The sequence below is a fragment of the Ursus arctos genome, unplaced genomic scaffold (assembly GCF_023065955.2).
Source record: "Ursus arctos isolate Adak ecotype North America unplaced genomic scaffold, UrsArc2.0 scaffold_2, whole genome shotgun sequence".
In the NCBI taxonomy this organism is placed as follows: Eukaryota; Metazoa; Chordata; class Mammalia; order Carnivora; family Ursidae; genus Ursus; species Ursus arctos.
In genome coordinates, this window is record NW_026622874.1 from 6,920,402 (window position 1) to 6,981,349 (window position 60,948).

General features: G+C 59.1%; 3 protein-coding genes across 8 annotated transcripts; 2 read left to right on the forward strand and 1 right to left on the reverse strand.

Annotated features, from left to right (window-relative positions):
- Positions 1-7,233: 7,233 nt before the first annotated feature.
- On the forward strand, positions 7,234-28,862 carry TMEM63A (transmembrane protein 63A). 3 transcript variants are annotated; one of them, XM_044387967.3, is made up of 23 exons: positions 7,234-7,323; positions 7,809-8,008; positions 10,129-10,208; positions 11,311-11,377; positions 12,261-12,298; positions 14,309-14,451; positions 15,220-15,271; positions 15,659-15,767; positions 16,413-16,483; positions 18,336-18,416; positions 18,655-18,778; positions 18,869-19,002; positions 20,104-20,241; positions 21,379-21,532; positions 23,176-23,282; positions 23,397-23,483; positions 23,872-23,934; positions 24,375-24,537; positions 24,902-25,007; positions 25,924-26,091; positions 26,737-26,852; positions 27,147-27,209; positions 27,832-28,862. In XM_044387967.3, exons 2-23 carry the CDS (start codon positions 7,823-7,825, stop codon positions 27,991-27,993), a joined length of 2,412 nt encoding a protein of 803 aa, XP_044243902.1. In that variant the 5' UTR covers positions 7,234-7,323; positions 7,809-7,822; the 3' UTR covers positions 27,994-28,862. The 3 variants fall into 3 exon arrangements, with proteins under 3 accessions (XP_044243902.1, XP_044243901.1, XP_026365289.1); XM_044387966.3 differs by having other exon boundaries at positions 27,851-28,862; XM_026509504.4 differs by lacking the exons at positions 7,234-7,323; positions 7,809-8,008 and having other exon boundaries at positions 10,167-10,208; positions 14,367-14,451; positions 27,851-28,862.
- Positions 28,834-59,963, reverse strand: EPHX1 (epoxide hydrolase 1). Of its 4 annotated transcripts, none has more exons than XM_026509505.4 (9): positions 59,793-59,963; positions 45,326-45,513; positions 43,106-43,286; positions 34,639-34,866; positions 33,992-34,121; positions 33,297-33,502; positions 32,182-32,290; positions 29,726-29,851; positions 28,834-29,249 (listed from the first exon to the last, which is right to left on the reverse strand). In XM_026509505.4, the coding sequence occupies exons 2-9, from the start codon at positions 45,506-45,508 to the stop codon at positions 29,048-29,050; spliced, it is 1,365 nt and encodes a 454-aa protein (XP_026365290.1). In that variant the 5' UTR covers positions 45,509-45,513; positions 59,793-59,963; the 3' UTR covers positions 28,834-29,047. The 4 variants fall into 4 exon arrangements, with proteins under 4 accessions (XP_026365290.1, XP_048080914.1, XP_044243903.1 ...); XM_048224957.2 differs by lacking the exon at positions 59,793-59,963 and adding an exon at positions 55,730-55,913; XM_044387968.3 differs by lacking the exon at positions 59,793-59,963 and adding an exon at positions 52,886-52,987.
- LOC130544189 (uncharacterized) lies at positions 54,491-55,960 on the forward strand. The gene is made up of 3 exons (XM_057314758.1): positions 54,491-54,946; positions 55,077-55,236; positions 55,863-55,960. The coding sequence occupies exons 1-3, from the start codon at positions 54,495-54,497 to the stop codon at positions 55,926-55,928; spliced, it is 678 nt and encodes a 225-aa protein (XP_057170741.1). The 5' UTR covers positions 54,491-54,494; the 3' UTR covers positions 55,929-55,960.
- Positions 59,964-60,948: the final 985 nt, after the last annotated feature.

Genomic DNA, 60,948 nt, shown 5'->3' on the forward strand with positions numbered 1-60,948 from the left:
CCCTTGCAGGAAGTCTCGGGAAGCAGGGGGATTGGCCCCACCCCCACCTGGCCCCATCACTTGGACTGAGTCCCCACCTCCCCCCCCCCCCCCCCCCCGCCCAGCTTCCGGGGTCAGGCAGGACTCTGGCTCTGGCTGGGAAGAGCTAGAGGGTGTGGAAGCAACTCGGGCTGGCCACCGGAAGGCCTGACGTTACGCTGCAGCCGTCAGCCACTGTGGGGGCTTCAGGAAGGGGTCACTTCTCTGAGCCTCAGTTGTCTTGGCTCAGAAGTTTGAGGGGGCAATGGATTGGCTGGTTCTTCCCCCTCTAATCTCTGAACGCATGAAGAGCCAGAAAGAGGGAGAGATGGCTCCTTATTGGACACACCCCCACTGGTGCTAAATTATCACAGGTTCCCTAGCCTAGGAAGGTGCCCCGAGAACAGTGGATTCCACCTGTGGACAACCCAGGATCTCAGCAGCCCCTGGAGCTCTCTGAGCACCAGGCCAGATGCTCGTCGCTGCAGACAGGATGGGTCCTTAATCCAGGAGCCCTGGTGGTGGGTGGAAAGTTCACTTGCAGCCAGCCACCAGACTCCAGGTCCACACACCAGGGACTCCAGTTGGCTCTGGGATTGGGGAGACTGGGAATCCGGCAGAGATGTGAATGAAATCCCAGCCTCTCCTCCCCGACACAAACCTTTCAGGTTCATTGGTCAGGCACCCCAAAACAAGGCAGACACTCATGAGCACCTGGCCTACGAGTGTGTGGGCACCTGCCAGCAGCCCCCGCAGCCCCTGCCCTTCAAGTGGCCGTTTCTGGGGCCGCGGCAGTGCATCGCCTCGGAGATGGCCTCGCTGCCCGTGATGGTCAGCATGAAGGAGGGAGGCAGGCCCAGGCCGCAGGTGGTCAGCCTGCCCAATGAGGGTGCAGAAGTGCAGCTGCTCCTGGGATGGGGCGCCCGTGCCCAGGAAGCTGGAGCCTTAGGTGTGGGGCGCAGCCACCGAGGGATGTGGCTTGCATGCCTCAGGGCCCGGGGAGAGCTGGGGGTTACAGAACTGCTGATGGGCAAATGCTCTGTGCCATCTACGGAGCTGTCCATTCAGCTCACCTCCTGATTTTTGCTCCCCAGGGTCAAGACTCCCTGGCAACTGGGTAGCCCCCAGTTCTCTGTTCATGTTATGATATCCCAAGCACTTCACTCTGTCAAGTCTATAACCTAAGAACAGAAAGCCAAATAGTCATTGTTTTCTTGAACTGTTGCTGGATCTGGGCTGAGCTCTGTGGAATGGGCCCGTCTTAGGGTCAAGATTGGGTTGTGTATTCCCAACCCAGATAGTAAGGGAATTTTCTAACAAACAAACAAAATACGTTTTAATCTGTATTTCTCTATTTTACCTGGAACGCCGAGGGAACAGAAAGTTCTAAAGGGATTAGGTCAACCTGCTTAGGAAGCCAGGGAAGGAGCTAGAGAGGACGCAGTCAAGGTCTGTTAGTAATATAGGCAGGTAGGACTGAAGCCATTCAGGGTCCAATGCACCCGTCCGGCTAGAATCCGAGCAGACATCTTTCTGTCACTGTTGACATTTTACCGTCCTGGGCACAGTGAGTAAGCTTTGTTTCATTTCTACTTGCTACAAAATAAAAAAGTGTGTGATGAAAAGCTCATGCCTTTACCTTTGGGGGCAGATGAAGGGAGCAAACGTTGAAAATGTTGGATATGACATTTTCGAATGCCCGGATTACAGGGGCTGATAAGCTGTGACTTCCATCCCAGCCTGGACATCTTGAATTCCTAGCCAGTGGGCAGAGCTTTTATTAGCTCTGAATTCCATGCCCTCCAAACCCTTATTTCCTTCCCTATCCGACGGAAAAGTCCCTGCCTCCCATACATTTACTGGAGATTTAAGGAAATGGTGTTTTTACCAGCAACCCCACACGGATGATACGTGACAGGGGTTATGGCTATCTCAACTCACATTGGGATCCAATTGGCCTTCTCTTGATTTCGAAATGAACTTCACCTACTGAAAATCAAATTTAGAAATCCGTTTCCTCTCTGAAATTTTGAAATCAAAGATTCTAACGTTTCTCCTTTTTTTTTTTTTTTTTTTTTTTTTTTTTTTTTGGTCAGTGTCTTCACCATTCTAACTCCTGGGGATAGAGCCTGGCACTTCCTGGACCCGTCAGTACAGACCAGGCAGGTGGTGGTGCCATTAACTGAGGCAGGGAAGGAATGAGGACATGCAGGATGGGGGTGTGAGGGATGGGAGGGATGGGAAGAGAGCAGACAGTCTGAGAAGTCTGGGGTGGGGGGCGGACGTCCAGCCAACCACACCCAGGAACCTGGGGGAGGTCAAGTGAGAGGCCCTTGGCAGCAGGAGGTAACAGCAGGAGAGGACCGATGCCCAGGCACCAGTCAGGTGGACAAGGGCTGAGCGCAGGGGCCCTCGGCAAACTCCAGGAAACAGTGGCTGGGATTTGAGGTTGGGGTAGGGGGAGAAGGAGGAAGCCGGATGGGACAGAAAAGAACTGCTGGAGAAGCAGGAAGAGACGCCGGGCCCCCACCCCGGCGCAGAGAGCCACAGGCCGGGCTGCAATCAGGGGCAGGGAGGAACGGAGAATGCCTTTCACATTGCAACGTAAGAGGAGAGCTCAGACCTGGGAGAGGCCCGAGAAACTGCAAGGGCGCCCACGTGAGGGTCAAGTGCGGCCCGGGCTTTCCCGATGCGTAGTGGCGGAAAGGCCGCGAGGTTCCCCTGCCCGCACGCGCCGGGCCGCAGATGCGGAAACCCGGGCCCGCGCTGCGTCCCGTCCCGTGCGCTCCGCGCCGCCCCCGTCGAGCTGGCAGTCCCGCGGCGCAGGCCACCGGCTCCGGGCAGACCCGTTCCGGGCAGCTGGGGCCCCGGGAGCCGCCGGCCGCCCTGCACCCTCCGCCCGGATCCAAGCTGTGCGTCCTCCCGGGGCCGGCCGCCGGGGCGCGTCGGAGAGGCTGGGCGCCGCGCGGGGCTCGGGCCGGGCGGGGCCCGCGGGGCGCTGGTCGCCGCCCCAAATTGGGCCGGCGGCGCGCGCGGCTCTGCGCATGTGCGGGAGGCGCCGGAGTTTCCCTTTGCAACTTTTAAGGGAGTGGGGACGCCGCCCGGGCCGGCCAGGTGAAGCCCGCCGCGCCCGCGCCGCAGGTACAGGGGGAGGGGGCGAGGGGGAGGGCGCGGGGTGGGGGCAGGGGGTCGGGTCCCGGGCCCACAGCCCTCCCGGACTCCCCCTCCGAGGCTCTCCCTCCCCTCCCCTCGGGGGGAGCCCGACCTCCCAGCCGGGACGGGGAGCGAGGAGCGCAGCCGCGGGGCTCTGGCTTCTCGAACTCCGTGCGTGGCCGGCCTGGGAAGCGGCCAGGAGCCCGAGTCCCCTGCCGCTGGGAAGGGGTAGAAGCCGCTGGGGCTGTCCCTAGGTGACCCCTGCCCGCGGCCCTGCCGGAGCCCCGAGGAGGGAGGCCGGGGGTTCGGGGAGGGTGAGGAGAGTTCTGCCAGGAAACCTAAACCGCCCAGGTTCGGGGAGCTGATAAGACTGGCTACCCGAGACTCTGGGGTGGCCTCCACCGTTCAGCCCCAGGTGGTGTCCTCAAGGGCAGAACTGCACAGTGCAGAAGACCCGGTGACCGCGAGCTTCCTTCCCAGCCGAACTTGCGTGGCTGTGTGCCAGCGCCCCCGGGGGCCCGGGTTTCTGAGTAGGCCAGTGGGCTGTGCTCCCCAGTCCCCGCCCGGGCACAAGGGGGGCTGTGGAGGCACGTCGGGGCCTTTCTGAGGCCCTGGTGCCTGTTGGGTTAAAGACACTCAAGGGGTGTGGGCAGGAACAACCAGGATTTCTCCCTTTTCCCTCCTCCCCTCCTCTGAACACCTGTCAGAGTCCTGAGTGCGCTTCTGCCTCCAGGAGAACTGGAACAGAAGCAGAGGCCCCCTCCTCTTCGCAGGACCTCCTGTTTGTTTAGTGTCTGGGGCAAAGGTCTCCCTTGAATAGGGCTGTAACAGGGACAAAACATCAGAGGGAGTCCTGACATTGTTTCCCGTTGGCTGGAAGAGTGACTTAAAATAAAAACCAAGAGCTTTTGAGTGCTCACTGGGCCTGGGCCCCGGGCTAAATGCTTCCTGGGCACTGTCTCAGGTGTGGGCCTCCCAACAGCCCTGTAAGTAAGAGGAACAATGTCATTGCCCCCATTTGATGGAGAAGGAAGTCAAGACACTGAGCTAAGCAACATGGTACCAAGGCCCTCAGTGCCCAGCCTGCTCAGGAACCTCCGGGTGCACTGCCCCCTGATGCGCCCGGGGCCATGTCTGTGAGGTGAACAGTTGTCCAGGGTCCCGGCTCCTGTCTGGGGGTGCCCTAAGACCTTTGTGTTCACTTGGCAACCTTCTCCTGCGTCTGAAGACCCCAGTCAGCTCCTGCGGCAGAAGGGCTTGAACTGCTTGTAGTCTTGCTGTTGTAACAAAATCGGAAGGTCTGTGCTGATAAAAATACCCTGAATTTGCATGGGGCCTTCTTGCAAGACCGACAGGGCCGCACACCTCCTGCAACATTCTGCTGGCTTTTCTGGAAGGAAGGTGTCGATGGTCAGGTGTGCTGTTGGTCAGGGGCCCATCCTTGCTGCCAGCTCAGGTGGACAGTGGGTTAGTGTGGGCGGCGAGTTTGAGACCAGCTGTTGGATTCAGCCCTCCGTCCCGATGGCTATGACCAGACTGGGGTGCACACGGGCTGAATGAACTTGGAGCGGGGGTCCTGAGTCACCTGCTGCTCCCCTGGCTGCAGGGTTGCGGCGGTGAGCCTGCCTCTCCTACCCTCGGGTTACTAGAAAGCTCTCTGCAAGGAACGGAAATGGATCTACAAATAGGGGAAGACTGCCCGTGGGTGAAGTCAGGGCCAGGCGGGCTCCTGCGGCCGTGGGGCCTACTTGCTGGCTCCCCCCACTGAGCCAGCTCCCTGCCCCCTCCCCAGCCCGGTAGGGCTGCCCTGTGGTGCTTGTGCCCCCAGCTGCCAGGTCAGAGCTTGTCTGTTCAGGAAGATGCAGGGGAGCTGGTCCTGGAGGCACCGGGATGTTTCAGCAGAACTTGGATGTGACCTGTGTATAGCACAGGGACAGTTGAGCTGAAAGGTCTGAGACGGTGGCGGGCCTCCAAAGCTCTGCCCTGCCCTGGGCGCCTGCCCTGGAAGGGGCTGACCTGGCAGGCCACGGTCTGGGGCGCCCCGAGGCTCCCTCCCAGGCTGGCAGTATTGGCTGGCTGAGCTCACGAGCTCTTACCCAACTCTGTAAATCCACCCTGGGGAGCCTGTTTGGCAGCAGGAAAGCGACTTAGAGGTGTGCCTGGAGCTGAAGGAGGAAGGGAGGCCACAGGTAACTTCCTCCCACAGGGCCTCTACTCTTCTAGAACTCCGGTCGAGCCGCCACTTCCCAAGGACAGTACTCCCTCTGTGAGCGTTTTAGGAGGGTGATTTTTTTTCTTCCCACGTCACCTTTCAGGCCTTCTGTGTCTGTTCTGTGTTCCTTCTCCTGACTTTAGCACTTGGACAGCAGCTGCCCTTGGGGCTCCGATGAGGTCCTGGACTCAGAGGTTGACCCGGAGCCCACGGTCACCCCTGCCCCTGTAGGGTGGACACTCCCCAGTCCCCAGCAGCTGCTGGAGCCAGAGAAGAGGGGAGAGGCTGCTGATGTTGGAGGAGGAGAGAGGAGCAAGCAGCATGGGAGAGGGCCCAGAACCAGTTCTGGGGGCTGGGGGGAGAGCAGAGTCGGGGAGCCCCTTGGGAAAAGCCGGAGGCCCCCTGGGGGTGTCTGAGCTCAGAGACTTGGGGCAGGTGTGAGCCTAGGGCAGTGCGCCAACCTGGAAACGGCGGCTCCCGGTGACTCGGGCCATCTGTGTTCCTTAGGGAAGCTTGTGAAGGCTGGTGCTCCCTGGTCCTGGGGGCAGGAAGGCCCTGCAGGAAATGAGTAGCAGGCCCGAGGCGTCTTGGAAAGTGGCTGGGGCTGCCTCTGTCCGCGCCAGAGCCAAAGCCGGAGCCGGCTCCAAGTGAGGGCCTCTGGGGGGACGCGCCCTCTGCCCTTCCTTCTGGTGAGTGTGGGGCGGGAGGGGCGGGCACTGGCCTCATGGTATCAGGCCGGACCCTGCTGTCGGGGTGGTGCCGCTGGGTGACATTTAGAGCAGGGAAAGCAACAGGATCTGTCTCCCAGAGGTAGCCTTTGCGACTCTGTTCCGAGCCACCAGCGCCAAGGCTCTGGCCTCATATCTTCCAGCCATCGCCAAGTCTCTTATGGGGGTGAGAAAGTGACTCAGCCTTCTGGGGGATCCTCCCAGGTCCTCGGACCTGCCACCCCCATCCCCTTCCTGAGCTTCTTGTCCTGTGTGTGTGTGAGACTGTCCCCAAGCCAGCCAGCCCCAGGGGTCAGAGGTGGCGCTCGCCACCCCATACACACCCCAGCAGCATTCCCAGGTAGTGCAAACACCTGGTTGGGTTGTCTGTACCTTTTCTTCTTGTCCCCAAGAGTTTTGTTTCTGTAACAGGCTAGTAATATCAGAGCTAGGGGCGCCTGGGGGGCTCAGTCAGTTAAGCGTCCAACTCTTGATGTTGTCTCAGATAGTGATCTCAGGGTTGTGAGATCAAGCCCCGTGTCGGGGTCCTCGTCAGTGGGGAGTCTGCTTGAGATTCTCTCTCCCTCCCTCTCCCTCTGCCCCCCTCCCCACTCATGCGCTCCCTCTCTCAAATAAAGAAAGAAAATCTTAAAAAAAAAAAAGGGAAAAAGAAATACCAGACCTAGCAGGGCCCCCTGACAAAGAGTCGTGCCGGATGTGGGGAGGTGGGAGCTTGAGGAAGGCTCGTCCAGTGTCTCTGCTGGCTCTTCAGCCACAGGCAGCGTGAGAAGGGGGCCAGAACTTGGGCACTACCTCTGGGGCCTTGGGTATCAGGAGACAAACACCGGAGATTTCCATTAGCTTCACGGGGTGCCAGGAGCCTCGGAAAGGAAAGGTCAACAACCGCCGGGAGTGATATTTGCTTTGGGAATGCTGGGCCTTCCAGTTAGACCAAGGGTGCCCAGGAGGGTGGGGGTGAGACGACAGAGCTGGGGGTGTGCTCCAGGGGTCCCTGCGGAGTCCCCCTCCCTCCTTCCCATCCTCCTCCATCTCTCCCCCGCCCCCCCCGCCCCCCGCCTTTGCCTCCTCTGGCTGCCCCTTCTGGGCCTTCGCTGAACTAATATGTGTTTGTCATCGTGCCAGACGGGGAGCGTGGCATGGCAGGAAGAGGCTGGGTCTGACGGCCGACTCTGCGCTGACAAGCTCCCTAGAGCCCCCGAGCCTGAGTTCCAAGTGAGTAGCGTGGCCTGCGCCCGAGGTCCCAGCTGGATGTCCCGGGAGCAGTGGGCCGGGGGCCTGTCTGTGGCCAGGGGACCAACCGCTGTCGCATACTTGGATGTCCCCTCTTATTTATTCATTCCTGTGTTTCCTCCCACCTTTATCTCCCCCCGTCTGCCCCCCGCCTGCCCTCCAGAGCTCCCAGGGGCTCCCACAGGATGCTTCCTTAGCAGGCCCGGCCTCCCCTCCTTCCCCTTCACCCACTCCGGGGAGGCTGCCAGCTGTGTCCCGGACGAGCCACCCTACCCCCCCATCTGACCCTTGGGACTGTTCCCACAATGGAGCTATTCTCGTGGGCTCTGCCAGGCGCGTGGAGCCTGGTGTCCGGCGCTCCCTGACTCCTTGCTGCTGCCCCCCCCTCGCCTCTGCCGGAGCAGGCCAGGGAGACTGCAGGGGGTCCACGCCCTGACGGTTGGCCTTGGCTGGGGTTTGCTCTCCAGGGAGGACAGGCACGATGACCGGCCGCCCGCCCCTGGAGCTGTGGCAGCCCCAGGCGGTGTCCATGCGCGAGCGGCTGGGCATCGGGGACCAGCCCAACGACTCCTACTGCTACAACTCGGCCAAAAACAGCACCGTGCTGCAGGGGGTCACCTTCGGGGGCGTCCCCACAGTCCTGCTCATAGACGTCGGTTGCTTCCTGGTGAGACCCCTTCTGAATCGTGTCCCCCTCCCCCTGCCCCCGGGCCTTGTGGGAAGGTCAGGTGAGGAGCCAGGCATACCTGAGGGTAGATGCCAGCTCTGCTGCTCACCTCCTGTGACCGTGACCCGTGACCATGGCCTCTGTACAGCAGACGTCATGATTCTTACCTCCGAGATTTCTGGAGAAGATCCAATTGTGCTCTGCAGGGAAAGAGCCTGCGTAGCTGTGCCTTTGATGACGAGTGTCCCCCTGGCTTAGCAGCCTGTCACATGGGGAGGCCTGGGGAGGGGAGGGATCCGCAGGGACAAGAGGTGTGAATGGAAGGTGTGGGTTCGAATTAGAGTGGCCGCACCTCCCAGCTTAGAAACATCACTTCCTGTCCCCACTGGGTCCTGGGCCTCTTAGGGGGTCAGCCGTGGAGAAAAGGACAGACCTTGGAAAAGGCCCACCCTACTCAGAGCTGGCCCGTGCAGTGGCCTCTCTTTAGTGTAGACCTCCTCGTTCCCAAACACCCCCTGGTGTGAGTTATACCATCTTTCTGCCCTGTGCCGAGCCACCTTTGGCCAGGGGGCAGGTACTGGGGTCAGACACACCTTCCTTTGCCTGCCCCTGGGCTGGCCGGTGCCTCCTGATGTCTTCTCCCAATGTGTGACAGAGCCCATCAGAGTAAATGGGGTGGGACGGGGGTGGAGGGTGTAGACACCCCGCTTTGGGCCAGAGGCTGGGCTTGGGTGGGCCTGGGAGAAGGGACTGGGGTGGCCTGCGGGCCCCAAGAGAAAGGGGGGGGTATGAACATAAGCGGGCACGAAGATTATTCCTGGGAAGGGGGGGAGTTCTCCCGAGGATTCAGGTCTCCCCTGTTCCTCTGCTGCGGACTTGTCCAGGCTGCGATGGGACCCGCATGCCCCTCTGCTTGCTTCTGTGAGAAGGGGCTCCGGGTCTTGGAGCCAAAACCCATTTGTGGGTTGAGCCTCGGTGGGTGGGGGGCGGGGGGAGGATCGGAGTGCGGGGATGGCGTCGAGGGTTGGTGGGATTCACGGAGGGGGCCCCGGAGATTGCGGGCCAAGGAGAGCCGTCTGGAGCAGGAGGTGGACGTGGCTGAGGAGGGAGTTGCTGGCGGCAGTGGATTTTTATCATGGGGCATTCTGGGGTGCGGCTGGGAGCCAGAGGGGCCTGGAAAACGTGGGCGCGTGGGAAATGTCCACACCCCAAGAAGGCAGCGGCCTGGGCAGGAGGCCAGGCACTTGCCCGCAGCCTTCAAGTTTACCCTGCGACGTGAGTCACCTGCGTCTGGAGATGGTATCGCCGCCTCCCCGCCCACCTTGAGCTCATTCCTCAGCGAGCAGGCGCCCAGCCGCTCTGGGGTGCTGGCTTTAGGGAGACAGAACCGACATTTAGAAGCTCAGCTCCTGACTGGGGCTGGCAGGGTTGTGTTAATGAAAAATGGCTCTCTCTCAGCCCCCCTGAACCTTGAAGGGAGGGAGCCTGTCCAGGGAGCGGGGAGAGGCCAGAGCGGGTCTGAGGCCCGGCCAGGGCGGAGGTGTGGGGAGGGAGGAGAGAGCTAGAATGTACAGATCTTCGAGAGGGGTTAGAGGGATGAGCGCAGGGCCCCAGCTGGTGGAGGCCCAGCACCGGTGGGCATGGCCCCTCCGGGAGAACCAAACATCAAGCAAAGGTGTCACCGCTGCTGGCTCAGGCCGGGGCTTGTCATTAAACACGCACGTCTGTGTCAAGTGAAGAGGGAGGCTGCTCCCCAGGGCAGCTGTGGGGCCGGAGCTTGTCCTCCTGCTCAGGAGCAGAGGAAGGCTGGGCAGGGCTGGGGAAGGTCGTGGCTGTTGACGCCTCCCTGAGAGCAGAGAACGGGGCCAATGCGTGGGACAAGGAGGACGCCAGGGGAAGCCCAGCGCAGCGTGGATGGCTGTCGTGTCTCGGGCACTGGTGCCGGCAAAGGGGGTGGGCAGAGCATCGGACCGACCGTGGAGCTGTGTGGCCTTGGGCAGCTCTGCACCCTCTCTGGGCCCTCCCAGCCTTGCTGACCTGAGGCCAGTGGGCTTTGCCTCTAAGACATCTGACTCTCTCTAATTAGAAGTCACCTGATTTGGTTTCTTTTCTCCTTTTAGTGTTTAATTTTGGTGTTTTCCATCATAAGAAGGAGATTCTGGGATTATGGCCGCATTGCCCTGGTGTCAGAAGCAGACAGGTAACCAAGACACATCACCTTCAGAGTGTGTGTGTGTGTGTGTGTGTGTGTGTGTGTGTGAGTCACTGGAACCAGCTGGCGGCCCGCACGTGACGCTGGTGCTCCATCGTGTCGCTGCCAGGCCTGTGCGAGAAGTGCTGTTGGCTTCAGGCTGTGGAGGAAATCCAGCTCTTTGCCCACGCGGGGCTTTCATCATCACCTGAGAGGGGTGCCAGTTGTCTTTCCCACCTTGAATATTTTCAAGTGTCTCCTCTTTGAGATGAGCTAGCTTGGGGCTGGGGACGAGGCGAGGCGGGTTAGGGGAGCTGCCCCTGTCCTCGCTCGGGGTCGGTGTGGGCTGGTGGCCCTTGCTCGGCCAGCGGCGGGTGAGTCTGTGATGGAGCAGGGCCCCCCTTGGCCAGACCCCCCGGGCTCTGACAGCTCGTGACACCCGAAGGGGGGATTGGATTCTAGGCCTGCGCACGGCATCTCGAACCCCAGCTGCTGCCATACGGCCCGGACCTTGTGTCAGATGCAGAATAGGAAGCCGTGGGGGCAATGCACGCGTGTCCAGGCCGCCCCCGCCCCGGCCTCCTCGGGCGCTCCCCAGGCGACACCCGCCGCTCTTGCTCCACGGGCCGTTGTGTTGAAACATGGTCCGTGCGGGAGGGGCGCGGCGTGTACCCAGACCTTCCTTCCCTGCGGCCTCAGCGCTGGCACTTGTGAAAGCAAAGGCACAAAATACGTCCCTTACGACCGGCAGTGCCGTAGGTCGGATAAAATTCGGCTTTCGTTCCAAGTTTTATTTAACACCTCGGGATGCGGACCGCAGACATCGGCACTCTGACGTCCTTAGGTAGGCCCGTCGCGGTGCTGGGGCCCCAGGGCGCTAACGCCCGAGCCCTTGTCCCTCGTCCCCGTGAGCTAGAGTTTCACGTCTCACGTGCCCAGGTGTGGTCGTCGCCCTTGTCTGCACGTTTCACGGGCCGAGTGACATTTCGTGCCGGACTTTGAGCAGGGCTCGTAGCTTTGGTCCGGAGCTCCACGAGGCGGCAACGTACTGGACGTCCGTGGTAGACTTTGAAAAATAATTTTCTGTCTTTCTTCCCTTTTGTGTTTCTAGTGACTCCAGATTCCAGAGATTGTCATCGTCTTCCTCTTTCGGGCAACAAGATTTTGAAAGCGAGCTGGTTGGTATTGCGGGGAGCGGTGCGGCCGCGGCCGTGGTGGGGGCGGGGAGGGCTGCCGTGCACCTGTTCAGCAGCTGACCCGGGACCTTGTGTCCTGAGTGGCCAGTGCTGGTGACAGCTCTTCCCGGCACCGACCAAGCCCCCTGGATGTAGGATGTATGCAGGGAAGACGCAGCTGGGGGGCCCAGGACGGGACAGCTCTCCGGCAGAGGGCTCCCGAATCCCCCGTGGTCCTAGCACTCGTCTCTCTGATCACACTCAGGGACAAGTGTGACAGCTTGTTGTTGACTTGCTGCTGGCTTGAGCCACATGTGGGCAGGAACCATGCCTTACCCGGCCCTGTTGCCCTGAACGGATGACGACTGAATGCATGTGTCTCCTGGCCGGGGGGACAGCCCAGCTTGAGGGAGAATTATGTGTAAGAGACGCCATGGGCTGTAAAACCCACAGACCCCCTCTTCCCGCCATAACCCCACTCCGGGGTGGACTGTCCCATCCGTGAGGCTTGTTTCCCTGCGTCTGTCCCACGTCTCAGCCAGTCATTCGGGACAACCAACCAGAAGCCCACAGAAGCTTCTCCATGGCTGCCCTGAGCTCCCGTCAGCTCTCTCTTCAAGTTTAGCATTTGCCCCTGGAGCCTGTATGATTCCGCAGATCGTCAGAGCGTAAGAGGTTCTTACAGGCATGGGGTGCCTGTCACAGAGGACTGGGAGCATGGAGACCCTGTCGGTTTGGGGACATGCGGTAGCTTGCTGAATCTGGGATGAAGTGTTGCTTTCACACCGTGGGAGCTTAGGGGTGGTTACTTAATGTCATAGACGATCACATCTGCCTCCCAGAGACACACACGTTCGCGGCTGACCCCCGCTGTCTGCATTTGCAGGGATGCTGCCCCTGGCTGACCGCCATCTTCCGCCTGCAGTGAGTATAGCCCGGGGGCACCGGTGCCTGCGTGTGGGGGGGAGTGGGGGAGTGTTTATCTTTGTCTGGGTGGGTTTTTGCATGTTTGACCAGTGAGGAGGAAAGAGCCAAAATGCCCAAGCCCGAGATGGGGTCTCTTAGCTGCTTCTCGGCTCAGGTCCAAAGCAGTATGGGGGGCTGAGAATAGGGGGCCCCAGACAGCCCCTGCACAAGCCCACAAAACTAATTTTTTGTGCTCTAGGCAGGATCAGTGGCTCCTTAGTATTTAACACCGGCAGGCCTGGAAGGAGGCTCTTCCCGGCGGGCTTCCGTGTCTGATGTAGTGCAAAGAGGAGAAATAACGATGCTTTAGTACACTCACCTCACTGGGTTGAAAGCTGACTTGTTTTTAAAATGTGGGGCCTGCGGAGAAAAATCCTAGCAAGCTAGGGTCTGCAGCGATCGTGGGGGCTCCCTTTCAGAGTGCCGAGACGTGAGAAGGACCTCTCGGAATTGGTGATACACGGCAGTTACGGGATGCCGGGGACGGCCCTGTCTGTGGGCCTCAGTTTCCCCACTGTACAAGGGGCCCAGGGTGACGTGGTGGGAGAGGTGGGTTTGCCAACCCCACCCTTCTCCACTACCGCCAAATCGCGTCACTAGGAGGCAATTCTCCTGAGGCTGGAAGTCATACAGCAGAAGGAAAAGAATCAGTAAGAAGGAATTTGAGGTCACCTAGAATCCTCCCCCTGAGAGATGCCCAGGGCGTGTTCTTGGGTTGGCTACTCTAGGAGGCGGTGGCGGGGTGGGGCTCAGGCCATGCCCCTGCCCCTGGGCTGGGGACCCCACCCCCCTGGACCGGCAGGGCAGCACCGGACTCTGACTCATCATTTCCATGGTAACCCGCGAAGGCTGTGGGCAGATCTGCTCTACAGCTGGCTCCTCTCCCTGTGCCCTGTTTTTGTGGTTCTGTGTCCCCTTCAGTCCCCCTCCCCTGCATGGACACGCATTTCTCATGGAGAGGCTGTCCTGGGGACCGCCCTATATCCTGCTTTGTCACCACGATGCTGTGTCAGATGTGCTTCCCATCTCAACTCCCTGGGTTTTTCTCCTCTTTTCCTGTCCCAGAAAGGACAACACTGACATTTTTGAGGCTACAATTTAATTCTAACAGCTGCTCACGGCCAACATTACAACCGACATTCAAAGAGGCCCACAGGTTCCTTAGAATTCCCTTTCCCAGCAAGATCCCAACAAGATGGGGAAGTCAGAGACGTGTCCCAGAAACACTGTGGATGAGAATTGCTCATTCATTCACTACTTGGTCCCGTCTTCCTTCCAGAAGCCGGACCCCCGGGGCACCTCCCTGCCAGGAGAGTAGGAAAGAGGGAGATTCCCCTGTCTGCTTCTGTGGCACGGAAATCTGGCTGTCGGCCCCTGGAATTTTCCAGGTCCCCAAGCCAGCTGGAGCTTCCAAATATGGCACCCAGGAAAGGGTGGAGCACCTGTGGGGCCCCTGCACCCCCCCCCCCCGCCCCCAGGCAGGACGCAGGGAGAAGTTGGGGCAGCAGAGGGCCTAGCCCGAATGCTTCAAGGACCGGCTCCCCCACTGCCTCTCCCTCGCGGCTTGCCTGAGGGGGAGCCCGCGGAAAGAGCGGTGGCTGCAAGTCTGGCAGCAGGAGAGCCCCAGCCGCCCTGTTGTCAGGGGCTTTGCCTATTCATAGCAGCAGGGAGGGGCTGCGGGGTAGCTGAGCTTCCGCACCTCGCCCCTGCACAGATGGCTCTGGGGATGGCAGCTTCCCGGGCGCGTGGTGCGGGGCTAACGGGGCAGGCTACGGAGTCCCCTCCTAGCCGTGTCTGCACAAGCCGTGTGACCCGGGACGCTAGCTGTGCCTCCGTGTCCTCGTATGTAGAGCAGCGGGGGTGGGATGGGACTCCGCCTCCTGGGATGGTCCCGAGGATTAAGTGAGGTCACCCGTGGCTGGCCTGTTGCTGCCGCTCACTGAGGTTCCATGTGCGTGTCTTGGCCAGCGATGACCAGATCCTGGAGTGGTGTGGGGAGGACGCCATCCACTACCTGTCCTTCCAGAGACACCTCATCGTCCTGCTGGTGGTGGTCAGCTGCTTGTCCCTGTGCATCATCCTGCCTGTCAACCTCTCGGGGGACTTGCTGGGTAATGACCCCTCGTCCTGAGTTGGGCCCGGGCAGAGCCATGGGGCACCTTGTGATAGGGCGGAACCCCAGGACACATGCTCCCATTCAGACATGAGTCCTCGGGGTGACTCTCGGAACTCTCCCCTCTGCCCAAAGGTCTGGAGAAGAACCCCCCCAACCCCCAGCCAAGAGCTGGGGCCCCCTTGTCAATTTCTGATTCTGAGTAAGAGGAATAAAACCCCGAGATCTGTTGAATCAGGGGCTTTTGGAGAGTGTTTTACACTTTCCTGCCCCCACCAATCAGGAGGCCATCATGAGTGGATCTGGAAAACGTTCCTGATGCTCAGAGTCAAAATCGGAGCGTGGAACAGTGTTTCCAAGCAACCGCAGGAAGCCAGCTTCCAAAACGCCATCACGAATCCACTCTGTTCTTTTCTTTTTTCTTAATTTTTTTTTTTAAAGTAATCTCTCCACCCACCGTGGGGCTCAAACTCATGACCCCAAGAACAAGAGTCGCCCGCTCTGCCAACGGAGCCGGCCAGGCACCACTTCTTATGCCCCGTGATTCTCAGCTTAGGATGACCTTAGACGTCTCAAGGAATGTCGCAGGAATCTCAGATTCGAACGTTGATTTCCCCACATGGGGGGTTGGGAAGAAGTTGTCGGTGCAGCAGAGGCCTTGGTTGGTGGGAGCTCTGAAAAGACAGCACGGCTGGTCAGGGTCTCCTGCCGGGCCCCTCCCCCTCCCCTAGCCTGACCCTGGAACTAAGTGTCTTCTTCTCTGCAGACAAAGACCCTTACAGTTTTGGGAGGACGACGATAGCAAACCTGCAGACCGAGTGAGTATGGGGTGGGGGCTGTGGGGGTGCAGAGTGGGGGACCAAAGGGAAGGCAGGTTCCAGAGCCCGGGATGGGCCAGATAGCCCTCAGCCCTTGCGCCGACGTATGAGAGCCCCTCCGCGGCCAGTGCGTGTGGCCTGGGCAGCGACTGTTCTGCAGGGGGTTCTAGAAGACACGGAGGACCCTGTGGGCCTGGGTCCTTCTGTCAGGACGGCGCCTGCTCTAAAGGGGCACTGGCCACGAGGCCTCTGTTGGAGGCATCTGCTGGGATGGAGCCATTGACCCTCAGCTCGGCACTGTGAGGGGACCCCGGCCTCAGCCCTGCACCCCCACCCCGGCTTGGGAGCCCAGCCCTGATGGCAGCTGGTCCCCCCCCCCCCCCCCAGCAACGACCTTCTCTGGCTGCACACCATCTTCGCTGTCCTCTACCTCATCCTCACCGTGGCCTTCATGCGGCACCACACCCAGTCCATCCGGTACAAGGAGGAGAGCCTGGTGAGTGCAGCTGGGGGCGCAGGGGGCAGCCAGAGCCGAGCGGCGCCCCCAGCCGTATGCCCGGGACTCGGGGGCAGTGAGCTTGAATAGTGGGTCTCCGTGGAACCTGGCATGGCTGTGCTCAAGAATGACATTTGCTTTTGTAAAAAATTTCTGATTATTTTAGAACACGGATTTCCCCCCTCCGTTTCGCCAACTGGCCCTGAAAATTGTGGGGTTCGGGCTTGTAGTTGCTGATTCTAAGTCCCTTCTCGGAAGTTGGGACTGCGAGCAGCCCTCTCTCTTTGGAGCCCACAGCTCGATGGGGGAGGAGGAGTGTCTGTGAGCTGGTTCCAGGCCCGGGTCCTCCTCTCATCTGCTGTGTGACCCCATTTGAGTCACTCGCCCTCTCTGGGTTCCTTCTCCCTTTCTCGTCATGCAAGGGAGGCTTGTGGAATTGCTTTGGAAGTGTATTTGTGGTACAGCCTGGAAGACGATGCTACAGGACAGCATCCGTCGGGGCTCTGCCAGGCGGCAGGAGAGCACCCGAGCCTTCCGAGCTCCTGCTGTTTTCTTCAGAGGGGCTTGGACAGGGAGGAAGAGCGGGGCCCGTCTGCAGACGGACTTGTCCCGGTGACTTCTCTCCCTGGTGCATTTCTCCGGCAGGTGAGGCGGACCCTGTTCATCACGGGCCTCCCCAGAGACACCAAGAAGGAGACCGTGGAGAACCACTTCCGGTGAGCAGGGCCGCAGGTGGGACAGGTGCCTTAGGGGAGAATTCTGTCTCCTGCTCGGGCACCCGGGGACCTCAAGAAGGGCCTGGCCCTGCCACATGAGCATCAAGTGGCTGCTGGTGCCGTGGAAGGGTTCCTGCTGGGGTGGCCTGTCCTCTGCCAGCCACCATGGCCATCCTGTGTGACCGCAGTAGCTGGAGCAGAGGCCAGGGTGTGGGGGCAAATAAACACCTCAAGAGCACAGGGAAGATGGTCTGCCCTGGGCTTCTCAGCATCAGCTGTGCGGAGCCCGGTGCCCGAGACACAGCTGGTCTCCGGAGGGGAGGGCCTGGGGCTGGCTCCTTCCCCTCGCAGGTGTCTGGTGAGGGGACACCTGTGTCCAGAGCCCTGTCTTCACAGAGCTCACCAGTCAGTGGGTCCAAGCTCTCCCCGGGAGGACCTGCTTCCCAGCAGCCCCCGCTGAGCACCTGCCCCCAGGACTCGTGCAGGTGGCGGGGGGGATGTGTGCAGGGCTGGCAACGGAGCATCAGGAGAGGGGCGGGTGGGGCAGAGCAGGTGCAGAGGCCCCTGGAACCCCCGGGCTGCGGGCGAGGGAGCCAGGCTTTGCTCTGTCTTCCCTCCGCGGCGGCTCAGCGTCACTAGTCTGCAGTGCGGCCCGGGGCGCAGGACGGTGGCACTTGGCCGTGTCCATGAAGAACGCTACACGCAGTTGTCAGATGAGCGGTTACGATTTATTGACTAACCTCTTCAGAAACCCCGAGTATTTAGAAATATCATTTTATGTAAATACCGGATACGGGCATCCTTTTTCTGTTATTGAAACAGCTCCCGAGCAGCCTGCTGGGCAACATTTGAAAACAATCGTTTCGCTTGATGTATGACCTTAAAGAGAAAAGAAAAGCCCCCTCCTTCCCATCCAGACACTGGGTCGGAGCTTTCCTAGTTGAGGTGGCCCTTTCGGTGGCCGAGGCTGTGGCAGTCCCTGGGGACCTACGTGGGCATCTGCCCTGTTGCTGGGACGCTTACGCTGGGCTTTTCTTCCCAACTCCGGCGCTCTTCCTGGGACCCGGGCTCGTCCTGCTGTTTAAATCCATGACGAACGTACCTGTGGGCTTTGTCTCTCTCACTAAGATGTACCCAGAAGGGTGCCTGCCATGTGGTGGGTGGGGACCTTGTCTGTCTGGGGAGGGAATGTCGTGCCGTGGCGCCGGGCTGCCTGGGTTCAGATTGTGGCTCCGACAGCCACTAGCTGTGTGGCCTGGGGCACAAGTCTCATAACCTCTCTGACCCTTATTTTCCTCATCTGGAAAATGGGGTTGAAACCCCCCCACGTTATGATGAGGATTAAATTAATCGTCTGACGGTCTCTGGTCCATAGCAGGGACATGCACGGGCTACGTACGAGCAGATATGGTCTTACTACGATGGTGAACGTGTGTGCCACGTTTCCTGGGCTGAGGGTCCTTTGCTTTCATTAAACCCGAAAGGTCTGCGACCTTCAAAAGGATCACAGACTGGACAGGGTTTCGGTGATGGTCCAAGGTCGACGTGACCTAGGGCCGACGATAAGTCTCTTCCTTTGGGTGGGTGGGGGACGTCAGCAGTGGTGCTCAGCCTTGGCCGGAAGCGCCTGCTGCTTTGCAGCCGTGACGGTCTAAACCCGTCACTTGCAGGCAGTGACTTTCATGCTACTAAAAAAGGCCTCTTCATATTAAATTTCGAAATTTCCCCCTTTGATAAAAGACAAAGAGGAAAGACGTCTCTGTTGGCATAAAAAAAAAAAAAAAGCCTTGGAGACTTGGGGGTCTCTCCTGCCTGGGGGTCCTCTTTTCCAACGGGCATCTTTCGGGCACAGGGATGCGTATCCCACGTGTGAGGTGTTGGACGTCCAGCTGTGCTACAACGTGGCCAGGCTGCTGTACCTGTGCCAGGAGAGGTAAGGGGGGGCCGGCACGGGGACCCCCTACCCCGCGGAGACCACACCCTCCTTCCTGCTGGCCGTGGCCCCGGAGCTCCCGGTCGGGAAGGCAGGAGGGCGGCTCTAGCCCTCTCTTGTTCAGGAAGCTGAACTCCCGGGTCTGGTGGCAGCCGGTGGTTGGAGGGGGGCAGTGGGGTGCGCGCCACAGGGTCAGCGCAGGGCTGACGTTCGCCCCCCCCCCCCCCCCCCCCCGCAGGAAGAAGACGGAGAAGAGCTTGAGCTATTACGCAAACCTGCGGGCGAAGACCGGCCAGTGGACCCTCATCAACCCCAAGCCCTGTGGCCAGTTCTGCTGCTGCGAAGTGTCGGGGTGTGAGTGGGTGAGGCCTGGCCCCGGCAGGAGCGCACCGCGGGGTCCCTGACCCCTACATGGGTCCGCATGGTCACCGGGGGGGTGTGTCCGCTGGCAGGAGGATGCCGTCGCTTACTACACGCGCCTGAAGGACAGGCTGACCGAGAGGATCGCGGAGGAGGAGTGCCGGGTCCAGGAGCGGCCGCTGGGGATGGCCTTCGTCACCTTCCAGGAGAAGTCCATGGCCACCTAGTGAGTGCGACCCTTCTCTGGCCGACGCCCGTCCCCCCCCCCACCTGTCGGATGCAGGTGGTCCCGCGGATCCATCCCTGCGATTTGCCGGTGGCATTTTCATCTCTTTCCTGTGGTGTGGCTCGGGAAGCCGCAGTCCCTCCGTTGTCTGAGCCCTTGTCTGTGTGACAGCTGGTGGGGGTGATTCTTCTGAGCCCCTCTGGGGTTGACAAGGCCTCAGTGTCCCGCTGGGCTCTCACCAGCTGCCCCAGGGATCCCGTTGCCTCTCTGTCCCGCTTTCCACCTGGCGGGACAGATGCCCCCCTCCTTCAGATAGCCACTCTGGACCTCAGATCTTCTTCTGTGCCCAGGCTGCCCGTCCTCGTACAAATGCACACACTCCTGGGCACTCGGGACACCCCCTGCTGCAGAGCCGAGGCCTGGGGAGGGTTGCAGGGTGCAGGCTGGCACGGGGAGCTAGCTCCCAGAGCAGTCTCATGGCTGGGGTCAGGAGAGCGCTGGGGACAGCAGGTGGCCACACAGATGCCCCTTCCCCTGCCTTCTCTGCGGGCAGCACAGACCCAGGAACGGACTCTGCCGTGAGCTAGAGCCAGAAGGGCGCTCATGGAAAGAGGGTGTTCCGAGGCAGGAGCGGGGGGCACGGAGATGGCAGGGGCTGAGGTGGCCGTCCTGGGGAGGATGTCAGGGTGGGAAGGAGCTGGGGAGAAAGGGCCGTTGAGACCCAGGCCTGGCTGCAGGATGTGCCCACAGTGCGCCCGCCTGTGGGGCGGGCGGAGGGGGTGGCCCGGGGAGGAGCTGTGGGTCGAGGCCGTGCAACAGCGTGGGAGGCAGAGTCAGACGGATGGGGCGCATACCTAAGTGGCAGAGCCTCAGTTTCTCTATCTGTAAAGCCGAAGTGCTCCCTGGCTTGCCGGGTTGTTCTGGGGATTAGAATCTTCCCCAGAGGGGGCCGGGCACGGCTTTCCTTAGCATCACCTGTAATAAACTAAAAAAGCCAAGGTCCTGTGCCCCGGGGCCCCGCTCTCGCTGAGTCCTATCTGCCAGATCTGTACGGGGTCCCTGGGGTGTCCAGACCCTGACTGCTGGTGCTTTTCCCGGCAGCATCCTGAAAGACTTCAACGCCTGCAAGTGTCAGAACCTGCAGTGCAAAGGGGAGCCCCAGCCGTCATCCTGCAGCAAGGAGCTCCGCACCTCCAAGTGGACGGTTGCCTTTGCCACTTACCCCGAGGACATATGCTGGTGAGCCCCGGGGCCGGGCAGGTGTGGGACAGAGGCCCCTGGGCCTGCTGGGGCTGCCCGGGCACCAGAAAGCCTGGGCGTGAGCTGGAGGTCAGGGAGGTCCGCCCGCGGCCCCTGCTCTTCTCTGGGATGTGTGCGCGTGAGGGGTGTCCACGTCCCCCCACTTCACTCCAGCCAACCCGAAGTATCTAAAACAGTATCATTTCCACATGTGATCAGCTATTTTTTAGTTGAGATGTTTCTCTTTTTCATACTTAGTATCGTTGAAACACAGTGTGTGTGTGACTTGGTTGGGACAGGCCCCCTGCAAGGCTCAGCAGCTCCGTGAGCTCAGTGGCTCCGGGCTTTTGTACCCTCCCCCCTCACCGTGCAGCCTTAGGTCAGGGGTCAGCCACCTCTCTGGTCCGGGGGCACGCTGGTGAGCTAAGCTGTGTCCACGAGGGCCATTGGCGAGCCCTGAGCGTGATGCTGGGGGTGAGGGCAGCCCCAGCAGAGAACCTAGCATGGTTGGCCTCAGTCTCCCCCTCCCCCGCACCCCGTCCCAAGAGCGAGCTTTGGGTGCTTGTCTCCACTGGCTCTAGCTTGGCCCCTGACAGTTCAGCTCTTCGTGTCACAGGGCTTACCAAACTGGGGGGGGGGGTGTTGTCCATCTGTTCTTGGGGTGAGAGCCCAGGACAGGCTGCAGTGGGGCCCAGGCCCCTCGGTCTCCCACCTCCCCCTCCCTGCACCCAGCCCCTGGCCCTGCTGGGGAGCCTGTGTCGCTAGTCACCAAGCATTGACGACATGGCCGAGACGTACTGGGTCGGAGCCTCGTGTTGTCTGACTGGGTGCTCGTGGTATCTCTGTGGTGGGTTGCGGCCCCCACGCCGTTGCCGGGTAGTCATGTTCGCGGTGGATAGCCTGTTTCCCCTCTGAGCCCAAAGGGACCCCAAATTTGACATGGCTGAAGCTGAAAGTCAGTACAGAGCGTTTGTCTGTACTGAGGTCGAGACGAGCCCCCAGCCAGAGCCCTCCGTCTGGTGTCTTGCCATGTCTAAATTTGACCTGCTGACCCACCGACTCCGGGGGCGCCATTGGCTGGTGGGCAGCCGGAGCCTGGGAGATAAGGCTCCGGGGCCTGTGTCCCCTGCTCTGCAGGAAGAACCTCTCCATCCAGGGCTTCCGCTGGTGGTTCCAGTGGCTGGGGATCAACTTCACTCTCTTCGTGGGGCTGTTCTTCCTGACCACGCCCTCCATCATCCTGTCCACCATCGACAAGTTCAACGTCACCAAACCCATCCATGAGCTGAACGTGAGTGGCCAGGCTGCAAGGCCCCTCCTGCAAGGCTGGCGACGAGAAGGCGTGGTGGGTGGAACCGGAGCAGCCTCTCCTAGCAGGGGTGAGGCCAGCGGTGCGCAGGCCCAGAGGACGCTCCGCCTGGGGCCTCTGCTGGGGCCGCCTCACCCCTGCATCAGGCTCAAGGCTCGCCAATGGCCCCGTAGACACAGCTTAGCTCACCAGCGTGTCCCCCAGGCCAGACAGGTGGCTGGCACCTGACCTGGGGGGGAGCTGGGTAGGAAGGAGTGACAGGTGCTCCACGGAGTGGGGCAACAGGGTGTGATTTTTTCTTTCATGTTCCAGCCTCCGATAATCTTGTGACAAAGCCGTTGAGTCTAGGTAGGAGACAAATGATTTTTTAAACTCGTAGATAAATGGAGAATAGCTAAACACTCCCTAAATGGGCATCGGCGTAGAAAGGTATTGGTTTCCCATAATTAGCTCTGCCGAAGTGTCGCCCAAAATCTATTTTCTTGTTTCCAATTCCGCTTGGCATTCAGTTCCTCACGCTCTGGGAAAGCACGAGGGGCTGGACGGCCTGAGGCCCTGGTCCTCGCCCTGCAGTCGCCTGGCTGATGAGCTCTGAGCCTTGGATTTTCATCTGACGGCGGGGTGCAAGCCCCTGCCCAGTGATGGCGGCCTGGCGAGCTCACGTGTGGCCGGGGCCCTCTGAGCGGATGTGGTATTAGTCTGATACAAAAACACACGCGGGCACTACGCGGTTTTGTTTAGAATCGAAGCCTGTAAGTGTTCACGCCTTCGGCGGTCTTCGGATGTACGGTGAAGGCCTGTTCTTTGGAGGGTCGATGGGCTGAGTGGAGCCCCCTTTTCTGTTCTCCGTACACCGGTTTTGGTTTCTTGTAGTAAAGCCAGAATCTACAGGGCCTTGCCGCCATTCTGAGGACAGACCCCTCCCGCATCTCTGGTCCCTGGGTGTCCCTTCATTCACTCTCATCTAATTCAGTAACTTTTTAAAAGATTTATTTATTTGAGGGAGGGGCGGGGGAGGTGGAGAGGGAGAGTTCTAAGCAGACTCCCCGTGGGCACGGAGCCCGATGTGGGGCTCGATCTCATGACCCTGAGATCACGACCTGAGCTGAAACCAAGAGTCGGAGGCTCAAGTGACTGAGCCCCCAGGTGCCGCCCGTTCAGTAGCGGTTTTTAGAAACTGGCCTTACCGAGTCCTCCTGCTATCCGCCACGTCAAGAGATTTTATGTTGTTTTGCTCGTTTTCTCAGGGAAAGTACTAAGCCGGTCGGTCGGTGCGACCACAGTTGAGAGCGCAGCGGGCGCACACAGGATCGGGCCACCGCCGGGCCGGCGGCAGCTGAGCGGCCTGGGGAGGCCCCGGCTTCGGGGTGCCCGCTGCCCTTGGCGGCACTGTGGGGTGTGTAGGGAAGCCAGGGGAGATCAGTGGTGCGTGAAGTTCCTTTCTTTGCTCCAAAGAGCTGTACATCTGATGTCCAGGGCGGTCACGGCCTGTTCAGCCAACGTGATGGAACACCTACCCTGTACCAGCGTCGGCTCCGGAGGGGGCGGGGGCAGCATGACCAGGTCACCGCCTTGCCGTGCCCACGGCCCCTGCACCTGTCTCCTCGGTGGCCCTTGTTTTCCAGGACCCCATCATCAGCCAGTTCTTCCCGACCCTGCTGCTGTGGTCCTTCTCGGCCCTGCTCCCCACCATCGTGTGTTACTCCACGCTGCTCGAGTCCCACTGGACCAGGTGAGTGAGCAGGGCGTGCGCCCGCCCCGCCCCCAGGGCAGCGGGCCCCAGCTGGGGCCTCCCGGGCCCCTGGAGTGCTTGGGGACTGGGAGGACCCACCTGTGACTCCCCCAGGTCAGGAGAAAACCGGATCATGATGTCAAAAGTCTACATGTTCCTGATCTTCATGGTGCTGATCCTGCCGTCCCTCGGCCTCACCAGGTACCGGCCGCCCGCTCTGAATTCACGTCCGGGGCTCATTTGGGGAGCTCTGTCCCCAGAGAAGGGAAGCGGTCTGCGGGTGCATGCAAATCCCTGACGACGTTCACACCCGTCCCCCTCACTCGGGGTGCCCTTGGGCTGGCTCGCTGTTCTTCTGGGGATACGGTCTGTCTTCCTTAAACGGACCGTCCCCTTGGGGAAGGGAGACTCTGTTTACTTTAAGTGGCCGTGACCGGTTACGCAGCGGTAAGTAGCATCTTGGAGGAGAAACGTGGGTTTGGAGGTCCCGCCTGATGCTTAGAGCGCAGACACATGGAAACGTGTCGCGAGCCCAGGGAGCGCGGGGACAGAAATTCTCACGCATTCTTTTTTTTTTTTTTTTCCCCAGTCTAGATTTTTTCTTCCGGTGGCTCTTCGACAAAACTTTCTCAGAGACCTACATCAGGCTGGAGTAAGGACGGGCCACGCTGCATTTGGGAGTCACCGTCCTGGGGACACGGTCCACGGGGCTGGCTGTGGCTGCGGCTGCATCGGGGGGTGGGGGGACGGGTATTCTGTGCTCCCGGACAGCCCTCTTCTCCTGCGATCCCAGGCCCAGCGCCTCCCCAGCACCCCTCCCAGGCGCCTGGTGGGGCCGAGGCCAGGCAGAGCCTTCGGTGGGCACCGTGGGAGCTGACCCACTTTGTGCCACATGTGCCGAAACGTGGTTCATCCCTGAGGCCGAAACTCCATTAGGAGTTCTCGTTCATTCTCGACGTTCATTCTCGACGTTCCTGAGAGCGGAGCCACTCGGGGAGGAGAGGGATGATGAGCCCCATGGAGGCCCCTTCCGTGGTTGGGGGAGAGGCTCCTGGGCCTCGGCTCACTGACCCCCCCGCTGCGGCTTCCCAGGTGCGTCTTCCTGCCCGACCAGGGCGCCTTCTTCGTGAACTACGTTATCGCCTCGGCCTTCATCGGCAACGGGATGGAGCTGCTCCGGCTGCCCGGCCTGATCCTCTACACCTTCCGCATGTTCGTGGCCAAGACGGCGGCTGACCGCAGGAACGTCAAGCAGGTACAGGGCGGGCAGGGCCGGGTGTGGACTGCCTCCCGGGACCCCAGCCTCAACGCCGTGTGGCTCCCCGGGGGTCTGACCCCGAAGCCTGCGCGGAGTGGGGGGTCACTGTCCCGTCTGTCCCAAGCATCCCCTCCGCCCTCTGCCCTCTGGGGCCCCGGGCCTGCTGGGTAGACGTGATAGGACCGAGAGAGCCACGAGGGGCCCGCGAATTCTTGTGGCCTGGGTGGGAGCCCAGTGAGGCTGGGGGCTGCAGAGGGCAGAAAGGACCCCAAGAGGTGGGGGTAGCTGGGCGCCTCCTGTTTCTGAGTCATCGCGCTGTCCCCTGGCGGCCCGGACTGAGCTCCTCGCCCCCTCCACCCAGAACCAGGCGTTCCAGTACGAGTTCGGGGCCATGTACGCGTGGATGCTGTGTGTCTTCACCGTCGTCATGGCCTACAGCATCACCTGTCCCATCATCGCGCCGTTCGGTGAGTGGCCGGGGCGGGGGCCCGAGTCCCGCTCCATCTGGGCACCTGAGCGGCCCTGCTGCTGACCGCCCGCTCTGGCTCCGGCCCGTGCCGTTGCGCCTCCCGAGTTCTCCCACGTCACGCTCAACACAGGCCTGCCAGGCGGGTCTGCTGTCTGTCCCCCCGTCGCAGATGAAGCACCCAGTGTGACATAGGAGTAGACCCTGGATTTGACCTGGGGATCGTTAATGTCTTGCCACTAAAATAAACATCAGGTTCCCGGGTTTTGGCACCAAAATAAATAAGTATAAAATTAAATAAAATGAACATCAGGAACTGCAGACAAATGGAAGATTCTGGAAGGAAACAGAACACCCAAGAGACAGCCTTGCTAGCTGAGGTTTCGGGGCAGGGGGAGGTTTCAGTTTTCCTGTATGCTCTTGAACTATTTAAAAAATCTACAGCATTACTCCTCAGAACCAAAACAGTTTTGTTAAGAGCATGAGATGATCAAAGAGGCAGTGCCCGCCTTCTGTGCTGCCCCTGGGGCAGGACCCTTGGGCACCTGCCGACTGCGGGGTGCAAGGGGTCAGCGTGGGTGGGGAAGGGAAGGAGAGCAGGGGAGCCTTGCGGGATGGTGGGGGACTCGCGTGGGAAGGCCCAGGACGACGTTGAGGCCGGGCATCTGGTGCAAAACAGCTTCTTTCTGCAAAATGACCCTAGAATTTCCATGTTCCCTAGGGACGAAATTGCAGACACCCCTACTCCTTGGGTCAGGGAGAAGCTGGGGAGGGGGGCAGAGGGAGAAGGAGAACACGAGCAGTCAGGTTCTGCATCTAGCCCTGCTTCGGCTTCCTGGGGTCGGACGGCTCGCCGGCCCCAGGAGGCAGGAGCGGAGGCCCAGCCAGGCCCGCGGCTCACGGCCCCACCTCCGCAGGCCTCATCTACATCTTGCTGAAGCACATGGTGGACCGGCACAACCTCTACTTCGCCTACCTCCCGGCCAAGCTGGAGAAGAGGATCCACTTGGCCGCCGTGAACCAGGCCTTGGCCGCTCCCATCTTGTGCCTCTTCTGGCTCTGTTTCTTCTCCTTCCTGCGCCTGGGTGAGGGGCCTTTCTGCCCGGGGGGGGGAGGGGGGCTGCGGGGTGGGGGCAGGGGCCAGCCCTGGGCCTCAGAGTCCCGCCTTCGCACCAGCCCTCACCTTGGTGTCCCATCAGAACACGGTGCCTGGGGTAGGGCCGGTTGGGGCCGCATTTCCCGCCCAGCTCCCGAGCTGGCCGGAGCCCGGGGGACCCTGGTGACCCCAAGTCAGTGGAGAAGCTGACCAGAGAAGGCAGTCCCCCTTATCTGCGCTGAGGGCCTGAGCCAGAGCGGGGCAGGCTGGGCCAGGCTGCCGTTTGGGGCACGGGTGGGACTGGGTCCTCGGCACTGTGGGAGCCCCAGGAGACGTGGATGCTCTCGGGCAAATGAGAAAAGCAGCAGGGGTGCGCCCGTGCCCCAGTCAGGTGGGGGGCCTCCATCCCACCCAGCCCGGGGCACTGGGGCCCGCCCGGAGCCAGCCCAGCGAGCAGGCGCGCAGAGGAACGTTGACCTGGGGTCCCAGTTCCTGACATCTGACCAGGGATAATGCCAGCCATTCAGCGGGTGCCCCGGGTGCTCCTGGCTAGGCCGAAGGAGAGGTCACACACGGTTGCCGCACCCGCTGTGCCCTCCCCCCGCCAGCACGCCTGGTGTCCCTTTGTCCCCAGGCCTGAAGGCCCCCCTCACCCTGTTCACCCTGCTGGTCGTGTTGCTCACCATCGTGGTCTGCGTGGCCTACACCTGCTTCGGATGCTTCAAGCACCTCAGCCCTCTGAACTACAAGGTGGGGGCCCCGCCGCCGGGAGGGGGAGACGCTCCCCAACTTGTCACACCCCAGCGTGTCGGCCGCCTTCTCCAGACTGTGTTTATCCGCGGGGAAGGCGTGGGTGGCCGGGTGCGACGTGTGGGCTCCCTTCCCACCTCTTCCCTGCTCCCCGCGTGCCCACCCCCCCATCCTCTGCTGCGGGGAGCCTGGTGCCAGCCGGTACTGTCATCCCGGGTGTGAATCATCTGTTTGTCTGGAGGGTGCTAGTTCGGGGAAATGGGTTTGTTGGTCACGGTGAGTCTTTGCCTGCAGACGGAGGACTCGGGGAGTGGCAGAGGAAGTGAGGCCGAGGCCCCCAGGCCAGCACCCTTCACGGTGAGTCCTGCTTCTTCCCCAGGCCACGAGCATCAGCGACTCCTGGTGGCACACAAGTGCCTTGATCACGTGGCAGCCAAGGTTCCAGAAGGAATCCCTAGTCCTGCGGGATGCTTCACCTGCACGGGGGAAGCCACGTCCATAAGCAGTCGCTGATCCCTGTGCAGGTGAAGCCCCGTTTGGCCAAGATGCCGCCCTGCCCCTCGTTTCAGCTTCGGTCCTGGCTCCTTCGCTGCGGGTGTAAGGCCTGCTGAGCTAGGGCCTTTCCCGGAGCAGCGTGGCAGGGGTCTGGGGGTGAGCAGGACACAGGGTTGTCCCAGCGCTGGCCGTGTGAGGCCCCCCAGGTTCCCCGAACAGGGTCAGGGCAGTCTTTTCTCCAGCCCCTGCCTCCCCAGGCTCAGGTGCTCGTATGGCTGGCTGGCGGTCCTCAGTCCAGCCCCAGGAGAGAGAAGGTTCTCAGATTCATTCCCCGGAGGACACCTGCCTCTGCAGACAGGGGAGGAGGCAGGGCGGGTGCATGGCCTGAACCGCTTTCTCAGCCTAGCTCTGGGGAGGCCCAGTGGGGAGTGGGGGAGGACCGGGTCCAGAGTCTCATGCCCGGCTCCCCACTCTGAGCACTCAGGCACCGCATTTTCTGGCAGCCCTACAAGCCCCGGATTCTGAACGGCTTGTCCTCGGAGAGAACAGCCCTGTCCCCACAGCAGCAGCAGACCTACGGCGCCATCCACAGCATCAGCGGGACCGTCCCTGGGCAGTGCCCAGCCCGGGACCCTGGGGACAGTGACAGCGGGGCGCCTGCCTACCAGGAGGCCTGAGGGCAGCCGGGCCAGGCTCGGAGCTGGAAAGAAGACGCAGGTGGGAAAGCGGCTTGACTCGGGCCCCAGCTGAGCCCAGGATGACGTCCCACCTTCTTTTAAGCACAAGTGCTCTCAAGAGCTGGAACGGGAAAGGTGCTCCTGCCCTTGGCCGAGGACGACAGGCTGGGACTTCCCTCGGGTGGTGAGCGGCGGCCTCTCTGGTCACAGCCGCGGGGCAGCAGGTACGAGGGAGAGTGGAACAGTGGAGAAGCCCCCCTCGGAGCCCCCAGCTCTGGGCACACAACCAGCAGATAACCAAAGAGCCCGTAGCAGATCCAGGCTGGAGATGGGATCCAGATGATGGCTGGGGTTCATTCCAGCTCCCCCCTCTCTGAATCCAGCCCTCCTCCTCCGATCCCAGAGTCCGCAGGGAGGCAGTGGGCCAGTCCGGGTTGGGTGGACTGTGACCCCGGCTGGAAGGACAGGTGGCCCCTTCCTTTTTCTCCCTGCCGGGACGGGGACTGGCAGCCTCCCACTGCCTCCAGGGGGTGCCAGAGACACAGGGGGCCAGGTGGGGTATGGCCCAGGCCCCCTGCGACCCACCCCAGCCTCACCCAGCCTCAGGCCCTGCTCCCTGCTCTGAGCTGCCCAGCACACTGGGAGGGGGTAGACCGTCCTGGTGGCTCGCGGGCCTGTCCCGCCCTTCCCAGCAAGGGTCCTTGAGCGGGGTGCCCTCCCCAACCCAGACCGCAGACTGGCCAGCTGCCGGAGGGGGGGGTACCCCCGTGGGATTGGGGCATGCCCATGTCACCTGGCTCCAGTCACTCTTAGAAATAAAATCATTTATCATTGCTGACGTGCGTGTGGGAGCGCGCGTGCAGGCAGTGAGCAGGGGGGACGGCAGGGGCGGGGGACGGGCGTGGGGGTGTACATCATCGCCAAGAGAAGACCGGGGGCTCCCTGCTCCTGGGGAGCGGCCCTGGGAGGCAGGGGGCAGCTGTGGGCGAGGGAGCCTGCGGGGGGCGGCCAGCCCCGCGGGCATCAGCGCTGTTCCAGCAGCCCCACGAACTTGCGGATGTCCTGGGCCAGCAGCTCCGGCTCCTCAAAGGCGGCAAAGTGGCCCCCGCGGGCCATGTAGGAATAGGAGATGAGTTTCGGGTACTTGAACCTCACCCACTTTTCGGGCACGTGTATTAACTCACAAGGGAAGGCAGCAAAGCCTGTGGGCACGTGGACCTTCATCCTGGAAGGGACAGAGATCCCACTGAGGGGCGAGGTGGCATCCTGGTCCCCTTAGGTCCCCTGCAGCAGGGGGCTTCAGGATGGGGGAGTAGGGGGGTCCGTTCACCCACCCACAGGGAGCCAGAAAAAAAGACCCAGGGTTCTCACCACCTGCCTCGATTCCAACCCACTAAGGGCCTTCTTCTCCGGAAGGGCCGGGTGGGCTGGAGAACACACGGGCTCTCGACAGGCTGAGGGGGATGGCCAGCGGCCAGGCACGCCCCTCCCCCCGGCCTCGTTCCCCTTTCCCTCCGAAGCCACCCGAGGGGCCGGATGTCCCAGAACCGCCCATGCCACACCAGGCCGGCGTCCCCTCGGTGAGCTGACTGCCACCGTGTTCTCATCCCAGGCACCCTGGGCACCCGGCAGGCCAGGCTGTACAGTCCCGCCGTCAGAGGTCCTCCCTGGGGGTCAAGCGCAGGTGCCCGCCAGACTCACCGGTCATGCTTGTGGGCCCTGAAGCCCTGGCCCAGGTTCTCCTTGTAGAAGCGCTGCGAGGAGGTGATGCTGCCCGTCGTCCAGTAGAGCATGACGTTGGTCAGCAGCTCGTCCAGCGAGAACTTCCTGCGGAAGCAGCCCCGGAAGGCCCTCAGTGCCTGGCCTCCCTCCCCTGCCCACTCTCCCGTGTCCATGCTACCCAGGCCTGCCTTCCCGCCTCCCTTCCGTCCCCTCTCCCCTGTCCCCCACTGCCCACCTCCACTTGCCTGCCCCCCATTCAGGTACAGGCTCCTCACTTCTGCAGCAGGAAGCCAGGGCTCCTCCCTGCTCCCCCGGCTGCGGCCCGGCCCGCTCACTGCCCCCAGAGCCCAGAGAAAGTCCTTTCCTCTGATGGATCCCTCCCTGGGCTCCAGATCGCGGTCCAGCACCAAGCGGGCACCTCCCACGCAGCATGTCCACGCCGGAAGTGGGCGCTGCATCTCTGCTGAGCCCCTGGCTGACACACAGGCACAGATCCAAGTGCGCCCACACACGCGTGCACACACGTCTGCACCCAAATCCACGTGGACACACACGTGCACACGTCCGTAATCCACACGCACATACACTCAGAGGCTTCCCTCCTCACTCCCTAGTTCCTGCTCCATGAAGGTGTCCCTGCAGTGTGGGGGGACAGCTACAGAGGCCTGCCTCCCCCGACCCTGCACTGAGCCCCGCTGTCTCCCCTCCCCGCCCCCACTGTCCCCTCTGAGCCCTGGCTATCCCGCTCTCCCCTCCCCCGGGCTGACGTCACTGCCGCCTGAAGGGAGCTACACGTGGCCGCCCCCACTCGGCTCCCGGCTCTGCCAGTAAGTTTAGCGGATTCCTCGGAAGCCCATTTGCCCAAAATGGCCAATTTGCTGAATTTGCTTGTGTGCGTCCGCCGTTTGGTCATTTTATCCCCGGCACCACATTTTAACAAACATGAAACCCTAACCCCTGTCCCACTCCCAACGGGAGCAGCTCAGAGCCAGGAGGCCCAGGAGGGGCACCGACGTTAGACAGGAAAACACGAAGCATCTGTAAGGACAGAGGCTTCTCTGAAATGAGGGCTACATTCGTAAGGCATCTTCCCATTCAGAAATAACGCATTCCTTGGTCTCCAGCCACGGCGGTGCCGAGCAGAAGCAGAGAAAAAGCCAACCTCCCCCGAAATGCTCTTTTGATGACAGAATGGAAACCGGACGATGAGACGCGAACAGTCAGAATCAACATTTAAACCCCCGTGAACCGGCTTTTGGCGAGATGCCCAAGGGCTCCCATCTCCCCCCTGGGCTCTGATCACAGCTTGGAAACGACCACACTGGCCATCCCCGCCCTAGTGCAGTCAGTGATCTTTCTAGAACACAGAGCTGAGCTCATCTGTGCCGTGTCCAGCTGCAGGTATTGGTCGGCAAGGAGCAGGGCCACCCCTTGCCAAAGAGCTGCTGGTGGAGCCCCGTCGCCCCTGGGTCCTGCCTGGTGTGGGGTGGGGAACGGATCTCAGCGTGAGGGCTTGTGCGTGGGCTCCCGGTCTGGCGCCTGCGCACCCGCCCCCGGCCTCGGCGAGTCAGCATTTCCAAGAGCACCTCTAGTTTCTATCGCTCCCACCCTCGCTTCTGCTCTTCTCTCTGCCTGAATTCTCTTCTTCCATCCTCTCCACTGGCAAACTCCTACTCAGCCTTCAAGGCCCAGATCCAATAGCATCTCCCTGTCCTTTCCCCTCCCTGTCCCATAGAAGGAGCAAATCCTCCCTTCTCTGGACTCGCACAGTCTTTCAGAGCTCCTTCGTCCAGTGCGTGTTTGTTGAGCACCTACTGCATACCTGGCCGCCTTCTAGGTGCTGGGGCTAGAGCACGACCTAGACTCGGTCCCTACACCCTAGGTGGGTGCCAGTCCCACCTCACCTCACCCCACCCCAGCAGTGTGTTGGGTGCTCTGTGTGCCCCGAAGCAATGACGAGGGGGATGGGTACTGGAGAAGCTGGGTCAGGGCTGACCCTGATGGAGCCTGAGTCAGGCCGGAGGCCCGGGATTCACACACTGAAGAGGCTCTGGCCTCTGAGGCTCCCCGCAGCTGCCTCTAGGCCTGGCTTCCCCAGGTCACCCTGTCAGCTGGCCACAATGCCCGGCTCTCGTGGGCTCGGGAGGGGAAGGCCCTGGCTGCTCCCGCCTCTTGGCCATAAAGGGGCGCACGCTGCCCTCTAGATCCGCTGGTCCGGGAGGCGGCTGTTCAGCAAACAGAGCACAGACATTCTCGAGCCCTGCGTCCTATTCCTGACCACTCCACACTGAGGCCTGGAGCGAGTTGCTGGGCCTCTCTGTGCCTCCACTTCCTCATCTGGAGGAACTGGGGCCGTGCTCCCCAGGGTGAGGATGTGAGAGGCGCCCCACAGTGGCTGGAACGTGCCGGCCAGGGGCTGGCAGGTGGCCTCTCACCTCTCCAGGCCTCCGTCCTCCAGGTCTCGGAACTCCGGGTTGGTCCAGGTGGAAAACTTCTCCAGGATATAGGCGGCCAGGCCCACGGGAGAGTCGTTCAGAGCGCAGCCTGGGGTGGGAAGCAGCAGGGGAGGGACTCAGGCCTGGGACGAGCCAGTGGTCAGGGCCCTGTGTCGGGGCACAGCTGTGCCCTAACTGCTGGGGTGCTCATGCACCCCCATCTACTTAACCCTCAGCCTTGGAACTGGCATGTGAGAAAAGGGGGTAACACTGCCCCCCACTGCTTCCGGGGGTCCATTCACCACATGGGCAGCTTCCCATGTTTGGGGCGATTCAGATGAGAAATATGTATGAATGCTGTTTTTAAAAAGGTGGGGGGGCGCCTGGGTGGCACAGCGGTTAAGCGTCTGCCTTCAGCTCAGGGCGTGATCCCGGCGTTACGGGATCAAGCCCCACATCAGGCTCCTCCGCTATGAGCCTGCTTCTTCCTCTCCCACTCCCCCGACTGTGTTCCCTCTCTTGTTGGCTGTCTCTATCTCTGTCGAATAAATAAATAAAATCTTAAAAAAAAATAAATAAATAAAAAAATAAAAAAAATAAAAAGGTGGGGTTTGGGGGCACCTGGCTGGCTCAGTCGGGGGAGCATGTAACTCTTGATCTTGGGGGCATGAGTTTGAGCCCCACCCTGGGTATAGAGAGGACTCAAATAAATTAAAAAACTAAAAAAAAAAAAAAATGTGGGGTTTTTAGTTTATATGCTCTGATTCGTGAAAAATAAACCACCTAAAAGTCCAAATTAGGGGAACAGCTCCAAATGAATATCGACCCCCTCCACCTCCCCCCCCCCCAGTCCTGGAGCTGCCAGGCCCCCAGGCTCCCTCCTCGACTCAGGCTCAGGGTGCAGGGGTCAGGGGTCAAGGTCCCGGAATCAGCTCAAGCAGGTGTCTGGGACGTGCCGGCCATGCAACGCCTGACCTGTGCCCAGAACTGCAGCGTGACAAAGAGTTCGGGTCCCTCCTGGGAGGTTTTCATCCCGGAGCAGTGTGGCGGGGTGGGTGAGGCCCCCGGCCCGCGCCAGGCTGAACGGGAGGCCTGTGAGCCCGCCCCGCACTCACCCACGGTGTCAGGTTTGGTGCACTGAATGTGCATATAACCGCTCTCCCTCATCAAGCTGTAGAAAACCTTCTCCTTGAAGGGGCTCAGCAGCTCCACATCCCTCTGCGTGTAGCCGAAAAGCCTCGGGAAATGCCGTCCCAGGAGAAAGGTCAGGGTGCCGGGATTTAAAACGAAAGCCATGTTCAGATGCAGGCCTTTCACGTGACTGAGGGCAGAGAGCGGGTCCAGGTGAGGCTGGCGCAGGGCTGGGGGGAGGGGAGATGGGCAGGAGGCCGCGGGGCTGAGATGCACAGCGCCAGCCCTCTTGGAATCTGCCCCTCTGGGGTGGCCCCATGATGGGGAGGAGGGGGTTGGGGGGGGAAATACAGGGTTTCTAGAAAGCTCTGGTCTCTTCTGGGGCTTGGTCCACCAGAAAGGTCCACTGCCTGACTTTCCCCTCCTCTATCTGGCCCTCTCTGCCTGGGCACCTGGCCCAGAGTCCCCAAACCCACGTGACACCCGAGAGAGAGAGAATCCATGTCAAGGTGGCCCAGGCACAGCAGGGTGACGGGGGGCCCTCCCTCCCCTCCCCCAGGCCCACAGACATCCCGCCTGGGTGGCCCCTGGGAAGAGGACACTCCTAGACTCAGACCGCGTGCCCAGGCGGACCCCCCTGCACGGATGGCTACCTCACTCCCCCAACAGGGACCCTCACCTGGGCACCATCTGGGCCATGTTGGTGCAGATCAGGGACCCCCAGTCCCCGCCCTGAATATAGAATTCTTGGAAGCCCAGCCGCAGCATCAGCTTATAAAAGATCCTGGCCGTGGCCACTGAATTCAGGCCTGGTTTGAAGGGGAAGGAGAACAGAATCACAGAGAGGCCACTCCCTGGGTCCTCTTGGGCCCCCATGAAATTCCTCACCTCCCCCTCTTGCCCCAGGCTGGGGTGACAGCAGCTCACAGGAGGGGAGGAGGAGGCCTGGGGCCCCAGAGTGGTGTGGCCGGTGCCCAGCAGGCAGCGGGCCTGGCATCTGCGTGGCAGTCGGGGACGGTGAGGGGACGGCCTCGCAGCGAGGGCGCGGTGGGCTCGGGCCGGCACCAGCGAGGTTCTGGGGGCCCAGAGGTGGCCCTGCGCTGGGGCGGGGAGCTCGTGAGAGCGCAAGAGTCCAGGCCCCGAGGCTGGCACTGGCCGCGAAGGACCGCTGCTCTGCCCATCCCCCGCCTGCAGCACCCAGCAAAGCCCGAGAAGGGGCGCTGGCCATCTGGCCCCCCAGGCTCCGAGGGCAGCTGTCCTGGCTGTCTCCCCACCTGTGGGAAGACCTGGCCCCCAGCAGCAGCCCCCCCCCCCCCGCCACCGTACCCTTTTTGGAAGATGCCTCCGAGAAGCCGTAGCCAGGAATGCAAGGGCAGATGACTTCGAAAACATGCTCGTCGCTCAGGCCGTGCTTCCTGGGGTCAGTCAGGAGCGGGATGATCTTATAGAACTCGTAGAAGGAGCCGGGCCAGCCGTGCACCATCAGCAGGGGCTTCGGGGTGCAGCCGGACGGCGGCTGGGGCGGCTTCACGTGGATGAAGTGGATGTCCAGCCCTGGGGGACAGACAGAGTCAGCCCGCGGGGAGGGGAGAGGCCCCACAACGGGGGAGGCCCTCCGCGTGTCGGTCAGGCCCTGCGCCCCCCAGAGCCCGGGCAGCGGGTGCGGCACCCTCAGCGCCCCACGGTACTGAGCACAGCCGCGGCCACCGTGCTGGCCGCGTGCCCACTCGGTGCTCCAGCCGCACGGCCGCCCTGCAAGGGACAGACCGTGACCGTGCCCCCCACGCAGCGGAGCGTGAGCCCTGCGAGCCCGGGGCCGGGCTGCTCCAGCACTGCGGACTTCCCAGAGCCCAGAACAGGTCCCTGCTCCCAGAGGCCTCAGCGAACGCGGCTGAATAACGTGAGTCCCGGGGGAGGGGCGCCTGGCCGGCTCAGTCCCGCGAGCACACGACTCCTGATCTGGGGCTTGTAAGTTCGAGCCCCATGTCGGGTGTGGCGATCACTTAAATGTAAAACCTTCAGAAAAAAAGACTGAGGGGCGCCTGGGGGGCTCAGTTGGTTAAACGTCTGTCTTCAGCTCAGGTCATGATGCCGGGGTCCTGGGATCGAGTCCTGTGTCGGGCTCCCTGCTCAGCGGGGAATCTGCTTCTCCCTCTGCCTCTGCTCCCCCTGCTTGTGCTCTGTCTCTCTGACAAATAAAATCTTAAAAAAAAGAAAAAAAATATTTGGGGAAAAAAACTTCTGTATATTCAGCACTAGAGACTGTAATACACTGGTTGAAGATGACCGTGTAAATATGTATTTATTTAACATGTAAAACAGTACAGTGCCAAGTGGTAAAAGCAAGTTACCAAGTCAAATATCTCATTTTTGTAAGCCGCCATACGTGTGCGTATATGTACACTGCGTGTAAATGAACTCACACGTATATAAATTTTAAAGTCTGGAAGGATAGACCAAACACATAAAAAGTAGTTGTCTCCGAGCAATAAAATTTCAAGTGAATTTTTTCTGAAGATTTTATGTAGTTATTTGAGACACAGAGCACAAGTGGGGGGCGGTGGGGACAGAGGGAGAAGCAGACTCCCCACTGAGCAGGGAGCCTGACGCGGGGACTCGATTCCAGGACCCTGAGATGGTGACCTGAGCTGATGACAGACGCTTAACCGACTGAACCACCCAGGCGCCCCTGAATTATTTTCTTTTTTTTGTGTGTGTTTTCTGTATTTCCTAATTTTTCTACAAGGGATATAAATTCAAAGCATAACTTTTTTTAAGTGGAGACTCTTTTTTTTAAGGTCGAGTACTGGGCACTAGGAACGCATCCAGGCCGAGGGCGGGTGAATGGGCTCCAGGCCTCCCCGAGTCCCTCCTTCCCAGGCAAGTGGCCCGGAGAGCGCCTGGGTGTTCAAGGCAAACACAGCCCACGCTGCTATCACATCTGCAGCCCGGCACCACCACCAGCTCACGTGCTGGTCGGTTATTAATTCATTACATCAATAATATATGTTTACTGTAAGAAACAGAAAATACAGATAAATCAAAAGGGGGAAAATCACACATTTATACCACTACCTGAAGAGAACATTGTGTTGTCTTTACAAATTTTTAAAAATAAATTTGTTATTTTGGAACAATTTTTTTAAGGGTTCCCTATGCTCAAGGTGGGGCTCGAACTCACAAGCCCAAGGTCAAGATTACCATGTTCGGGGTGCCTGGGTGGCTCAGTCGGTTAAGCGTCCGACTCTTGGTTTTGGCTCAGGCCTCGATCTCAGGGTGGAGCCTACTTAAAAAAAAAAAAAAAAGTCACATGCTCCACGGAGCCAGCCTGGCGCCCTGATTTTGGAACAATTTCAGATTCATAGAAAAATAGTGAGGACAGTACAGGAAGTTCCCGTGAACCCACACCCAGTTTCCCGGTCATTAGCGGCTTACGTTACTCTGGGACATTTGTTACAAGCAATGAACCAGTACTGATACGTCAATAACTCCTCTCAAGTCCATCATTTATTCAGATCTCCTTCGTTTTAGAAACATTTTTATTTTTAAAATTTTATGGTAGGAAGAACATTTAATCCTTCCTCTCAAATTGGCAAGCGTGACATCCGGCACCACCGACCGCAGGCATGTGTGGCCCGGCCAGTGTCTAGAACTTACTCAACTGGCATAACTGAGACTCTACACCCGTTACCGAGCGTCTCCCCGTCTCCCCGCTTCCCGGCCCCCACCGTCCTCCTCTCTGCTTCTGTGAGCTGGACAGTTTGGGATCCCCTGTATGTGGTATCGTGCAGTATTTGTCCTTGTAGGACTGGCTTATTTCACGCAGCGGAATGTCCTCGAGGTTCGTCCGCGTGGTCACCTAGGGCAGGGTTTCCTTCTTTTTAAAGGCTGAATAACACTGGTGTCCACAGACCATGGAATATGGCTCAGATGTCCTGAGTTTTTACCTAACCACCTTTTCCTGTTTCAGCATCCCATCCAAGACCCCACATTACGTTCAGTTGTCATGTCTCCTTAGACTCCTCTGGACTCTGACAGTTCACCCTTTTTCTTAAGATTAGAGAGAGAGCGAGAGCACACAAATGAGTGGGGGGTGGGGGGGAAGGGTCAGAGAGAGAGGGAGAGAGAATCTCAAGCAAACTCTGAGCCGAGCGCAGAGCCCGACGCGGGGCTGGATCTCATGACCCCGAGATCACGACCTGAGCCAAAACCAAGAGTCAGATGCTCAACTGAGTGTGCCCCCCGGCGCCCCCCCCCCCGCCCCGGTTCAGACTTTTTAAAAAGTACTCACGTATCGTAACTTTCTTCGAACAAAAATAGGAGCCTACATACATTCTATTTTGGAGCCTTTTTGTGGGTCCCTCTACGTTGCTATATTCACTCCTGTTCTAGAGCTCATTTTGGAAGGTAACCTTCATCCTTCGGAACACGCCGCACGATGTGAGATTTCTAACTCATCCGCGTGTACGGCTGGGAGCCCCACGCACACTCACGCGTGCTGGCGTGCACAGGTGGAGCTGTGCGTGCGAGCACGCGTGTGAGGGAAGCAGAAGCTGTCCCGGGGCAGGAACTGGAGGTCGGGGGGAAGGGCCGAGACCGAGGCTGCCTTTTCACCGTGTCCTTGTGTAGTTTTTGAATTTTAAATATTTAAATTTTAAAAACGAAGAAAAATGTTAAAAGCCTGTACTTCCTCATTTGTCCTACAGGGGGCTTCCCTTGGCAGAGGAAGCAAGCCCCCTTGCTCCCCCCACCGGGGTTTCCCAGCTTGTACGTGGTGCCCAGGAGCGGTCCAGGCCCAGGCTGTGGGCTCTGAACGGAGGAGCCAGGCTGGGCGCTGGGCCTGGTGGGTGGCGAGGGCGGCATTGAGGGGGGCTGTCAGGGCCCAGGGCCCGAGCCGGGACAGGGGCTGGACATGATGGGTAAAGGGCCGAGCTGGTTCTGGCCCTGAACCTCGGCCTCCCGGTGACTCAGCAATGCTGTCCTCTCTGCAGGGGTTGGGCTGGGCTGCCCTGAGGCCCCCGTAGGCCCTGCCCGCTTGGCTCCCAGACTCCGGGGCTAGAGACTGATCTCCAGAGGGAGGCCCTGGCCTCTTCACAGGACAGGGAAGCAAATGCAGAGCCCAGAACACGGGGGGAGGGGTGGAGAGGACCCCAGAAAGGTCTGAGCATGAGGGATGCACGAGGACGGCAGCAGACGGAGGGAGGAGGGAGGCCTTCTGGACCACCCAGGCCAGGGACCAGGGAAAGAGACGCACAAAGGTTCGCTGGGCCGGGGCCAGGCCGCCAGCCAGGGGAAGTGGCTGAGCCGCACATGGGTTCAGTCACAGCGGGCTGCGGTCCGGGATGCCTCGATGCCCGAAGTTGGCCCCTTTGGAGCGCCTGCAGCCGTGATGTCCAGGGGTAAGGCTTTCTCCAGCCTGCAGCCTCCACGAAGGGAACGGCCCCTTAGTGCCTCTTGCCTCTGGGTTTTTAAACGTGCTGTTTCCTCCTCCTGGACCACTTTCCCCACATAAGTGGCCAACTCCTATTCATCTTTGAAGTCTCAGCTTAGATGCCCCCTCCTCCAGGAAGCCTTCTGTCACACTCCCAGGTGGTGTGTGGGGCTCACAAAGCTCCCAGAACCTCCTCCCTCACAGAAACCCTTACCCTGTGCTGGGATGGTAAGCATCACCCCTGTGTGAAGGCAGGGACCCCGTTGTCCGGCTGTGTCCCCAGCCCCGGCAGAAAGCCTGGGTCCAGGAGGTGCCCTGCCTGTCAGAATCTGCTAGAAGGCCAGGGAAGAGCTGGGGCAACAGAGTGACCCCAATCACCACGAGGAAGCCAGGCCATCTAGCACCAGCGACGCGAGAGGCAACCTTTGGACCTGGACGCACTTCGGCTTGGGTGAAGTGGTTAGATCCTCTTGTGAGGCTCGTGGCCAAGATGTCAAAGTCCCCTTTTGATGTATATGTAAAATTAGCCCTCGCCTTGTTAGAGTTACAAATTTAAAAACCTAGCTCTCTACTCTATTACGCCTTTGAGTTCAACTTACAAATATTCTTCTCTCTATATTGCTCACATTTTATTATGATTTTTTAAGATTATATTTTTAAGCCATCTCCACACCCAGTGTGGGGCTCGAACTCACGCCCCCCGAGATCCAGAGTCCCATGGCTCTACTGACTGAGCCAGCCGGGTGCCCCTTACGTATTTATTAATCGAAGCAATGTTGACGGTCCAGAGGCCTTGACGAATGGACGGCTGCATTTCTAAACTTGTATAAGGGCACCCTCTAAACATGGTGTCATTTCAATCTCCTTTTTAGGAACTTTTGTTGATCTGGCTGACCCATACGTCCCCCACGTACTTTAAGTAATTCTCAGAATTTTGATAGATTTATAACTATCCGAAATCCTTATAACTAAATCCTAAATCTTCTAACACCGCATTTAAACTCAGGAAGATTTTTACATAAAACCACAGATCAAAATCCATTACTCAGTTACGTATTCTAAACTAGAACGCCAAAGTTCTAGTCTTGTCCGTTACTCGGAAAGGCCAAATTCTCTGAAACATGATGAATGTTTACAATTCCAAAAATGGGGGGGGGTGTGCCTGGGTGGCTCAGTCGGTTCAGGGTCTGCCTTTGGCTCAGGTCGTGATCCCGGGGTCCTGGGATCAAGTCCCATGTTGGGCTCCCTGCTTAGAGGGGAGTCTGCTTCTCCCTCTCCCTCTGCTGCTTCCCCTGCTTATGCTCTCTCTCTCTCAAATAAATAAAACCTTAAAAAAAAAAAAAAAAAGGAAAACCTGACACCTGCTGCAACACGGACGAACTTTGAGGACACGGTGCCGAATGCAGTAAGCCAGGCAGAAGGAGAAACATTCCACTCCTATGAGGTACTTAGATACAGAATCCATACTTATTCAGAGACAGAAAGTAGAATGGTGGTTTCCAGAGGTGAGGGAAAGGGGAGAAAAGGGAATTACTGTTTAATGGGGACAGAGTTTCAGTTTTGCAAAATAAAAAAGTTCTGAAGATGGATGTGGTGACGGCTGCATGAGGATATAAATGTGCTGAATGCCACTGAGCCGGGTAGTACACTTGACAATAGTCAAAGTGGTCAATTTTCTGTTATGTAGGTTTTACCATAATTAAAAATAAATACATTTTTAAAAAGTACAGTATGAGCTTGAATTTCCTAACATTTCTAATATGCTTTTTTAAGATTTTATTTTTTATATCATTATTTTTAAAGATTTTAAGTAATCTCTACACCCCACGTGGGGCTCGAACCCACAACCCTGCAGATCGAGAGGCATGTGCCCCACCGACCACGCCAGCCAGGTGCCCCAACATTTGTTTGATTCTAAATTTTTCTGGGGTTAAGATATGCTTTTCCAACAGACAACAGACCAATGGAACAGAACCGAGAGCCCGGAAATAAACCCAGGCATATCCAGTCATCTAATCTTTGGCGAGGGAGCCAAGAACACTCAATGAGAGAAGACGGTCTCTTCAATCAATGGCGCCGGGATAACTAGATAGTCACATGGAAAAGAATGAAGCTGGACCCCTACCTCACACCGCTCACGAAAATTTACTCGAAATGTATCAAAGACTTAAATGAAAGACCCAAAACCACGAAACTCCCAGAAGGAAACACAGACACAAAGCTCCCCCGATGTAGGTCCTGGTGGTGGTTTCTTGCATGGGACACCTAAGCTCAAGCAACTAAAACAAAACAAAAGGTAAGTTGGGGGCGCCTGGGGGGCTCAGTTGAGTGTCCGACTCTTGATTTTGTCTCAGGTCATGATCTCAGGGTCATGAGATGGAGGCCGCACTGGGCTCCACGCTGGGTCTAGAGCCTGCTTGAGAGTCTCTCTCCCGCTGCCCCTCCCACCCCGCGCTGTGCATTCTCTCAAAAAATAAATAAACAAGTGGGACAACATCAAGCTAAAAAGCTTCTGCACAGCAAAGGAAACCATCCACAACGTGAAAAGACAACCCGTGGAGTGGGAAAACGTAAGTGCAAACCGTAAATGTGATAAGGGGTTCATCTCCAAAATACAGAAAGAACTCCTACAACTCAGTAGCAGATAAACCGCCCAATTAAAACATGGGCAAAGGACCCGAACAGACACTTGTCCAGAGAGACATCCAGACAGCCAACAGACACATGAAAAAATGCTCAGCATCACTCACCATCAGGGACATGCAAATCGAAACCACAATGAGCTACCACCTCACACCTGTCATCGTGGCTAAAATCAGCAACACAGGAAACAACAGGTGTTGGCGAGGATGCGGAGCAAGGGGACCCTTGTGCTCTGCTGCTGGGATTGTAAATGGGGGCAGCCCCTGTGGAGGAGTATGGAGGTTCCATGAAAAATGAAAAACAGAATGACCATATGGTCCAGCAACTCATTTTGGGGTGTGTGTGTTTGTGTATAATGAAAACACTCATTCAAAAAGATATCTGCACCCCACGGTCACTGCCGCGTTATTAGCAGTAGCCACGACACGTCTACGGATGGAAGAACGGATACAGACGTCGTGGTACGTATGTGCACAGCGGAATACTATTCAGCCATAGAAAACCGAGGAGATCTACCACTCGTGACAACATGATGTCCTCCTTACGCTAAGTGAAATATGCCAGACAGAGAAAGGCAACTACCGCCGGATCTCATTGATATGTGGGATCTAAAACAAAAATGAAAAACAAACTCAGAAAAAGAGATCAGGGGCGCCTGGGTGGCACAGAGGTTAAGCGTCTGCCTTCGGCTCAGGGCGTGATCCCGGCGTTATGGGATCGAGCCCCACATCAGGCTCTTCCACTATGAGCCTGTTTCTTCCTCTCCCACTCCCCCTGCTTGTGTTCCCTCTCTCGCTGGCTGTCTCTATCTCTGTCGAATAAATAAATAAAATCTTTAAAAAAAAAGAAAAGAAAAGAAAAGAAAAAGAGATCAGACGCGTGGTTACCAGAGGGGGGTGGGGGCAGGAGAGCTGGAGGAAGGGGGCCGGGGGTCCAAACCCCAGGTGCAAGGTAAGGAAGCACGGGGGGTGTCGCACAGCTGCTGCTGCGGGGGGACATGGAGGGAAGTTAGAATCCAGAGCTCTCGCCGCAAGGAGGAAAGTGTTTTCCTTTTTTTTTTTTTTGTATCTGTACGAGAAGCTGGATGTTAGCAGACCCTCCCACGGTGATCATTTCACAACAGATCTAAAATCAAACCATCTCGCCATACGCCTTAAACTTACACCGCGTGATGGGTCTCAATTATTGCTCAAACTGGGGAAAAAATGCTTTTGCACTGAGGAAACTGTTCCCTCAGGCCAAATGACCTTGAGGGGACCTTGCCAAGACAATCCGAGAGGCGCCTTTCCTCCAGGTGAAGCTATGGGACAACCCACCACCCAGGGGCGAACACGAGGTCGAGAGCTGCAGACAGGGCAATATTTTGTAGGACTTTGTCTGATGGGCCAAGCACCCTGAGCAGACACGGTACCCCAACTCCAAAGCCTCGGGAGGGGCTGAGCTGCCCGAGACGGCGGCAGGCCCAGGCCTCCGCCCCCTCCTCTCAAGGCTGGTCCATCACTGGGCCCGATTCTGCATTTCTTTGGCTTTTAAATTATTTATGTGTTTTCCTGTCTTGCTCGAAGGCCCCCTGGATTTGTGGGGATTTGGCATTCTTTCTGCCCCAAAGACGTGACCCCACAAATACATCTGGAGGACCGGTATCTGGACTCCAAGTTGGGTCTAAGTCACGAGCCGCTCCCACGACCTCCCTCTCCAGCTGCTGTTGTGCAAACGTACCTTCAATCTTAGTCTTGAAGTGCGGGTACCGGTTGAGAATTTCCACCTGCTTCTTCCAGTCAAAGTCATTCCGCCAGTAAGAAAGGACTTTGCTCAGGTACTTGGAGTTGAAGCCAAAATGGAAACGCACGTCCTCCAGAGGCGGGGTCAGACGGACGCTGTCGATCCTCCGGTGTAAGTCCTGGAGAAAACGCGGGACCCCGGGGAGACAGGGGTTAGGGGGCGCAGAGCACAAGGCAGGTTTGTCTCCAGAAGACAGAGCGAAACCTGCCCCCGCAAGACCATGTGACAGGAGAGGCAGAGCCTCGTCCCACCGGAGGATGAGGAGGCCGCCGGTCTGCGCACGTGCGTCCTGGGCTATTGGGTCGACCCCGGGAGGAACCTCCTCGTTTCCCACAACAGCGGCTGTTCCCAAAGCCTACGTTTTTCAGTCTTTAAAATCAGAGAGCAAGCAGTGCCCATGCACTTGCAACGGGGAAGGACAGAGGGAGAGAGACTCTCAAGCAGGCTCCCCGCTGAGCACAGAGCCCGATGCGGGGCTCGATCCCAGGACCCCGAGTTCGTGACCCGAGCTGAAACCAAGAGTCGGCCGCTGAGCCGACGGAGCCCTGCTATGTTCTTCACCTTTAACTTCGTTTGCTTCTCCTCTTTGTTTTTAATCATATGAAAAATCCACGTTTATCTAGGCTTACACATGGCAGGGACTGGCAGACCTTTTTTGTCAGAGGCCCGACAGTAATTGTTTTAGGCTTTTCAAACTGCCCCTGGTCCACTCTGTCCTTGGAGCATGGAAGGAGCCACAGGCAAGACGGGGACGAATGGACACGGCTGTGTTCCAATAAAACTTTGTTTACGGGCTGAAATCTGCATGCCGTGTAATTTTCACAGGTCACGAGACAGTGTTCTTTTTTGGATTGTTTTCAGCCGTTCGAAGATGTAAAAACTATTCTCAGCGTGGGGGCTGTATAAACAGGGGGCAGGACTGAGTTGTCCCACGGCTGTGGCTTGCAGACTCTGAGACTCAGCACCGAGTGAAAGACCAGGAGAGAAGGCGCGAGCCTAACGGTGAGCATGGGGCTAGGACGCCCGTGTCGGCTCTTGGGGCCTCCCAAGTGTTCCCTCCTCGGACAGGGTCCTCCCGAGCGCTCCAGGCACCCAGGTTTTGGATGTTTTAGACTCTGAACTCAGAACCCACGAGAAGCGTGTTATCCTCAGGGCCCAGCCTCTGTCCTGAATAGCGGGGCAGCGTCAGTCCTACCCAAGGAGCCTCAGCCCGGTTTCTCTTGGGTGCAGCCCGCTGCTTTCTATAGAAATCACACGTTTTATTGGCACATCCTATGGCGTCTACCCTTCCTAAGCCCTCAGTTACCTTACCTCCATTCCTTCTCTCAATTATGGGACTGAGCTAACGGCGGGAAGGGCCTCTCTCCTCTCCGGGCACCCAGGACGGCTCCTGCATACAGCAGGTGCTCCAATATGCACAGAACAAGAGCAAGAACGGGCAGGGACATCCCAGGTCCCACTCACCTTCCTGGCCTAGCAGCCCACCTCGCTGGGCATGGCCCCCTAACTCCAGCGTGGGGAGGGGCATAAGCTCTGGAGCTGGGACAGACTCCAGTCTGAATCCTGCTTATTATCTCAGTCACCTGGAGTAAACTGCTTTGCCTCTGAGCTTCAATTTCTGCATCTGTAGAGGGAACGACAGTCCTCACCCTACAGGGTCACTGCAGGGACTGAAAGTGACCACAAACACCTACCACATAGCTGGCACATAATTAATGCTCACCCTGCGGCAGTTTCTCTGTACCTGACTGTTTGAGGTCACCATGGCCTCGTCTCTCACTCAGGACCTCCACCTGGGCCCTGATGAGAACCCCCGGCTTTCTCCTGCAAGCTCACTCCCAGGATTTCATGGGGGCGCAAAGGAGGAGAAAGCGGCTGCTTTCCATGATTTTCGATGCACATGCCCAGGGCCAGCTGGCACCCCCCCTCACCTGGGCACTGCTGGGCCTTGGGCAGGGGAAGAAGGAGAATGACTGAGGAGGAAGGAGTGGGCAGAGCGGGCGGGCTGGGCATGTCTCTCTCTGCACCTGCCCAGTGGGAGAAAAGCAGAGGGAAACCCGCTCCCCAGGCCCGTCCCAGCCCCAGCCTCATGGGAACCACAGAAGGGCCCCCGCCGCCCTCCCCTCTGCTCAGCCCCGCCTGCTTCGATCTCCTTACCTCGATCTCCTCCTCGGAAGTCTCCACCTTGAAAGGGCGGATGCTCTCGTCCTCAGCGGCGGCGGGCCTGGTCCCGGGCCCCCACCACCCATCTTCAAGAGGCAGCGTTTCCTCCTTGTTCTGGGAAACAAACCAGTAGATGACAAAGCCCAGCACAGACGTGAGGAGAATTTCCAGCCACATGGTTCCTGCAAGAGCGAGCAGCGTCCGTCAGCCGCAGAGACCCCCGGCCACGCCTCGACCCGCCCCGCCGGAGACGCTGAATGCCCACCTGCTCTCCCACCCACCTGGCCCTTGACGTCATGTACTTTTTTTTTTTTTTAATTTTTAAGTAAGTACCACGCCCAGCACGGGGCCCAAAGCAGGGCTCAAACTCATGACCCTGAGATCAAGACCTGAGCTGAGATTAAGAGACCCTTAACCGACTGAGCCCCCCAGGAGCCCCAGACCTCATATACTTCTGACCGAAAAAAAGAATATAAGCACCCGGAAGAACTGGAAACCAAGAGAAAAAGAAAGACAAGAGTCATCTGTATTCCTACTGAGCTATGAAATTCATTCTTCGAATGGAAAAGTATGAATGCAGGGCGGCTTCTCCACAGCCCTGGGTGTGGGGGCTGCCCTTCCGTGGCCTCGTGGTTCTCTGAGGGGCCTTCTTCAGCTCTGGAAGCTTCTCTCCACCCTCGTGAGTGCCCCCCCACCCCAGGAGTGCTGGGCTCTGGAGGCCCTGCCCCTTGCTGTCGCCCAGAGGGACCTGTCCCCATGCACAGCGGGGACCAGCAGGGAGCTGAGAGGCTCACCGGGTTTCGGGGGGCAGGGGGAGTGTTACGAGGCCCGAATATGGCCATACACATGTCTCAGCTGTAATTTTAAAACAGCTTTAGGGGACAGAAGTCACAAGCCGTACAATTCACCCTCCTCAAGTGTCGGATCCGGTGATTTTTAGTAATCCTCAGATACGAGCGGCCAGGACCACAATTTTAGAACATTCCCGTCACCACAAACAGCAACTCTTTAGGTCTCAATCCTTTGATGTCTCCCCCCCCATCCCCCCCGTGGCCCAGCCCTAGGCAACCACGAATCCCCTGTCTCTGTAGACCTGCCGATCACATTCTGAGAAGCTGTCCGAGTCCTCTTTGCCACAGGACCTGCTGGGGCCTTGCTGAGACTCTGAGGCTGGCTCCTGCCACAGCCGCCCCCTAAACCGGGCCACCGGGGGCTGGTCCTTGAAATCCTGGTCCGCGGGCACCAGAAATCGCTTGGGCTCCCTGCCCTTCCCGCAGCACTGCAGAGATCGAATGCCCTTTGCTGTACCCACCCCACCGATGCGGGGGCAGGTGTGTACCCCCCACCCCCGACTTCGGCCCAGGCCTTCTCGCTGCTGGGGGCTCACGGTCTGGCCGGGTGACAGGCAGTGTCGGGGAGGGCTTCCTTGGGACTCGGCTCTGAGCGCTCCGTGTCATTCAGCTCACCTAATTATCCTAATAACAGTCCCATTTTACAGATGACGAAATGAAGGCTGAGCAGTGTGTCCAAGGCCAAAGAGCCCTTAAATGGGAGAGGCAGGTTCCCAAGCTGGACGGACACCCTCCCCAGACCACCTGTACTCCCCATTCTTGGTTATAGGGGGAGATTTCTCTGCACGATGGGACTCTGTGCCTCTCGAGGGCCGGGAGGGTGTCCTTTTCAGCCCTAAAGCCTCACTGTGCCTTGTTTGTATAAAAAAAAAAAAAAAAAAAAGGCCAGTAAGCCACAAAACTGAGCACTGATAAGCCTCACCTGCCTTGACCTGGAGCAGCTGGGGCTTCGGCAGACCAGGTGACTCTGGTTGAGGCTCCCCGGGTTATGGGCCAGCTCGGGCCTGAGCGTCTCGGCACTGCTCTTGGCCTCTACCAGCCCACAGAGGGCTGCTTGCTGCCGCCGGGGCAGGGGGCTTCTGGGAGCTATCTCAGCAGGAAGCCGGGGCTACACTGCTGTGCCCTCCGGCCACCTTCCCAGCAGGAGTCTCTCCCACCCTTTTCCCTCCTCCAGCTAGAAAGCAATCTCTTTCTTGTGCCCAGCCCCCCTCGCCCCCTGCACGGTGCTCCGCACGCGAAGGCGTTCGGAACAGTGCAGCCATGCCGTTGAGGCTGGGACGCTGGGAGGCTGGGGTTTCAGGCCCACCTCTGGCTGGTGGGCCTCAGTCCTGCCACCAGGAGACTCAAGTAGGACATTTCCCTCTACGGTGGCAGGGGGCCATGGATGACACGGTCACAAGTACAAGGCAGCTAACTCCTAAAGAGAAACTAGATAAACCAAAACCTCGCAGGAGAATTTCCTATAATCTTGCTGGAAAATGCTAGAACTGGACCTTGACAAAGTCTATGACTCAGCAATTCACTGCTAGGTATAGACCCAACGTAAACATGTCCGTATGTTTCCCAAAAGCCATAAACTAGAATGCTCATAGCAGCTCTATCTGCACAACACCCCAAGCTAGAAACGACCCAGATCGCGGTGTCTTCACGACGGAATGCCACACCGTGAGAAGGAATGGCCCACACTAGACACACGACACGTGACCCCGTAGACGGTGCCAAGCCAGAGAGCCAGACACAAAAGAGCACATATCGCATGATTCCCTTTATAGACAGGAAGGGACAGGCAGAAATATAATCTACGACAAGACACCAGAATGGTGTTTTCCCCTGGTGCTGGGGGCTGGGGCACAAGAAACTTAAAGTTTTTAAAGCTCCGTGTGATTACAATGTGCAGAAGGGACGGTCTGCACGCAGCCCGGGGGAGAGAGATGACAGGGACCTCCAGCTCTCTGCATCCCGCAACCCGTCCCTGGGCAGGTGCCCGGCTTTGTTTCCGTCTGTCCTGAGAAGCTGCAATTCTCAGCCCCAGGGCCAGATGTCTGTCTGGCCTTCACATTTTCAGGGAGAGCTCTTGCATGGGGTCCGCTCCTGCTGGGGTAGAAAACCCTCTACCCCCTTCAAAACATCAACGTTCAGGAGCCACCATGAAAACTTCAGAAGTCATGAGATCCAGAAGGAGCGTGCCTGCTTTGTGCGGCGGGCTCCCGACGCCGGAGCCTGAGAGGCGCACTCGGAAAGCTCCAGAGCCGTCTTCGACCTGATTCTGTTGTCCTGGGTTGTTTGGTTTGTGATGCACTTTCCCGGAACCCAGACCAAACGCTCTGCTGGGAGAGCTGGGCGGGCAGCGGGGAGGAAGTCTTTCCCAATGAAAGCATTTTTCCTTGGAGTCAGGGTACCCTTCCTAAAAAAGTGATCAGCTTGCCTCATAAGGAAAATGTAGTTTTTGTTGTAAACCAGCCTTTCTTTCTTTCTTAGCACAATAACTGAAGGACAGTGGTCATGTGAGGCTGTGCTCAGAGGGGCCTTGACGACTCGGATGAGAAACGAGATCAAATAGAGTTTAATTCACCAAATTCTTCCCTGAGGCCAAGTTCCAGACACTACTTATGCAACGGGGGGGGGGGGGGGGGGGGGGGGGGAAATCAGGGATCAAGGGCACCTGGGTGGCTCATTTGCTGAAGTGTCTGCCCTTGGCTCCAGCCATGATCTCAGGGTCCTGGGATCGAGCCCCGCGTCAGGCTCCCTGCCCAGCAACTTCTCCCTCTGCCCCCTCACCTTGACTCGTGCTCCCTCTCTCATTCTCTCAAATAAATAAAATCTTTTTAAAAAATCAGGGATCAGTTTGCAGTGAAGAAGGTAACTGAGCAATATGGCGACCTTAGGACTGAATGTAAAGTACCTGAAAGCGACAAGGGGTGCCCACGAGGCCGTGGACTTGCTTTCTCTTGCCTTCCCGGGTCTGACTTACAAAGCACAACTCTAACTACACGAGGTCAAATAAAGTAGGCGCTTATATCTCCGGCACGGGTGGAAAGAACATCAGTCTAATAACTGAATGTTGTGTTTCTGTTATGCTTGGGGCAAAACCACGAGTTTTAAAACAGATGATTCATTTAAGGACTGAGACTAAAAGCTCAACTCTCTTCGTGTAACTTGAATTTGGTCTGTAAAGTACCAGGAAGTCATTTATTCTTGTAAAGTAAATAAGAGATTTGGATTGGTGCCTTGGAAAAGTATCACTTTGCTTTTTGGACCAGAGACGAGCTCAGCGGACACCATGCATGTGCAGCTATGAGCCGGGCTGTCTGCAGGCACAGGGAGTGAGCAGGAGCCCGTGCTCCAGCAGGACAGACATACAGACGGACAACTAACACCCTTCCAGCGATGGGCACAACAATACATTACGTACGCAGACGGAGAAGCGTGCGAGGTCGGCTACAAAGGTTCACGAGGAGGGGGTAACGGAGCAGAGGTTTTAAGGATACGCAGGAGTTTACCAGACAGAAAGCAAGAAGGCGCACGTGTGAGCGAGGAGCCACGAGGGTCTACACCTGTGTCCCGTGGCGGTGCTGACAGCTGCGAGCTTCGCGGTGCAGTCCTTCTGTTTCTATCCGTTCCAGCTGTCCGCACCTATCCCTCTGTGAAGTGTTACTTCATCATGACGACGCCAGGAGTTTTAACTCAGAGCTCAGGACCGCCATTCACATGCCCCTTTTGTACATTAGAAGCCAGGACTCTGGAGCGACGTAAGGAAATGTGCCTGGGGGGGGGGGGGTGAGCACGTCGTGGTTGCGTGAGAAAAAGGTGGCCTGGCCGGGTTACTGAAAACTCAGCACTCTACCCCCACTGCCTGGAGTGAGCTGGCCACTCAGTAAACATGCCCCCGGACTGAGGCAGCGTGGCGGGCTGCCGGCGACCTTCTCCCCTTCTTTCCTCGCTTGGGGTTTTGATTTTAGTTGGCAAAGCCCAGATAAACACTACATTTCTTGGCCTGCAGCTCAGGCTGATGGAGTGATTAGGTGCTGACAAAGAGTCCTAAGCGTATTTGGGGCAGAGCCACCCATGGCTTAGACGGTACTTGGTATGAATTAGGAAAAGACACCCATTCTTCAAAACTCGATCAGAAAATTAACCTAATGTACTGCTTTGGTCATAAGATGCCTCATTGTCACCTGCTAGAAAGTACTTGTGAATAAATCGCACATCCATAACGTGGATGACGTGCATGGCATCCTCTCAGGTTGCACAGTGCACAACCTGCACGAGGGTGCATGGGTCCTGCACGTGTGTGGCAGACTGTTTTGTAAAGAGCACTGACTCTGCTGGGAAGTGTGCACCTTTTGCCCTTCCCCTTCCTCCTTCATGCTTCTGGGATACAGATGCGATGCTTGGACTCTGGTAGCCATTTTGGGCTGTGAGGATCTTGAGGAGAGAGGTCGGTGCTAGGGCGATGATGGAGATGATGGGTTCCCGCTGACCACGGCGCCAGCAGCCCAGTCCTGGATTACTTACTCCAAACTACCTTTGTGTGACAGAGAAACTTCTATATTGTTTGAGCCACTGTCATTTTGAATGTTGGATTATATAAAGCCTAACATCATCCTCACTAATTGTGAAAGTCAGGGGGAAAAGAAAATATATCCAGTCCCCCCCCACCCGTGGACACACTCTCAACAATAAATGCTCAGTCTTCAAAAGGTTCAATGCTGTATTTGTGTTCCACGGCTGAGACACGTAGCCGATGAATAAACATCGTCCTGCAGCCTGACCACAGAGAAGGTACGCACGCGAAGGGCAGACACAATGCAGCGGCGGGGGGCTGGGGGGGGAGTCCCTGGAACAGGCGCCTTCCTCCCTCTCGAGGACAAAGAGGGTGTCTTCCCACTCCGCTGCAAGTATTTGGGCTGTTTCTTTACATGAAAGGCAATTCTGTGATATCTGTCAAGTGCAAACCACGTGTGGCCAGCAACTCCAGGCTGGGATTTCTCTCCCCAGAACACGGAACCCGCGTTTACATAAAATGTCTTATGGACAAGAGTATTCGCTGCAGATTCTCCCTCCCTTCCCTCTCAGTAAAAGGGTAAGACTGGAAACAAGCTGAATGTCCATCAGCTGAGATCCGATTCATCTAATGAATTTAGGGCCGGCCGCCCCAAATGTGCCCCTTCGGCAGAGTGATGATTTTAAATAAAAGTCACTTAGGAAGCATCTGACGCAAGGACCCTCAGACCCTCCTGTGTCCCCCTGAAAGCAGGAAACAGTCCTCCCATATGAAAAATACCCTTCCTGTTGTAAGAAGTAAAAAGACACCCTTATCGCCAGAGATGAGCACCTGAGAGCTGAGAAAGCGGTAGAAACTCTGTGTTTGCTCTGTGTTTCTAAGCTACTAGCCGCGGAATTCTGATTAGAATTCCCCGCTGATTAAGGCTCGCACACACCTGTTTCCTTTATCCTGTCAATTCCTCACACATTGACTGTCTCTTTGTCTCCAATGTATAAAAACTGCTTGGTCATTTCTTTGGGCCCCAATTCCTCTACTGGACCTCCGTGCACAGGTCATAAAACTTTGGGGGTTTTCTTCTGGTTAATCAGTGTTGTATAAATTGAATTCTTTTTTTTTTTAAGATTTTATTTATTTGAGAAAGGGAGAGAGAGCATGAGCAGGTGGGAATGGTAGAGGGAGAAGCAGACGCCCCGCTGATCAAGGAGCCTGATGCGGGGCTCGATCCCAGGACCCTGGGACCATGACCCCAGCTGAAGGCAGGCTCATAACCCACTGAGCCACCCAGGCGCCCGTAAATAAAATTTAGTCCAGCTGAAGACCTGAGGGTAGAGGAAGAATTTTTCCTTCCCTACACTATGCAGAAGGTCACTTATCTGTGGCTCCAGAAAGATCTCCCTGATAAATAGTGAAGTGAGAGCAGCAGAGAGCATGGTCAACGGTGCCATCCGTGTGGACTGAAGGACACAGCACGCCGTGCATGGTCTGGGAATTCACCTGGATGCTGGTAACAGTGACTGCCCCAAGATTTTATTTAAGATTTAAGATTCAATTTATTTATTTGAGACGGAGCATGCAAGCAGGGGGAGGAGCAGAGGGAGAGAGAGAATCTCTAGCAGACTCCAGGCTGAGCACGGAGCCCGACATGGGGCTCGATCCCACGACCCTGAGATCAGGACCTGAGCTGAAACCAAGAGTCAGACGCCTAACCGACTGAGCCGCCCAGGCGCCCCATGAGGGAACAACCTTGCACTGAATAAGCTTTTGTACCTTGGAAAAAAAACCATCTTTTACCAAACGCATGTACTATCTGCTCAAAAACAACACAATCGTACATTTTTTACTACATGAAAACCATGGGCGACGAGAGTCTTCCCTGTGACTCAGTGTCAACAGTGAGTCACACGCCCTGTCCTTGCCAGAGCCGCACAGAACGCACTCCTGCAGCGGCGGCTGAGATTCCGTTCTGTGGCTTCCTGGTGGCCGAGACCCCGTCGGGATAAAGGACCATGTGGAAGCCCGTGGGCCTCTGTGGGCCACAGGCCTGGCGGAAATGTGAAGCGCATGGGTGACCCACGCTGGCCAGGCTGCCGGAGAACCTGTGTCCAAACCGGACGTCCTTTCCACGCGCGGGGCTCCCGCTGCCACCTGCGTGGGCGACAGACATGTGCGTAGTTCTAACCCAGACCCCAAGCCCACCTGCCAACGCACCGGCTCCCGAGTATCTCAAACCGTCCTCTGCTGCATGTGCCACGGCCCCGCGATCCCGTCCCCTACACCTCTGTCTTCCGCTGGGGCTCCCCCTCACCGCAGCGGGCACTACCCCCGCTCTGGAACGCCGCGCCGAAGCCCGGTGACGTCCTTGAAGCCCCGCCTGTGCTCCACCCACGTGGATGCAACCTGTCGGCCAGTTTCAGCAGCCCCACCTCCAAGATAATAGTCTCAGATCCACCTCCACCACCGCCTCCCGTGGACGAAAGCAAAGCCGCGTCGGGGCCCCTCACACGTGCTCTGCCCCCTCCCCCCATCCCCTGCAGCCAGAGTGACCTTCTGGAAATACACACCTGCTCGTGTCCCACGCCTCGTTAGAACCCTCGAATAGCTCCAGGGAACAGGAGGACACCGGCTCAGTCTTTAAGGCCCGAGCGGCCTGAACTGCCCACCTCGCCCCTCCTCGCCCTCTCTGGGCCCAACCCCCACCTTCTCGGGGTCCTTCGGGCTCTCTCAGTCTCACTGCTCTTCGCTCCCCTTCTCAGCTGCTTAACTCCTGCTCCTTCTCCAGATTTCAAGTCTTGTGTCCTTTCTCCCGGCAGCCTACCCGGACCTCTTGGAGCCCGGTGCGCCTCTCATCCCTAGCCCATGTCCTGGTCACGTTTGTTCAAGGTTCTGCGCAACAGGCCGCCCCCGCTGGAAGGAAGTTCCTTGCGGGTTGACACCCTGTCTGCCTTAGCTCCCCTCTGGTCCCCACTGTCGGGCACGCACTGGATGGTCAGAAAGTATTTGTTGAATGAATGAATTTAAAAATCCTTCAAATGACAGTGTTAAACTTATTAGAACTCTTGAACCAAAAGACGGCTGACTTCTCGAGGAATCAGACAGAGCCTACTTCCCAGCCTCCTCTGAAGATGAGGGCCCTGAGATGCAGGGACAGGGCTGAGGAGGTGGCAGGTGGCGCTGCGGCAGACTTTCCCCGGAAGGAAGAGTGGACAGCCAGCACGCCAGGCGGACTGCAGATATCGGGGCTCTGGATCTAAGCAGATGACGATCAGACGCTGGACCCTGCTGAATACAATGTGGGGGGGCTCTGCCCGCCTGCCCTCGCAGACCCCCCCTCCCTCGCACCCAGGCAGGTGGGAGGACCTCACCACCACCCCTTGCTCCTACGCTCACAGAGCTGCAGCCGCCAACCCCAGCCCTGCGCTACTCGTCCGGCCTTGGCCCCCCGGGGAGGGGGGGCAGGCTGCTCTTTAAGAACGGAGACCGAGGGGGCCCAGCTCGGCCTCCCCCGTGAGGACTCCGCCCTCTGCCCCTCGGGGCTCATGGCTTCCTGACTGTGACTCAGACCCACATGAGAGGGAGAACCTTAGCTCCCTGTGGGGGAAGTCTGCCTTGACCGAAAACTCCGGGGCACAGGGCATAAGGGGGGAAGCAGTGGCACCACGGGCCCCTCTGACGCCAGGCCAGAGAGAAAGGTGGGGCTCGGGGGTCGGCGTGCTCTCCCAGGCCCGGGCCCCTCACCGCCCTCCCCAGGCTCGCAGCTCCTCTCTGGAGGAAGGCAAAGGAACATCCAGGGGGAAGGGACAAACAGATGGCTTCCCTTCCATTCCAGGGCCGGCCTGCCAAGGCAGTGAAGAATGGGAACGTTCCTGCCGCCAACGCACCGCTGACAGCTGCCCCAGTCCCAGCGCCAGCCATGGGGCTTCCCGAAATTCCCCGAAATCCCCAGGCCCTGTTCGCTGGGGCCGAGATCACCCTGGGGGGCGGCTGGCCCGGGATAGAGGGGAAAGCCTGGGGGGAGGGGGACACCCTGACCAGCTGCACAGCCTCTGCCCCCGCAGACATCTCCCCAGGACCCCAGTGGCCGACGGGGCCTCCGGATGAGCGAGGCCCGGGACAGCCCAAGCAGCACGCCCTGCACCCCTGCCCCGGGGCCAGCCCCGCAAGACCTGGAGCAAAGCCTGGGAGAGCAGCCTGGAGCCAGCACCCAAGGGAGAGGAAAAATGTCGTTTGCAGGCAAAAACAAAGCAGAATGAAAGAGCAGTAAGAACAGTGTGGGGGTGGGGTGCAGGCGTCTTGCGGGGAGCCCTGCTCTGGGCCTGCAGATCGCCGCCTGCCATGGAGCATGTCCCCCACCCCCCAAAACTGACTTTCTATTCACGCCTCTGCGTAGACAGACAGAACACGATTCATGGTTGGATGAGAGCTCACGGAGCTGGGAGCCAGCCGGCCGGTGGTCAGGCACTGGCCGCCCACCAGCCACACGACTTCAGGCCAGTGACCCCATGTCTCCAGGCCTCACTGAACTGGGGGAATTCAAAAAGTCACTTCAGGTAAAGGGGCGATGCACCCACACGGGGATTCACTTGGGTTTTTAAATCCCCAGATCAGGACAGGTGGGGGAGAGGGACCCCAACCGGTATCCTTATCCAGCACTTTCCCTGAGGAAGTGCCACCTGGACCAAGATGGGGAGCTGAGGAGGGAAGGCAGAAAGTGAGGGGCACCCAGCACCCACCACAGTGGGGGGTCTCGGTGGGAGAAGGGAGGACCCCTGGCGGGGCTGGCTGGGCCTCTGCACAGGGCCCGGGGGACCTGCAGACTAAGCCGAGCTGAGGACCACCACAGACCCATCCACACAGCCCTCCAGGCAGGCCGGAAGCTGAGTGATGCAAGGGGGGGCGCACCCCACGCTGGGTCCCTGGAGGCCCTGCTCCATCCCCCGGGCGGCCCCAGGGCACTGGGCCAGTTTTCCACTGGTCTTAAGTTACAAGAGAAACACCCCGAGTAGGGCACAGTTCACTGCCTCTGAGGAAGCAGCCATTTACCTTGCGTGGGATTTCAACACTTGGCATCGCTACTGAGCAGAGAAGACTCGGTTCCAGAGGGTGAAAGGAGTGGGCTGTGCATGCTGGAATGCCGTACTGCACATACTTGGTCTCCTTCCCCTCTGCCCCCCAGGTCGGCCAGCCCTCCACAATGTGCTCCCTGGTCTGGAAGCTTCCTCAATGGTGTGTAAGGCGATAGCACTGTTGGCCGGCGGCCCCGCTGAGTAACCTAAGCTGCTTTCTCCTCTGGAATGTAGTGAAAGGCCCCATGCTTCACGGAGGGCGGCCCTAAGGACGAGGGTCAGGGCACGCAGGAATGTTCTGGGCTGCTGGTATCTTGGGGGGGGTTAGTTTGCTTGTGGCAATGTCTGGGTAGCAGAAAGGAATAAAAAGTTGCAAAAGGCTAAAAATACTTCTGGATTCAGTGGCAGGTCCTCGCGGACTGAGCAGCAGGGAGGGAGGCGGGCACAGAACCGGGCAGGGACAAGGCCGCCTTCCCGCGCCCCGTGGCTGGGCCTGCCTGCTCCTGCCTCCTCGCAGCGACCACGTGGCCCAGCAAGTAGATCCTGCCACAGCCGAACAAAAACCCGGGAAAGCAGAAAAGTACATCCATTTTCCCCAAAAGCCTTCGTAAGAGAGTCAGACTCCCTGTGCTGCACACATCACCGTGTGGACCCACCGAGAAGACACCTGAATTCAGTCAGTTGATCAATCTTCCCCAAAGGTAAAGGCAGCAAAAGCTCCTGTTCCCAACCCAGGGACCTCCTGTTCCTCCCCCTTTGTGGGTCAGCTATAGAATCTTCTGGAATGTCTCTGAGCTGCTCCGAGACAATACTCCCTAATGGGAGTATTTCCAGCAAGGTCTCGGAGAGGGAGCCTTTGAGGCAGCCGGACCGAGTGGGGCGTCCACGCCAGGTCTGAGAGCCTGGCTGGGGGAAGGCCCCGGCTGGACTGCGGGGGGGGGGGGGGGGGGGAAGGGGGAAGGAAGGGTAAACTGTGACCGCCCTCAGGAAGGTAAACACAGCTTGATGAAAGTAAAAACACCAGTTTGAACTCGGTTTGCACCGAGTGTGTTGGTCGTATACCAAGGATGGGACTGCGTGTTCTCTCCTTGGCGAGAGGGAGGTTCCCTGGAGCACACGCCGCTCCTCTCCCTCAGGGAAGGCAGGGGGCTGGATCCTTGGCAAAGTTTGGGTCCCCTCTTGCGGAACTGCTCGGGGGCCTTCTCCCTGCCGCACCCCCAACCCTCTCCACACAGCACCCTGGAGCCTCTGATCCTGAAGTTCAGGGCTGGCCCAGGAACACCCACCGGCGGGGGGTGTGTGTGGCCCCAAGAGACCCCAGGTGACCCCAGGGGGCCGGCTGGCCCAGCAAGGACACGTCTGCTCCAATCCTGAGCCCCTGCCCTCTGTCCCAGGGTTTGCCCCACAGCCTGGGGCCGCGGCCGTCACTCCGTTTACAGCTGCGTCTGCGGACCTGGTGTAGGTGACAGGCCCCCCCCAGGCCCCATCAAAACTGACCGCTCCCCACTGACATGTTTCCTTCCCTGAAGATCCATTTGGACTTCTGAACCGCACAGCCGTCACATACGAGAGCTCTGGGGCACTTGCACATTGAATAACCCAACCCTGTCATTTTACCGGTGAGGTCTGGGGAGGGGACACGCTGATGGCACAGCTAGGACATGCGTCCTCTCCTCTTTCTAGCCAACTCGCCTTCCGCATCACTATATTACCTCAGAGGAAGGAATTACCGATGATAGGGTCGAGAGCCCTTCCAGAAGTGGGTTCTGGGCATGAGCTCCTAGGGGCCCCGCAAACCACGCCTGCCCGCTCTGTGCGCACTCCGGCCCCGAGTGCGCGGCCTTGGCGCTCTCCCCTCAACAGCGGCCCGCAGCTCCCACGGAGCCCCCCCTTATTCTGGGCGCCCAGCTGCGCCCCGCCTCTCTGAGCACCTCCACTCAAGAACAGAGGAATGGGGTCTGGGCAACCCGGCCTCCTCGGGTCTGGGCCTGGGCCAGAATGCTGAGGAGAATTCGGTGCGGGGAGCACCTCCCAAGCCTGGGGCCTGTGGGGCCCTTCCGTCCATGGCCGGGGCTCCCTGGGAGCTCCAGTGGGAGCCTCAGACAGGCCCCTCTGCCCAGCGCATTCAACCACTTTCAACAGACACCCTGTTCCTGCAAGCCGGTACCAGAGAGTGCCTCAACCCCACGGGAGCACAAGGGCTGGAGCAGACGGCCTGGAGGTTCACTCCGGCTGCCCTGCTGAGCAGTTACGGTCTGTGTGTCTGTGGAGGTCTTTCTTTTCCTGGAACTGGGTGGGGGGCGGGGGGCAGGCGGCAGAAAGTTCTGGAGTCCTCTTGCTCTCAAGCTGGGCCAGTACAGTTTACACAGGAGGTCATTCACACCAAAGGCCCTGGTGGCAGCCAGGCCCACACTCAGAAAACAGAGATAAAGCTTATCTGTGTCAGGAGTGCTCCTGCCCCAGGGCCTTTGCTCTTGCTCTTCTTTCAGCTTGGTGCACAGTCACCCCCGATGGCAATCTGCCACTCCTGGTGCACAGTCACCCCCGATGGCAATCTGCCACTCGTAGCTCTTCAGGACTATTCAGACATCACCTCTCAAAGGAGGCCTCTCCTTCACCTGACACCCCTTCTCTCTCCAGGGTTTTACTGTCTTCTAAGGTACCTTACATTTTACAAGTTTATTTTATCCTCCACCTTTCCCTCGAGAAACCTGCCAGCCTGGTGAGGGCATGTTCCCCGCGGAGCCCCCTGCCCGGGCCAGAGGGTGGTCCCTGAGCACTGCCCACACGTCCTCAGGGAAACACAAAGCAGTCCTCACACAGCCCTCCTAGGTGGGGAGATTTGGAGGGGGGATTACCCAGTGCCGAACAATCTCAGAACTTTTTGCTAAGTCAGACCCAGTGGGGCTAGGCCCTGAAGGAGGTGAGCATCACAGAAGAAGCCAATGTTACTTTCTGGAGCGGGGGCTTCCTGAGAATCCCTGAGGTTCGGAGCTGCTGGATTCAGGGGCGGCGGCAGAGCGGCCGCAGACCTCAGCAATTTCCCGCAGAGCTCATCAGCCCAAGCAAAGGCGCTGAGCTGAGGGCAGAGATGTCAAATGCACAGCAGCCCCTCCCCTGCTCCCCCCTCCCCGGGGTGGGGGTGCAGAGCCCTAGCAGAGCTGCCAGGCCCGGGAGAGGGGTGTCTGCCCGTGCAGGCTTTGCGGAGCCCCAGGCTCAGCCTGTGGGAGGCGGGAGGGCCAGCCGGCCGCGCAGCTTTAGAGAAGTCAAACTTAGCACCCCAGGATTGCAGGAGCTCTGCCCCTAAGCCCTGGCCTCCCCCTAGCTGCGCGGCGGGTAGGCCTTCTCTCCCAGGCGCAGAGCGAGGGGCAGGAGGGGACACCGGGCGGCGGACAGGGAGGGCAGAAATCACACTCCAGCTGCGAGATTTGACACAGGTTTTCGGACTCCGGCGACCAACAAGAGTATTTCACTGCGGGGCGCGACGCACCCTGGAAGCAATACTCTCGGGGAGTGGGGGGCCTGAGGACCCCCGCCGCGCTCCTCCCGCTCCCCTCCCTGCCCCCCCTCCCCAGCCCGAGCGCGCTCGCAGGGCCTGCCCGGGCCTCTTCCCCGAGCCGCGCGCACCTGAATCCCCGGGGGGCGGAGGGGGCCAGGCGTGGGCGCGCCAAGCCCTCGGTCCCCGTGCAGCTGCGGGCCCCCGAGGCATGAGCAAGTCATCTGCCTGCAAGCCCCGCTGCGGCCCGCGCCCCCACACCCGGCCCCCCGCAGCCGGGCCCCCACACTCGCCCCCTTCACACCTCGCGCCCCCACACTCGCTCCCCCTCACCCCCCGTGCCCCACACCCTCCCTTCCTCGGCCCCCTGCAACCGCGCCCCCACACTCGCCCCCTTCACCCCTCGCGCCCCACACGCTCTCCTCCTTGGCCCCCCGCAACCGCGCCCTCGCACCCCGCCCCGCGCACCCACACCCGCGAACTCGCGCCCTCCCGCGCCCCCGCATCCGCCCCCCCATGCCCCCGCGCTCCCGCGCCCCCTTACGTCGTCGTCTCCCAGGCCCCCAGGATCCGGCGGCGGCAGCGGGCTCGCGGTGCCTTGGACTCCGCTCTGCTGGCTCGGGCCGCCCTGCGCTGACCCCGCCCAGGCTCGGCCCCCAAGGGGCGGTCCGGGGTCGGACCCAGGGCCTCCCGAGGACCCGGTTCAGTCCCGCCCCGCCCCTGCTACAACAGCGGCCCGGAAAGGTCCCGTCGCACGCCCCGGGCTGCGCCCCTGCTGGGGAAAAGGGCGCCTCCAAGTGCGGCCCGCGGACCCGGGCGCACACTCGGAGCCGAGGCGTTTAGGGACCTGGAGCGATTCGGGGCACCCCTGGGTCGGCTGACTCCGGGGTCAAAGGCGTCCTTCCCGTTTCTTTCCTCCAGCGCTTCGCGGCCCCTGCACCTCGCACCCGTGTGGGCGCGGGCGCGCTGGGCAACTTAAGAACAAACACAGTCGTCTGGATGGGAGCAGGTGCGGCTCCGAGGTCTTTCCAGCAAGGACCGGGGTCTGCGGCGCCGACTCGGAAGGGGTGGGGGCTGGGGCTCCCCTGACTCGTCCCACGGGCACTGATCGCAGACCTTCGCCCGTGGACCGCCCTGCTTTCCTCCTTGCGACCCCCCAGCGCCTCGCTCCTGCGCCCGGGAGGCGGCTTTCCTCGCGCCCGGCACCCTCAGGCCTCAGCCGGAAAAGGGCCTGTCGCGGAGAGCGGGATGCTGGGGACCGGCCTCCGGCCTGGCCGCTCACCCGGGTCCAGGACTCTGCCTTTAGGGAGAGGGGCTGCTTCTGGCCAGCGGACGCACGACTCATCGCCGCGTCGGGGCCTTTGCTGGTGCAGCAGCCCTGGACAGGATGCCTTCCTGCATCCGACGTGCAAAAGCCCTTCGTCACCCTGCGGTCCGGGGCAGCTCTGCACTCAAAGTTCAAAACTTGCCGTCTGTTACCCCCCCTCCATCCTTCCCCTAAATCTTTCAAACAGCAGCTCGGTCTAGAAATCCAATGCGCTATCCGTTGTGGCACAGAGCCGGGCTAAACAGCAGCTCTGGCCATTTCACCAAGGGGCTCAAATTTGCTGTTATTCTTAAAACGGCAGTGATGATGAAAACTTTTTAAAATTAGATCCTGGTAGGGTGCCTGGGTGGCTCAGTGGGTTAAGTGTCTGCCT

Bases quoted from the DNA above. Each gene is read 5' to 3' on its own strand.
- EPHX1 (XM_026509505.4), bottom strand. From the start codon at position 45,508: ATGTGGCTGGAAATTCTCCTCACGTCTGTGCTGGGCTTTGTCATCTAC. The intron at 43,287-45,325 runs GTAAGGAGATCG...CGTTTTCTCCAG, and splicing joins CTTCCGAGGAGGAGATCGAG to GACTTACACCGGAGGATCGA. The intron at 29,852-32,181 runs GTGAGAGGCCAC...CTGCTTCCGCAG, and splicing joins GAGGACGGAGGCCTGGAGAG to GAAGTTCTCGCTGGACGAGC.
- LOC130544189 (XM_057314758.1), top strand. From the start codon at position 54,495: ATGGCTTCCCTTCCATTCCAGGGCCGGCCTGCCAAGGCAGTGAAGAAT. The intron at 54,947-55,076 runs GTAAGAACAGTG...GCCTCTGCGTAG, and splicing joins CAAAGCAGAATGAAAGAGCA to ACAGACAGAACACGATTCAT. The intron at 55,237-55,862 runs GTAAAGGGGCGA...TCTGCCCCCCAG, and splicing joins AATTCAAAAAGTCACTTCAG to GTCGGCCAGCCCTCCACAAT.
- TMEM63A (XM_044387966.3), top strand. From the start codon at position 7,823: ATGACCGGCCGCCCGCCCCTGGAGCTGTGGCAGCCCCAGGCGGTGTCC. The intron at 10,209-11,310 runs GTAACCAAGACA...TTGTGTTTCTAG, and splicing joins CTGGTGTCAGAAGCAGACAG to TGACTCCAGATTCCAGAGAT. The intron at 21,533-23,175 runs GTGAGTGGCCAG...CTTGTTTTCCAG, and splicing joins AACCCATCCATGAGCTGAAC to GACCCCATCATCAGCCAGTT.